Below are 72,089 nucleotides of genomic sequence, written 5' to 3' on the forward strand. Positions count from 1 at the left end.
CTCACACTTCATAGACATTGGAGAGTGTAATTTTCTTGTTCTTTTAACATAATAGACTTTCATTTATAGCCCCTGCGAGTTAGCTACTGTGTAGTTAGTTGCTCAGTTCTGTCATCTTCAGTTAACACTGAATTTTCATCTAAAATGCCATAAAGTTTTATAAGCAAATAATATTAAAATATGTGTCTTTGGATCAGGGACTAAATTAGACAAAATGTCGGAGAGTACAATAGTAAAAATAGATAAGAGGACTAGATCTGTGCAATTGATGGCAATAAGTAATTTTTAATAATTTTGTCCAGGTCTTGTGGCCAAAATTCAGCAAATAACTGAAGCATGGGTTTCATTCCTACTGAATAAAGTGGAACTCCTTATACATACAAAGACTTCACATTCTTAAGCACTTTGCTTCTTATAGGCACTGCTCTTCTTGTCTCCCGTGCAAATACATGCAACCTCATCCTCCCCACTGAAACAAAAAAATAACCAGATTCTTGTTTAGTGTGATCCTACAGACAGTATGCTAATAGGAGTATACAGGGCAACTTGAGATAATAGAGATGTATCTTTTCCTATTACCAAGCACTGGACCAGTGCAAATGCACATACTGCATATCAACATTACAAAGGCATCTTATATTTTATTTTGTATTCAGACATGCCCACCAGTTCAGTCTTACCTAGGGCTTTCTGACAGTTAATAATCTAGAGGTATCATTGCAAATCCACAGTACTCTTTTTGGATCATTGAAAATCTCATATCATTATTGAGTTGTAACAAGTTTGTTGTCTACAAGCTTTGTAGAAACAAGAATAATGGTAATTTTCAAGGAAATACAATACAGAGAGCACAGTTCAGAAGAGGCTTGTGGTTTCTTTTATTTTGTTTGGTCATTTGGTTGGTTTTTAAGATTGCAATAATCTTAATTTATACTGAAAATCTCTCTGCTGACAGAGATATCTTTCAAACCACTGCAGAGTTTGAAGGTGCTTATTGTTCCTTCCTCAAGGATATTTGATGATACCTCCTGGCATCCTCAGATGTCTGGATCTGTCAGTATGGGAGTTCCTCTGTATTTCCAGAGTGAGAAAAAGGAAACCAGGTAATAATTGCTCCTGTAAAAGGTGACCTGATTGCACTGGATGTAGAACAGGAAGAATTCTTGTAATTAGAGGAGAAATGGTACTGCTAAATAACAGCTCAATTAAAGAAGGATTCTATAATTGAAAAAGAAGGTATTTTTAGCCTGGGGAAATATTTGGTTTGCATTGTTCCATGATCACACTTCCTTGCTTCCTTGTTTTCTGGCTTTGTCTTCCTATTAGCTATTTGTTGTTGGGTTTTGATAAACTTATTTATTTCAGCACCTCAATAGAGGATATGTGCAATATGTCCACATGTGATACTTCACCTGTGCACTTGAGCTTATTTTGCTATATAACTGTAGTGACTCCGATGAAGTCAATGAGAATGTGATTAGACTGAATTCAAGTCTGCTCAGCTGAGTTCATCTGTGGTACACAAGTGAAGGTTCATTGTAGCTAATTTTGGATGTCTAAAAGTCATTTTGTCTAACCTTCTTCTGCAGAGAATGGAGAGATAGGTGTACACAGGGAACAGTTCATGCCATCCTGAGTCAGAAGATATGAGTTACTCTCTGAACGCTCCCCTTTCAACCTCTGATTTTAAAGTGAGATAAGATGATTAGCTTTTATTTAAATAAAGTCACATGGTATGTCTATAATTGCCTGTAAATCTAAGAATGCGTAGGAACAATGTGGTAATACTGGTATGTTAAAAACACAAATTGGCATATATCATTGTTAAACTTACCTAGGTTCACTAAACTTTGAATTTAACTGTAAGACAACTACAACTAGTAGATTGTGAGTGAAATGAAGAACAGCTGTGCCTTCATAACATAAATCTCTTGGGCAGGGGAAATCATTCAATCAAGTTAGTGAGAAAATTAGCATCTTTACCTTTCATTTTTTCTCTTGTCTCTGAAAGGATTTTCATTAGGACTGACAGAACTGATGATACTGAATTTGCAGACCAGGGACTTTCCGTAGTTGATCTGTGAAATCGTGGATGTGCTTCAGACTTAGTTTCTATAGATAATTGAATCTGGTCTATCATTAAACTCATTATTTCAGATTTTCTTTAAATTGTGCAGCTGTGATTAACATAGACAGTGTGTTGCTGCCCACCTTGGTCATGTGACAGACCAGAAAAAAGTGCGAAGAATTCATGATCTCTTCCTGCCTCAAGTGATCAATAACTAATTTCTAAATTTACCCTCTTGCTTTCTGACTCAGAGGCTGGAGAATCCAAGGCGTGGTTTCCTCACTGTGCCGTGAGATTTCAGAGCAGCAGATACAGGTGCTTCCTTGTGAGGCTGCTCAGCATCCCTCTATGAGCTGATGCAAACAGGCTGTGGTGTTATTAGTGACAGCCTCATTGTTGATATTATTCCAACCTGTGCTCATAGAGTGGGGTTATACTGTGACTCTTATGTGTTTCAATTATCTGGGAAGAGAACATTCTATTTCCAAATCAGTTATTTATAGGCTATAAAACACATATGCACATATTGTGGTATGATTTTACATTAGAAAACATTAAATTGAATTTTCCCCATGTTCTTTCAAAGTGTGAAATGAAATGAATTTAACATGCATACTAATAAGATTCTGCTTGCTCTCTTTAGAGAAAGCATGTAGTTTTAAAATGCTTTTTCTAATATTCATTTTTCCACCAATTAGGTCATTCCTTTCATTAAGAGTGATTAAAACTAAGTCCGTGTGCTCATAAGCTTGTCCTGTGCAGATGAACACTTATGTCTTACTAATAGTAGTAGGTTAAAGCACCCTGTTGGGAAAACCTAGCTATCTAAAAAATGGGTTCATAGATGGACAGATAGAAAGCCAGATGAAAAATATTGCTAATCTTCATCACTAAAACCATGAACATTCACAACTGTTCTACAGTTCAGGATTGAGTGCCCTAAAGCAAAACTAGATATGTGTTTGCAATTTAATAGCTTTTCTTACTGGCAAAGATATTTTGATAAATCAGAAAAATATAGCACGTTATGTGATACCTCCAGCAAGCTGCTCCTATCTTTTGGCTGCAGGAATGGTCCATATGTTTGACATCCTTTATGTAACCCAGTGATACATCATTAATTGTAATTTCATGCCAGGGTGATTGGCAGGCTCTGTGTACAATGACAATAACTACTGCCTCCTAAAATTCTTAGACAAACTATAGGAAAATATTCTTCTGTCCCTATAATCTAAAAAATGTGTAGCGCTCACCGAGTAGAACATTCTTGTGCTTTAAAATGAAAGCAGCCTGGCTGTGGGTGAAAAAATTTGCTTCACAGGGAGCTGCAGAAAGGGTAGAGAAATATGTCTTTAGAATCTGAGAATTATTTCCTGTGGTAACTGGAAGTGCTATTAATTTAAAATTCACTCCTCATTTATTAATCTGCAATTTCCTCTAGGGAATTTTTTGTTAATAGTCACCAGCATTCATCAAAAACAAAACAAAATCCTTTCTTTTCCCTAGTCCTTAATTTTCTCTCACACTTTAAAACTCTTAACCTTGACAAGGACTTGATGCTATTACATGTGTAAGGAAGCAATTAAACCTCTTGCACTGCTGGAGTCTGCCCAGTTGTTGATACATACAAAGTCCACAGCACCAAGGATTTTCTGAAGCCTGTGATACCTCAGAAAACTGATTTGGTTTTAGTTTCTTCTTTCTTTCTTGTGCATCTCAAATAATTCAAGACTTTGAATACAGATGTAAGTCTGGGAGAAGAAGTTAGCAGTCTGGATGGCAAATTGAATTTCAAACAGAAAGAGAGGTTTTGGGAGGTAAAGGACAGCCAAATTTCGGCTTATGTATATATTTCTCTTAGCTCAAAATGATTTGCTTTCTGTTAAAACTCAAAGCATTTATACTTGCTTGATAGTTACAAATCAGGCAATGACTTTTAAGTATGCTAATTTGCACCAACTGAAGATTTGTCCCTCTGTTTCCAAACATGTTTTCCAGCTGTCATATTGGTCTGCACCACACAGTTTGCTGACTGTACTGTCACTACTTCTCTAGTTTAAAATAGAAAGGTTTGTTTTACTTCATGAACAGAGACTGCCACTAAAAGAGAAAAATAATGGTAGGCACACAGTCTTAACATGACTGTAAGGATATACCAATTCCCTGTTAGTTATTGTAATACAGATGCTTGCCCTGTCTACATCCACAGTTGCATGCCTGAAAGTGCTGTATGATTTCCAAGCAGGTTCATTAATTTACTAGGCTGTTAAGTTGAAAAGCAAAGAAAACAAACTGGTTTAGGTTTATTTATTAAGTCCTGAAAATGCATCTCTGTTATTTTATTGAGTGGCTGTGGGCTGAAATGTGACATACCTTTGGGAAAAACAAATCAAGGTCTGTTTAAGTGGTTATTTACTTCAAGAAATGCAAAACATGCTGTTTGAAAAGCTGAATCATTAAAACAATTGCAATGGGACACAGAGCTTTTCACACTGAGATGAAAATCTTTACATAGATCGTTTAATCTGTTTATACCATAATTTCTGCCAAGGCATCAGATCATCAGGGTAGTGAACTTCAGTTTGATGTAAGTTGCTGGTCAGATTGACCTACAGCTAGATACTTCATAAACTTTTACAAAGAGATAGTATCTTAAATTAATTGTAAAATTTTGCACTTGTAGCTATACTCCTGTCTTTCCTGGAACCAGGTGTATATGCAGGGTGGTGGTGCGGGTGTTGGTGTTCACTCACAATGTTTAATTTTAATTCTGAAGGGATAAATTTTGCACTTTGCCTTCAAAACAGATAAGCTTTGTGTTTGTTTCCAACCTCATGTGGAAGAGTGCTCCAAAGCTCCTTCTGTTAGCATAGTTACCTGCCTAGTTGGTATCTCCACCACCCCTGAGGAGCGGGTGTTTTCACACAGTGAAAAATTATTATCCCTGAAGTAACCTAGATCTAGGTCTTTGAAGATTAGGATTAGAAAAAGGAATACAATTTAGCATTCACTCAAGAGCCAGCATATCATTCACAGCACTGGGATGATGTACCAAAATTGACTTGTTTTGCTTAGCAAGCAGAGTGACGAGTTTTGATCAGCTGCCCACTGAAGGCTATTGTTGGCACGACCAGCACAGAATACTCTAACAGAAGAGCCTGGAAGCCATGAATATGTACAAAGCGATTGCCAAGTCAGCATTTGAGAGGATGTTCATAGGAACAGCTTGCTGGCTCATGGTGGATGGGAGAATCTATTTTTGACAGATTTCATACTTGGGAGCATGTCAGCTAACTCTGAGGCTGTGAAGTCTCTTGATGGTCAGAAAACAGACCCCTCATTTGAGGATGTTGTCACAGATTTGGCTAGTTCTTACAAATGTTACCCTTTCTGTCTAACTTCGCTTCTGTCTTATTCAGATTTAGTTTCAGCCAGCTGAATTTCAATTCAGAAGCTGATCTCCTGTAGGCACTGAGGCAGATGGGAAGCAGTGCTGTTAGGATATGATGTGAAAGATGGTTTGAACTGAGAGTCAGTAACATACTGTTCACTGTGGTGTTTCAAAAATATCTGCTGGTATTTTTACATATATGGCTACCAGAATAAAACAGAAGACTGAAGAAGTTCACCAGCTAGGGGCCCAAGATAAGAGGTACTGTTACCAGTCACAAATGTTTTGGGTCATTCACAGTGGAATGATTTGATCCAGCCTTGTGCAGTTCTCTTGTTGCTATGTGACGCTGCATGCCATGACTAGTAGTCGCAAGACCCAGTAGCAGAAGTATGGGAATGTTATCATAGTCTGGGAATAACATGTTGTTAATACAAAAAAAAAAAAAAAAAAAAAGCAGAATTGTCCCCTAGCGCTCCCTGTCTTTTAAATATGGTTTGAACCTCATTAACAAATTATATGATGGAAGGTTTATGTGAAATTAGTTAAGTGTCCTTTGTCACTGTTTCCTCTGGGAGGTAGATTTCAACAAAGGAAAAGTATAACAATCACATACAAAAAGCTGTTCTGCCATCTGTTTGTTTATTTTTACAATAGTCTATATTACAGATTTCTATCTGAGAGAAAAAACAAACAAACAACTATTAAAACTTGTTAAAGTTTTAATTTCTTCTTCTATTTGCATTTCAAATAAATATGGAATAATCTGACACATAACATTGACAATAATAAACTGATGAAAAGAGGCAGGAAAGGATGTCTTATTTATAGATAGTCAATTTTCAGTCCTTGCAGACCTACAAGTCAAGAATAAATTGGATGGGATAGAATTTTGTAAATATCTGAAGTAACAAAATTGCTTCTTGTGAGGGCTAGTCTTTTCATTTCTGTATCTAGAACAATCACTAAGGAATTGTTGATTTAAAAAATAAAAAACCTCAAGGAACAAGCAATATTACACTTCTGTATTGTATCTTCTTCCACAGGGAAAAAGGGGAATTTTAGGGGTATGCGTACAGAAAACGTTCAGCTCTTTTTTTCAGAAAAAGAGATCTAGATATCTCTGAGATGGAAGGGACAAAGTCAGATCCATCCAGAGATAAGGAATCCTATGAAATACCACGTTACAGACCTGGGTGACTGTATGTTGTTCTTGTCCCCTGATGATAAAACCTGAAATTTTACTTGTTGGCAGAAAATTCAATCTTTCGCTGTTCTTCATGCAAGCAGTGGTTCATTCAAAAGAACAGTGGGGTAAGGTCTGAAATGGCCGGGGGTAATAAACATTCCAATTTAATATGAGCTCAGAAAACTATGAACTATCTCCTCAGTCCTGAGAGAAGACCTATGGAAAAAAAAAAAAAATAATATGCTAATCTGTAAAGCAGAGATGATCTAGAATTTTTTTAAGCATCTCTGAAATCAGATATGCCAAAAAAGTCTTCCCAGCCTTGCCCTCCCCTGCTAAACACTATCACTACAAAAGCTTATATCCAATATAGTATGCACCTGTGAGCTATGCTCTCCATTGATTTTACCTACATAGTCCAAATAGTTGCAGGCTTGTTGTTTGTGCTCTTGTTTTGTGTCCGGTGAGGCTGGATGAAGGGGCTGTTAGCTCTGTGGAAAAACAAGAAACTGATGTTTCTACTCGAATCACATTCTTCAAAGAGTAGGTGTAGGTCTACCTGAAAAGCTGTATAATGAAAAAAAAAAAAAAAAAAAGGAAAAAAAAGAGAAAAAAGGGTGTCCTGTACAATAGATTATTGCTGGTCTGGGCACCGAATAGGCACACATCACACAAATCACAGTAGGGCTTCTTACTGTTAACAAGGAAAGTATTTTTCAGATTAAGAACCGAGAGCAAAAGTTACCTTGCTAAAGCACTGGAAGGGCAAGACAAGGCTCGTGGAATGAGAATGGATTGTAGGGTTAACAGAGGCACCCTCACATGACTGAATTACTTATAGACTACAAAATAACAATAATAAATTTGAAGAAATCTGAGGACTATTTTGGGAATTTATCAAACCATGAAAACAGGCCATGTATGTAAGCACAAAAGATTAATACACTTAACCCTGGTCTCTGCCTCTCCTTTTTTTTCTTTCTAACATCATGCTTTGGCACACAAGGAGGAAAAAAAAAAAAAAAGAGTAGAGCTTCAGTGGTTCAGTGGTTGGTTTCCAATACAAACAGGAAAAAGTAAACAGCAATTTGAATAATGCTTCTGTATAGAGATAATACTTCTCATTCTGTTATTAAAAATACCCTGTATTTATTTTAGCTTCATATTTATTATCAGTCTGTTTTACTTTCTCTTTCTGTATTAGTAGATTCAAATGAATTAGGATTTGGTACTAACAACAATTGTAGGGCGTATGGGGGTTGTATATCAATGGCTTTCATCACGATAAGCCATGCTTGAGGAAGAGCATGCTGCAGAGTAGTTGCAAAACCATTTAGAGCCAGTCCTTGCTTTAAGAGGAGATGTGTCATGTAACAGTGCTCACTGGTGCCACATGAAGCAAATCTCCTTCCAAATATTTGCATCTGATTCCTGAAGAGAACAGAATGCAAGTAGCACTGTAAAGATATACAGCACATTGGATGGTGTAGAGTCCTGACATAATTTCAAAAGATTTGGCTGAGATCTTGTCCACCTGATTTTAGTGCTGAACAGTTCACTGGAATGGCCTTTCCCTCCATCAGCTACTGAGGAAGTTCATAACAACCAAAATCCTAACTCAAGTATGTCTCTGGTATTAGTTTAGTTGAATTCTATTTTTACAGCTTAACTCAGCACAGCAAAACAAGAGGGCCATGTGGCTGAGGATATACAAGTAAAATGCAAGTTTTATGCAAGACAAGTGGTGTACTAAGAATAAAAGTGAGCTCAGCAAATACTTCAAGAAACAGTGGACACAAACAGCAGTAATGTCACATTGGCAGTGACTCCAACTGGAAATAAGCAGAGAAGAATAATCAAAGCCTACATTCCCATAGAATTCAGAATACATGATAGATAGACAAGTTATTCTTTTCATAGTCCATTAGAAGGCAGGGATATAGACACTATTATAAAGCACATTAGGTTTTCTTAGGAGTCACTGCATATTTCTGGCAAAAACATGGTTTTATTACAGAATTTCTGCTCTGGAAGATGTCACTTTATAACTAGATACTTTAAAAAGTACAGAACTGAAATGGAACCGAGGTGTTTACATCCAAAAATAACCATTCAGCTGCTGCCTGATCTTGGTTTAACTCTCATCTCCATGTTTCTGGTTGGCTTCCTAGTCTTCTCCTGCCTGGAATAGTTCATCTCTGCAAAGCTAATGAATGCATAAGATTAACTAGAGTTAGAAACTATATATTCTTCTATGATCCCTGAGAGGTGTGATCTATCAATTTTCTTAACATGCTAAGCTCCTTTAGCAAGCAGTCTTTAAAAAGATCTCAGTAACTGTGTTTCCTGTATTAGTCAACTGCTGTATTAGTCACTCAGAAGTGGAAAAACCTGTGTTTAATTCATTCTTCAGTCTGAAGAAATTCAAACCACTTGTTCCAAAAGTCTGCCCTCAGGACTCAGCGTTTGTGTAAGACAGATGTGGAAAAGTGCAGGTAGAATCAAAGGTGAAGGAAGGCTTTTCCTGTTGGAGTTGAGGTATTGTGCAGAAATGAATTTACGATTCCTGTGGTAGAGAGCAAAGAAAGCAACAGCTCCACTCCCTTTTCTCATGAGTCTTTTTCAAATACTGGATAAAGGTTTCTAACACTCAGAAGAATACTTAAGTCTCTATGCCATGGATCCAAGTAATCTTTTTTTTTCCCCTCTTCCTTCCTGCTGTTCCCCAATTTAATTTCATTAACATAAATGTATTATGTAAATGAGTTTGAGATGTTACATTAAGTTTTCTTGTCTCACATTGGCATTCAACTATATGCTACAAGATAATTCTAAATAAGATAGAAAAACTGGTAGCAAGGAAGAGTAAACAAATACAGAGCAGGGAAAAATCCAACATTGCTTTAGGTTAGAGTGACACCTCAGATATCAGTGGAAGTTGGACAATTAAGATGTGTTAGCTGGGAACAGACAGTAGGGGAAAAAAAGATAACACTATATAATCACAGAATGATATAATAATTTAGGCTGAAATGGACCTCTGGGGGACATCTAGTACAACCTCGTACTGCTCAGAGTAAGGGTAACTTCAAAATTACACCAAATTATCCAGGCCTTGTCCAGTTGAATCCTGACTATTTCCAAGGACAGAGTCTATACAGCCTCTCTGGATATCCCCTTTCAGGGCTTGACCACTCTCAGAGTGAAGAGTCTTTTCCATGTATCTAGTCTGAATTTCCTTAACTGTAACTTGCAATGATTGCTTCTCATCCTGTCACTGAACCTTCACAGCAAGTTGGGCTCCATCTTCTCTATCACCCTCTTTAGGCAGTGTAAGACTGCAGCTGGATCCTTCCCTCCCCTTGTCACCAGACTAAAGAAATTCAGTTCCTTCAGGCTTTCCTTGTATGTCCTATGTCCAGCCTCCCAAGCATTTTAACAGTCTTCCTCTAGACACTCTCTAACTTGTGCATATCTATCATTCACAGTAGTGCCACAAACCAGACATAATATTCCAGAAGCACGCACAAAAGTTCTTGGGAAGATGTAAATAAACACCTCCCTTGATTTACTGGCTATATCATAGAATCATAGAATGGTTTGGGCTGGAAGGGACCTTGAAGATATCTAGTCCCAAAACCCCTGCCATGGGCAGGGACGCCTTCCACTAGACCAGGTTGCTCAAAGCACCATCCAGACTGGCCTTGAACACTTCCAGGGATGGGGCATCTACAACTTCTCTGGGCAATATCCTTAATAATGCAGCCCAGTATATGATTAACCTTCTTCACCACAATGGTGCATGCTGACACAAGTTCTACCAATCCCTCAGGATCACCAGGCCCTTTTCTGCAGAGCTGTCCCTCCATCCAGTCAGTCCACAGCCAGTACTTTAGCATGCTTTATTAAATTTCAAGTGCAAGACTGCATTGCCCTTGCTGAGTTTCATGAGATTTTTGTCAGGCAACTCCTCCAGCTAGCAGAGATCCCTCTGAACCCCTGCATAACAACTACTGCTCTCAGTCATTCAGATCTTACAGACATATGCATAACTTAATACCTGAATTCCAATATCTGCATAATTCAAGGACTATTTAGAATGAAAATTTTGCAATAAAATATGGCAATGCCAATTAACAATAAAAGATTTTGACTGAAAGCTAAAGTATATTCCAAGTGAAAGGTCATTTTGGTATGATATAAAAATGTTCAGTAAAAATATGTATCTACTAAATGAAAGTATGTTTAACTTTGATTCGGGGGGAATGAAGGGGCTTGTTTCACCTTTTGTGTGTGTGTCAGCAACACTGTAGTGCTGCTTTGATTTGGCCTTCAGTTTAGAACTACATTTTGTCAATGTCTCTGCTCATGTTATTGTATTTCATAATGTCCCTGACCTTTCCTTTAGATTTCTCAGTTTCTGGCTAATCACACACATCCCTTGTAACAGCGTGCCTTCAAGTTACAAATCATCTTCTACCAAGAGATCCTCTGCAAATTGATAATAGACCATGAAAATATTTTTCCAATACCAGAAAGTAATTCTACATATTTTCTTCAAGTTTTATCCTCAGAAGCAGCTCTGGATATTACAGTAGTTCTGTTAAGTAAGGTAGGACTTTCAAATCAGGTTGTCTTGTTTGTAGTCTAAGTGTGAATTTTGATACTCTTCTCTAAGAAATTTGAAACATAAAATCCAATTGCCATATTTAGGTGAAGGGAATCTTACCAGTTATGTCCCAAATACAAACTAAACAGCTGTTCTAGGTATCTGCCACAACAAATATTGCATGTGCACATAGGCGTGCCACATGTATTTAAAGGTAATCTGGTGATCTCCCAGATATAGTATATTATTTATTCTGATTTTTTTAGTCTGTGCATAGATCTTTTTTTTCTTCTATACTGAGCTGTATACTGACCAACAATATGCAGATTATTAGAGTTTTCAAGTGATCTTTAAGTGTTCATATTATGATTCATAGAATTATAGAATGTTCTGAGTCAGAAGGGACCCACAAGGATTATTGAGTCCAACTCCTGTCCCTGCATATGACAACATCTGTTTTATCTATGTGTCCTCTGTAATGAACCTACAAAGATCTTATAGCCTTTGACTTAAGGTGCGAGATACTTTCCTAGGGTCATGGCTCAGGGGATAATCTTGGTATATTTACTCTTCCCTGTCTCTGTAAAATGCCTTTTTTATATCACTGCCCTGTGTTTTTTTGCATGCACCCTCTTCTTAAGACCATTTCCTCATTTTAAACCCAAATGGGGCGTACTTAATTCCAGCTCCAGTGCAAATTCCATATATAGGCACAAAATTTTTATGCACACGTAAAAGCTACAGCCTTCTTCCCTGCATCAGAATATTGACTCAGATTTTTTAGGTTAAATGGGGTAAAATGTGTAATATCCAATTCAGATAATATTCTGTTTTAGTGGGGATAACTTTTTTTTTTCCTGACCAGAGTAAATCAAGAGCTTCGATTATTTATTTTCTGCCAAATGTGTTTTTCTTAAAGCAACACTATTACCATTGCTTCTGGAAGCACATTGGCTTGTACACCCATATTCAACTTGAAATTAGTTTCTGTCCTATTTATTTTTTATGTGGTTATAGTCATGCAACTCCGAAGAGTTCTGCTTAACTAGAATAGATATTATCACTCCTTGCACAAGCATTTTGTCTTCTACTGATGTCTGCAAACTCCTGCTGTGAAGCATAATCCTTTGCAGTTTTGGCTTTTTTTGGTTTATTCTGGAAGGCAGTGGCATGTCCTGCTTTAGCAGACTGTCATTTGAGTCCTGTCATATGAAGCTCTGCAGCAATTGTCTTTTATTCTCCCATACTGGACACTTTTGCACCCACAGCATCAGATCCTTGATCAACTAAGCTTAGCTATATGACTATTTTATCTTAGAACAACCTTGAAAAAAGATTAATTTTAGTTAGTCTCTGTTTCTGTGGATTTTTCTTTTCATTTTCTCATTCTATTTCTCACTGTGGTTTGGTCTCATATCAAGAGCTGAAAAACCTTCAAACTTGTTTCTCTTTCATTGAATAATATTTTTTTTCAGCTACTTGAGTGTGATTTTTACCTTCCTTTTATACTCTTTAGTTTCATTTATATTGTCAACCCAATTTAGTTTTGGGTTTTTGTAAGAGCTCAATTTGACTCATGAAGAGGATGTGAAATTTTATTAACTGTTTAAAAAAAAGTTAACTATAACTTTAAAAGTGACCCTAAGGTGAGTAGTTTAGATGCCCAGCTTTTTGATACCTGTGTTACAGAGGACAAATCCCACCATAGGTGTCTCATCCCAACTATTTACCTAGTCTTCCTCCATAGTGAAAGGAGAGTTCTCAGACTCTCCATAAGACAATTCAGCTTACCTGTCTTGGGCTTTATTTTAGCATGAGTTTAATGGCTTGTGGCAGTTACACATGCCCTTACAAAGTCCAGGGCTTTAAACATGCAGGTGCTGGCTCTTTCACGCCTTATTTTCACACCTTTTGTTTCCCACCATGGCTGTTGTCATGTACGCAACTTGGTCAGGTGCCGACCATCACGTCCCACTCCCCGGGGCATGGTCATTTGAGTAACATAGTTTCCTTGGCTGGGGGAGCAAGAGGGGCGAGACCTCTGGTCAACAGAGAAGGTCCCAACCAATGATGCATCCCAGGTCCAGAGAAGCTTCTGGATCATGCTTTTATATGATCACAGCTCAGATCTGACCAGGCTATAAATGGTGCCCCACCACCTTTGGGCGGTGACCACTACCTTTGAGTGGTCTTCTTGGAGCAGTGGGACTGATTGGAACCTCTCCCCTTAAATCAGGGACACTGTGTAAAGAGACTTCCTCGGACTCAGTGCCCTCGTTTTCTCTTCAGTTAGTGATTATTTCTTCTGAATATACCCTTGAGTGAACCCTTGTCCCCCTCTGAGTGAATGATCCTATCTTCTGGGTACCCTTGAGTGACAATTTCCTTTTTGAAGTGAGTGTGTGCCTGCTTCAGATCATCATTCTTGTGTGTTGTCATATAGCAATAATATTCCTGACTGGTATATTGAACCTGCAGCTTGTTAAATGTTGTCAGAATATTAATTGATTTTAGATTACCCCCATTTCTCATTGGTTTCTGCCATTTGGTTTCAGTCTGACATTTAGTTTCTGTTTCAGTTGCAATTTGAAGTTAGTTTGAGATAATCATTTGCTTAGAGTCATTTTGGGGTGCTTCCACGGCATGGATCTCTGGTGCTCAATCCCACTGATGTCCTCAGAAGTAGAGCCAAAATATATCTAAACGTCAAATTGTCAGAGAGATTTATATCCTTTGTCTTGTTAGTGTTGGTTTGATACAGCACTGAATGTGGGAGCAACATTTAAAACCAATATTGCGGTTACCAAGTGCTGTACAGGACAGGCTTAGTCTACATAATACTTTATGGTGCAGATGTAAATTTAGTGTTTTTATAATTAAACAGTAAGACTGAAAAGTCTGAGACATAATTGGAAAAGAACAGCATCTGTCTTCATGCATTATTCCATAGCTGCCGTCTGTAGGCAGAATTCTCTATCCCAGTGTCTGTTGCACAGTTGTAACTAGAGGTATGCATGCTAGGATTTCGAATGCTCTTACTTGAAATAAAATACAACAAACCAACCAATCTCAGCATATTTGGAAAACAGCTCTCTTAGTATTACTAATGATTCTTCTGAGACTGGAAGGAATGGTGAAGGGTTTCTGCAAAAAGAGAATATAAAGCAGTTTTAAATAGAATATTTAGATAATACAAGGTTTTTGTATTCCACATGTGTTTGCAGCAATTATTATAATTGCTTTGGGCAGCTGACTTGTTGAGGGTGAATTACTGAATTAATTTAAGTATCAGAAGATCCAGCTTTAGCAATGATTCTCAGTGGCAGCTGTGACTCTAGAGTTATTGACTTCTTAATTGTTAGTCATTCCGTTTAGTTTGAAACTGAAAGGGGGCTAGAATAGATCTGAACATTACAAAATATATGCATAATATTTTCAAATCTTAATAAAGATGTTGGTTTCTGTACTAGAACATGAAGTGGTTTAGGGAAAAAATCTTGAAATAAAAACTGTACACTGAATATTGTGATTATCAATATAAAACTAAGTGGTTTATATTGATAAAGTGTTCTTTTGGAGATGTTCCACCTGTATTATTCACACAAAGAATAGCTGTTCAGCAATAGTCAAAAGCTTTCTAAAACACGTGAAATATTAGCTAATCTGAATATGTTTACCAATAGTTAATACTATGGTGAGTGCTCAATCACAGTTTGTGCTATTCTGTTCTCTTAAAAAGTAGTCCAATAATATCTTGGAAAACAATGTTGGTCTGTTTGCATTCTTCATTAATTATCATGTACACTTGCACAACAACAAAATTAACCATCAGAATGAGAAACTCTAGCAATGTGCCTGAGCTGAAGATCTGCCAAAAATCTTCCAGCAAATCTCAAGCAGAATTCCAATGGCCAAAGTCTATTTCATCAAGAAAGTCACACCTTAAAATTGCCTTTTTGTGAGCTACCTTGACCACAAATGTGTTATACAATCAATATTGTGTGACATTAGCAGAATGTACTACTGGTATTCTTTGAACTGTTCCAAGCAAAACTCTGTTCTTTAACAATTCTTAAAAAAATCCTGATTTAATAGACAGTTAGTTAGAAATATTGGAATTATCTGTTTTGGCTAACCCTGAATAAAAGGATTAGGTTTCTATTTCCTTGCTGTTTATTCTTGTTCCCCAATTAAGATATCAATCCAAGGAAAAATGAGTAGTTGGAAAACATCTCAGGCTGGGGCCTGGAATAGAGAATGTACAGGGAGGGAAAACATAAATGAAATTACAATGCAACTGTATGGTTATCAAATATTTTGCTGCCAGAACAAATTGACCAGAAATAACGTGTTGATCCTAATTCTCAGCTGGCTTGCTTTTCTGATTTCTTAACAGAGTAGTGTAATATATATGTATTTACAGAGCAAATGCTGGAATGCACAAATATGAATTACACTCTGGCAGAAAATGAATTATAGCTGAGAAACAGACCTCTTTAGTGTGTGGCATATTAAGGGACAAAAAATTATTAATTTTAAACCATTTCTTAAAAAAATGAATATGCAATTTCTCTTAGGATTACCTCTCTTTTACAAAACAAGGTAATTAGTACATAAAGACAACATACAAAATAACATGAAGACATCATATAAACCAACATGAATGCATCATAAAAGCCATAGCTGTTTCAAAAAGGCAGACTATTTTCTTTGGTTGTGTTGCCATAATTTGTATTTGTTTCAGAGGTATATTAAAATAATCCATTAATTAATCAGTGTTATTTAAACCCCAGTAAATTTGGATTAAGTTCCGGTATTTAATGAGCACCCATATAAAAACATGAAAAAACATAGTGATTGCTATGATCAAAGACTGCAGGACTGATCACTTACAAGTTTGTTCATGACCACAATGCCTATCTGAATCTGGTTTCCAGGGACATTTGCTTCACTGCCACACAGGTGCTTCCAGCAGCCTCTGAAAATAGTCATAAGGAAGTATCACAGTCATCAGTCAGCACAGCTACAGTCCCAGGTCACTTCAGAGAATGTTGGCATTTGTGATTTACCCAGCCTCGTAAATATCAAGCAGCTCAACTGGGGTCAGTGAAACAGTTTAGAAACTGCAAATTACTGCAACTGTTGTCCTAAACTTAGTTGGCACTTTGGTTTGCTGCAGTAATAATTATTTTTGGAGACCTTTACTTCACTGTATTTAGTCATTGCTGGTGAATGCAGTTCAGTTGGCAGCTAGATACTCCCAATGTTGCCTATCAATATTACACTGCTTACTGCTGAAGTGTTTTTTAAACAAGTCATTTGCTTAGCATGAAGTGCTTTCTATGCATTAGTTCCTTACAACGCATATCTACAACTTTATGTGTTCAGGATTTCAGGAGAGGATGACTTTGCATTTTAAGAACTCATTCAACAGAAATAAAGCTGTACAAAGACCCTAAGTTTGAGTAGCTAAGTCCAGAGTTATGGCAAGTCCACTTAGGTCTGTCCTTATATGGATGTCCTTTCAGTACACTTCATTAAAGCATTGCTGAATATTCTGTCTTTTTTATATTCTGCTCAGGAATGACTGAAGATGCATCACATGGAAAATTTTTGATATTTTCTGTATTGTTAATAGTAACTGTCTGTCCCCATATCACTTAAGAGAATGTAAGGGCATGTGCCAAGTAAAGCCAAGTAAAGGTCGATGTTATGGTGTGTTTACAGAGACTGAAATCAGGAAGAACAACAGCAAAACTGCTGCTTTAGACACAAAAATTAGGCATCATCATAAAACACTTTTACTCTAAAAAAAAGTAAACAGAGCCACAGCACTTATTTTTATGCCGTTAATCTGGGAATATTGTTTATTTAGCTTTAGTTGGTACAAATCTGTTCTGAAATGCTCAATCGAGTTTTACAGAAGTGGCTGGGAAAATAGATGTCATTATCTTCAGGTCTTGCTCTTTCTGCTCTGCAAGTGCAACCATCTGCAAACAGCAGCTCTTTAACAAAGACTCTGATGATGCACACAAACAAGATAGATTAAAAAGTTTGAATGAGTGGATTCTAATCTTTACTCCCATGATAGATCATGAACTGCATGATCTAATTTTAGTGCAAAGGAATCTTCAGACAGTGATGGTGTGATGAGTCATCTAACCAAACCACCATGCCGTTATCAGACAATATTGGTCTGCTTATTTAGCTGTCGGTTTTTTTTTTTTTCAGTAGACATTGAATGCTAGAGCAAGTGACATGTTTGCTCTCAGTCTATAACAAGCAGAAACTTCTGTTTGTACTACCCTGGTGTGGAAAAATATCTTAGCAGTACTACTGTGCTGTGAATGATTAATAGGCTAGATACACAAAAAGATATAGGTACCACATGCTTTTCTGTTACTGCATGCTGAGCATAGGTATGACAGGCATTTCTCCCTCTCCAACCCCAGTAACCTAGTGTTTTAGCCACTCAAAAAAGGGGAGACCACGCTTAACACTATAATCTGCCAGTGGATCTCAAGTACACGATTGTCATTGCTCCAAAGAAAGATGTACCTCAAAACAGAAAGGCTTCTCGACTGGGGTATTGTCAGCTCTTACCAACCAGTCTAAGAGTTACTGGACCAAAGATGAGGCATGCTCTGGCTACCTTGCTTCCTGCTCCAAGAATAATTCATTTATGCATTCATTCATTCATTCATTCATTCATTCATTCATTTTACCCAATTGCTATTTACTTAATTAAAAAACAAAAAAAATTACCCTTCACTCCAACCCTTGAATAAAGGATTAGCTGCTAGGGTTAAGCCTTTTCTAAGACCTGCACCTAGATGGAGTTACTCAAAGGCCTTAAATTAAATGATACAGTTTCTTGATCCTAGATGAACTTTTAGCTCAAATAGCTCCTAGCTGTTCAGCCACAAAAAATATGAGGTGATTAGAAAATGCAGAATTTTGCTTGTGAAGAGTAATTTTAAAAGAGCAGTATCTCTGCAATTCAAGGGTCTCCGGGTTAAGAACAGAGCTGGATGGGCATTTTTTCAGGTGAATAGTTCACTTAAGCATCTAAATTTCATCTAAATCCCACTTTAGGCACAGTATTCACTATGTATATCCAAAGGTGTTTATAATGTATCTTATTAAACTAGACTAGAAACCATTCTGAGCACTGGACAAAAAAGAGGCATTTTTACAAACATTTAGGGTCCATTCCACCATGGGACAACACTGGCACATGTCCTTTATTAAACTGTCTCTTGTTCTCAATAGTAATACTATTTTTTATTCCTGTCTACAAAATTATCACATGTACCAGTATAAATCTATAATATTAACTATGCATTTATCTAATTTTACAGTATCTTTCAGTACTGCACAAACACAGATTATAACAGAAGTTTATCATTTTTGACCATTGAATGATCTCTATGGACTTGAAGTCTGTCCAGCATCCATACCTGGACCAAAAAGTTATGACTGGGATCCAATCCCCAAGTGGTGTAAGCAGGGCTAAAGAGTGAACCAGTGCTAAAGCTTCAGGCCTGACTCCCTTCTGGCAATCATCTTGTATTTGCTGACATTCAACAGCAAATGAGTTTCATTCCACAAATCTCAGTGTTCAGCTTGTAAACTGTAGCAGTTCAGCATCAGTACTTCCCTTTTAGCCCACACTCTACGAGTACTGGACCCTGAAAATGAAATAATTGATGGTGAGATGCAACTTACAAGGAAATAGCCATTTCCTTCAGATTTATCAAACCACTGAGCAGATGCAGTAAACAAAAGCACAAGTGCAGCTGGCAAATGTGCATTGTTCTGTGTTCTTTGTCTATTAAAGCTGTTAATACCTCAGTGAGCAACAAGCAGCACCACAAAGAGTCTGTAGTGCAGCAGCCTGCTTCTCTTCAGCATGCAATGAAAGCTTCCTGCCCTGTGCACCTACGCTCCGAGCAAGCCAAGAGGGGCAGACTCAGAATAAAAAAGGAACCTTCCCTGCAGATTTTTGCTTGTACTTTTGACGTTTACAGTGTAGTATGTTCTAGTATTTATTCGAATGTTTCAAAAGTTCTCCTCCAAAATAGTCTTGTCATTGCTTGACAGATGTGCATCGCCAGTAGATAAGAATACCTCTACAGAACTTGTTTGAAATATATCTTTGAAATATTTTAATAGCCTATTGATTTTTTTCCACATTAACCTATCCTGAAAAGTGAGAGTGAAAGGTGTGGGGGTTGACTAGAGCCCGCTTTCTGTGCAGAATTTAGAAGTAACTCAATGCCTTCAACTTTCTTGCATTTCTGTTACCCTTTAAGTGTGATGAGTTATTCTATAATGAACTAGGCGAAGCCTCCAAGTCATCTGCCCTTGTCCTTACGGGGGACTTCAACTTGTCAGATGTCAACTGGGAATATCACACAGCTGACACCACCAAGTCCAGAAGATTCGTAAAGAATCTGGACAATAACTTCTTGGTGCAGGTACTAAGGGAACCAACCAGGAAAGGTGCCTTTCCAGATTTGATTCTCACTAACAGAGAGGGTCTCGTGGGAGAAGTGGCGACTGGTGGCTCCCTTGGCCACAGTGACCACAAAGCAGTCAGGTTCAAAATCTTTGCTGATAGGAGGAAAGCTGCCAGCAAGACCTTAACAACAGATATGAAGAGAGCAGACTTCAGGCTGCTCAGACAAGTATTTAGTAAGTTTCCCTGCGGAGAAGCTTTTGAATGCGTTGCGGTCCATCAGCATTGGTCATTTTTTAAGTACCACCTACTAAAAGAACAGGACCAGGCAATTCCAAAATGCTGAAAATCTATCAGGTGAGGCAAAAAGACAGCTTGGTTGAGCTGGAATTTTCTTGAAAAACTGTGCAAAAAGAAATTACATGGTCAGTCGAAGCAAGGCCAGGCAACATGGAAGGACTGCAGAGATGCCACTCACCACTGTAAGGAGGAAATTTGCACTGCAAAAGCTCAGTTAGAATTGAAGCTGGCCAGTACAGTGAAGGACAATAAAAAAGGCTTTTAAAAATATGTTAGTGGCAAAAGGCAAACTAGAAATAACATTGGCACATTACTTGATGAACGTGGTCACCTTATTAACAGGGACATAGAAAAGCTGACACATTTAATGCTTTCTTTACCTCCGTCTTCAACACCAGTGATGGACTTGGGGACCCCTATAGCCCTAGGCTAGAAAGCCGTGGCTGCGAGAATGACAAATTCCCAGTAAATTTGGAACTTGTACCGGATTTGCTACTCTAGCTAGATCCCTGTAAGTCAATGTGGCCTGATGGAATTCATCCAAGGGTGCTTAAAGAGCTGGCTGACATCATAGTGAGATCTCTCTCTGTGATTTTTCAATGCTTCTAGGAATCTGGAGAGGTTCCGGGTGACTGGAAGCTGGCAAACGTTGTCCCAATCTACAAGAATGGCAACAGGGATGACCCTGGCAACTACAGGCCTGTCAGCCTCACTTCTGTGCCTGGCAAAATCATGGAGAAGGTTGTTCTGGGAGATATTGAAAAACATCTAAACAACAATGCAGTCATTGGTCATAGACAGCATGAGCTCATGAGGGGAAAGTCTTTCTTGACAAAATTTCATTCTACAAGGTTACCCACCTAGTTAACCAAGGGAAGCCTATCGATGTGATCTTTTTGGATTTCAATAAAGCCTTTTGTACTGTGTCACAGTATTCTCCTGGACAAGATGTCCAGCATACAGCTGGATAAACACACAATACAGTGGATGAGCAATTGGCTGATGGGCTGGGCTCAAAGTGTTCTAGTAAATGGGATTATATCGGGCTGGTGACCAGTCACTAGCAGATTCTGCAGGCATCCATCTCAGAGCCTGTACTCTTCAATGTCTTTATAAATGACTTGGACTCAGGACTTGAGGGATTACTTAGTTTGCTGATGACACAAAATTGGGAGGAGCTGTTGACACTCTCAAGGGCAGAGAAGCCCTGCAGAGGGAAATGGACAAATTGGAATACTGAGCAATCACCAACTGTATGAAGTTCAACAACGGCAAGTGCCGGATTTTGCGTGTGGGACAGGGCAACCCTGGCTGTATTTACAGACCAGGGGAAGAGATGCTAGAAAGCAGCTCTGCAGAGAGGGATCTGGGGGTTCTGCTCGATGGCAAGTTGAACATTAGCCAACAATGTGCCCTGGCAGCCAAGAGGGCCAACCGTGTCTTGGAGTGCATTAAGTACAGCATTGCCAGCCGGGCAAGTGAGGTCATTGTTCTGCTCTGCTGTGCACTGGTGTGACCTCACTTGGAGCACTGTGTGCAGTTCTGGGCACCACAGATATTAAGCTACTCTAGAGAGTCCAGAAGAGGGCTGAGAAGTTGGTGAAGGGTTTCGAGGGGAAGCCATATGAGGAGCGGCTAAAGTCACTTTGTTTGTTCAGCCTGGAAGAGAGGAGACTGAGGGAAGACCTCATGGTGGCTACAACTTCCTCACAGGGGGAAGAGGAAGGTTACGGGTCGATCTCTTCTCTTTGGTGACCAATGACAGAACCTGAGGGAATGTCAGGAAGACGTGCTGGGGGAGTTTTAGATTGGACATTACAAAAAGGTTCTTCACCCAGAGGGTGGTGGAGCACTGGAACAGGCTTCCCAGGGAAGTAGTCGCAGCCTCAAACCTGACAGTGTTCGAGAAGAGACTGGACAACACCCTCAGGCACATGTTGTGAACTGTGGGGTTGTCATATGCAGGGACAGGAGTTGGACTTGATGATCCTTGTGAGTCCCTTCCAACTAGGGACATTCTATGAAGTATGCCCTGACATAAATGTATTTGCATTTATATGCTATTTTAGCTTTTACACCGTAGAGACTATATCTTGTGTTTTCTTCTTTCTCCCAGCTGGCTTTCATTCAAATTCTTTGTTTCTTGAAATGTACCATTGTGGATCTTTATTTTTCATTACGACAGAGGGAAGCTGATCCCTCAAAGTCAGGTAGTGCATTTGATCAAAAAGCTGGGAAATGCCACACTTCCTCAATTCACTAGGTCTTTGGCATGGTGGCAGAGTAATTTTGAGCACTGCCTCGCAAACATACATTATTTCCCAGTACCTCATCAGCTGGATCACACGCAGAATACCAATTAATGGTAAATGCCTGTCAGCACTGGTTTATGGTTCCCCATGCTGCCATTGTTGTTCCTCTGTGCTCTTATTGGATTTTCATGTCCAACTGTACGTCCACCCACATTTTGCCTCATTCCCTTTGCAGGAATGAGTAATGAAGGCATTTCTATTTTTGAATCTGGCAGCTCTACTACCCACTGACTCTTGTGTAATATTTCCATGGGAAAAATGGAAGAGAGTGGCTGTGTCTTCTATTTTTAAATTTTTTTAAATATTATTACAGTTCTATCTGTGCAATACATAACTAGCTTATCCTATGGACAAAAAGGAATTTATTTATGCAGAGGTAATGCATTGAGTTGATTAAGTTTTGCCATAAATCTACTATCATGAATTATATTTAAATTCTCATCAGTTTTTCCCCCTTTTTCAAGATAACAGAGTAGAATCTATGAATACATAAAAGAAAGATTTTAAACCAGGTTTGTCAGCAACTCTTCAGGAAAATAAAACAAAACAAAACAAAAACAACAACAAAACCCACCACCTTTCAGTTAGTCTTATTCTTTTTAAGCCTTTCTATGCAAGCATTGTTCATTAAATTGATAAAAAGTACCTGAGCTAAATTTTATTTTATTCTGAGAAACATATAAATCTTCTTTCATAATACAGCATGTCTCAAGTAGCAGTCAGGTACATGAAAAAAACTGATTTGCTGATTCTTTTTAATACTATTCCCCTAGATATTTGAGTTTACAATCAATGGTACTTATCCTAACCCTTGACAATCTTACTGAAACTTATGACCTCCAAAGAACTAAACATCAGTGCAAACCACAGATGTCCTACAGCCATTCTGTAAGTGCTGCATGTGCATCCTCACTGTACACTTGAGCTCTGAGACAACATTTACTTGCAGTTTTATTAATCATAAAAATCCTTATTGTAAAACAGGTCAGAGGTATGATGAGGCAAACATTATTTTATTCGGATTTTGATCAGGGTCTGGATCACATATTAATTAATCATCCACTTTTAAGCTATTGAATTTAGGAAATCTGCATGAAAGTCAATAATTAAGAGGTAAGAAGCTTTTACTTCTGCAGAACTGCTTTACATAGAAGGAAAAGTTTTTAAAGTCTGAAACTCCTGTAAAGAGGGAGAAAACAATCATAGAATCGTAGAATCATAGAATCATTTCAGTTGGAAGAGACCCTCAGGATTATTGAGTCCAACCATAGCCTAACTCTAGCACTAAACCATGTCCCTAAGAACCTCACCTAAACGCCTTTTAAACACCTCCGGGGATGGTGACTCCACCACTTCCCTGGGCAGCCTGTTGCAATGCCTGACAATCCTTTCTGTGAAGAATTTTATCCTAATATCCAATCTAAACCTTCCTGGCACAACTTGAGGCCATTTCCTCTTGTCCTATCACTTGCTACTTGGGAGAAGAGACCAACACCCTCCATGCTACAATCTCCTTTCAGGTAGTTGTAGACAGTGATAAGGTCTCCCCTCAGCCTCCTTTTCTCCAGGCTAAACAGCCCAGTTCCCTCAACTGCTCCTCACGAGACTTGTTCTCCTGGCTCCTCACCAGCTTCGTCACTCTCCTCTGCACTCTCTCTAATTCCTTAATTTCTTTATTATGATGAGGAGCCCAAAACTGAACACAGGATTCGAGGTGGGGCTTCACCAGTGCTGAGTACAATGGGACAATCACTTCTCTAGTCTTGCTGGCCACACTATTCCTGATACAAGCCAGGTTGCTGTTGGCCTTTGTGGCCACCCGGGCACACTGCTGGCTCATACTCAGCCAGCTGTCAATCAATACCCCCAGATCCCTTTCCACTAGGCAGCTTTCCAGCCACTCTTCCCCAGGCCTGTAGCACTGCCTGGGGTTGTTGTGATACAAGCGCAGGACCTGGAACTTGGCCTTGTTAAACCTCGTACAGTTGACCTCAGCCCAATGATCCATCTGGTCCAGATCCCTCTGTATGGCCTTCCTACCCTCCAGCAGATCAACACTCCCACCCAACTTGGTGTCACCTGAAAACCTACTGAGGGTGCACTCAATACCCTTGTCCAGATCTTTGATAAAGAGATTAAACAGAACAGGCCCCACTACTGAGCCTTGGGGAACACCACTCATTACCTGCTGCATTTGGCTGGATTTGGCTCTGTTCACTGCAACTCTTTGAGCCAGGCCATTCAGCCAATTCTTTATACGTCGCAGAGTACACCCATCCATGCCATGAGCTGCCAGCTTTTCCAGGAGAAAGCTGTGGCATACGGTGTCAAAGCTCTTACTGAAGTCTAAGTACACAACATCCGCAGCCTTTCCCTCATCTACTAGGTGGGCCACCTTGTTGTAGAAGATCAGATTGGTCAAACAGAACCTGCTTCTCATAAACCCGTGTTGACTGGGCCTTATCACATGGTTTTCTTGGATGTGTTGTGTTACGTCACTCAGGATGATCTATTTCATCTGCTTCCCCATCACCGAGGTTAGACTGACAGGTCTGTAGTTCCTTCGATTCTCCTACTGACCTTTCTTGTAGATAGGTGTCACTTTAGCTAACTTCCAGTCAACTGAGACCTCCCTAGTTAGCCGGGATTGCTGATAGATAATGGAAACTGGTTCAGTGATCACATCCACCAGCTCCCTCAGAACCTTTGGGTGTATCCCATATAGCCCCATAGACCTGTGAGTGTCCAAGTGGTGTAGCAGGTCACTAACCATTTTCCCTTGGATTATTTGGGCTTCATTCTGCTCCCCTTCCCTGTCTTCTGGCTCAGGGGGCTGGGTACCTGAGCTGGGTACCTGGAGCACAACTGATCTGACTATTAAAAACTGAGGAAAAGAATGCATTCAGTACCTCAGCCTTTCCCTCATCTTCTGTCATTATGTTTCCCCCTGCATCCGTCAGGGAATAGAGATTCTCCTCAGCCCTTCTTTTGTTGCTGATATTTTTGTACAACGACTTCTTGTTGCCTTTTACTGCAGTAGCCAGGCCATCTCTAGTTGGGCTTTGTCCCCTCTAATTTGCTCCCTGCATAATCTAGTCACTGCTTTGGCCTTTCTGACTTTCTCCCTGCATAACCTCACAAAATTCTTGTATTCCTCTTGAGTAGCCTTCCCCTCCTTCCAAGGTTATAAAGGAGGAATAAATTACAAATCTTGTAATCAAAGAACAGTCACAGAGATCTGTTTGTATCCAGTCTAGATTAATCCTGCCTGGATTCCACTGGCAGAAATGCAGATCAGTTGGACAGTGTGTTATGAAAATTCATTGTTTCCTATGAGGAGCAAAGGATTCTGTACAACTCCTTAACCTGCCACTTTGGGAGGTGTGAAGGCTGCTCTTCTCAAACCAGCCCTGAATGTCAGCAGGGTGAATTGGAGCTGCATTAAAAATAGAGAGAACCACTGTTCTTATTGAAAACAAGACCTCGAAGTGACCCCCAGAAATACAATCACTCCAAGAGCAACCAGTTCAAACATCATAAAAAGTCGACGCACAATTTCAGTTGTGAAAAATTAAGTTTTTATGCACTAGGAAAATATCTTTTCTTGGGAACTGTTCTGGAAAAACCGCAACAAAAGAGATCCTCATTTACAACAGCTGTTCAGGACGGAATGTATTTAAATTGCTCACACAGCAAATTTGAAGTCCTGGAGCTATACAAAACTATTCAGCCCCTTTTATCTTTAATTTTTCATCTCAAAGGCTTGCCTATTTTATTTTGAAATTATTTTTGCAGCTAAGAAGGAAAGAAGCTTTTTGGGCCGAATCAGTAACTCAGATGATTTCTGCATGTAAATATTCAATGTATATTTTTCTGATGCATGCTGCCCTAGCCTTTTCCTGGAACTGTGGCTGGAAACAGCCCTTTTATTGCTCATTTCTCACTGCTAAAACTCAATGAAATTCAATTATCACAAAAACAGTCAGTAGGCTTCAATTTTGCGTGTCCTGTTACTTTTTAAATTTGGAGTGCCTCCCAATCGCTGTCACAGCTATTGCATTGTCTAAATCAATTGCCGTGGCATGCTCACTAAATTGAGAAACGTTGTTGTGAATGCATAAGAGGTCTCAAGTATCATGAGAACCAGATACAAACAGGAAGAAAATAAAAGGTAGGGGAATTTTTCATCTGCTACAAAACTTTATTCCTTTGTTTGATTTCCTTTGAGGATTCACCAGGGGACAAATACTTCACCCCTTCTGCCTGCATGTTTGTTTCCAAACTTCTTAAGCATACAAAAGTACTGTTAAAGCAATGCTTCAAAGAGGGATTCTTACAAGTGGAAATTTTATGGCTTCAGGCCTGTAAATTCTTTTTTCAAACTCAAATATTGTGCATTTTTCCAGAGTATATTTGCAGAGAGATGTACTTAAGGCCAGATTGTGTCTTACATATTCAGGTGTTTATGGAAAAGCAAAAATTACAAGAGATCAGCCACCTGCTTGGGGACTATTTCCACTGTATTAAAGGGTTGGCATGGCTGGAGAAAAAGCTCCATTCTTCCAATACCAATACACCTTTATTTAAAGGAGGAATAAAACATTTCACCTCAATGAGGGCACTGCACTTGAGCCTAGTAGTTGTGGAAGTGCTCTCTGTTCCTCTGTCTCCATTTGAGCAAATTTCCAAAGATGGCACAAACTGTCTGGCCAAAATCCCAAGCTGTTGTTGGCATTTATCAGCTTTAAGAGCATATAAGGGATTTCAAGAAGAAGCCTAGTGCACTTCAAAGTAGAATTCAGTTTCCACAGTTACACACACATATAACTTTGAGTCAGTCACACAGCAAGTGGAAAATGCAAACAGATGTGAAAAAGAGAAATTGTTAAAAAGATAGGGACCTTGTATATCTTAGAGAGAAACACCCCGAGATTCTTCTGCACAGCACAGAAGAAAATAAAAACAATACCTCTCATCTAAAAGTATAAATGCAGTGTAGATCAGATGAATTGCACCCAAAGAGGGCTCATTTCTCTCCAGTGACTGTAAAGGGCAACCCTTAGCTAGCTCAGAAGAATATAAAGAAGCAATGTATATGCAGACTGGACCAAAAAAAGAAAACCAAAACCAAAAACCCTCGCCCCTGCCCATCAAACAGACAAATTACAATGGTGATTTATCTAATTTAAATCTTGTTATAATATCTTGGAATTAAGTTAAAGATTTCAAAATTCACAAGATTTCAAGGTTATAGACTCTTCATCTAATATTCTTCATGTTCGACTGCAAAATGTTTGTTCTTGATTATGAGGTTTTATCATCACATTTAAACTTACAGATTGCAGTTGAACTTGTTCCATTAAAACTGAGCCCATATTACACTTTCTTCTCTCTAAACAAACCCACAGCTCCAACTCTGAAAAATGTCAAGCCTCACACATTCACATCTACGAATTCCTAAGCATTAACTAATGATCATCTTTGGAAAATTCCAGCTCCACCATGAGTTAGATAAAGGACCTGGCTTGGAGGTATAAGAGTGAATTATGTCACTGATAAACTTGGTCATCTAAGTCCCCCCAAAAAAGACAGTTCTCCTTTGCTCAGTACAATTTTGTCAGTTTTGCAGTTCTGTATGTCACAGATTCATTTAATCGAGCATGTTCCATTCTTTACATTTTCAGAGCTTAGCAGGCTTTTCAAGGTAGGTGCAGCTGTGAGCCGCTGCAGGCATGAGCAGAAAAAAAATGATGTAAATAAAGGCAAGGACACCCTCTCCCTTATATTGTCAACCTGCTGCCTTTAGGACCGTTGGCTCCAGGAGGATACTACCTGCTTTAAATTCAGAGGAATATGAACAGAGCTTGGAAAGGGTAGATAGGGACAGGTATTGTAGACTGAGGGAGTAAAAAAGAAAGCTGAGAGTGGCAACTGAGGTGGAGGGAGGGGTGTCCAAAAGAATAGAGATGTGGATCCTGGTTTGTGGATGTGAAGCTGAGGCAGAGATTAACTGAGAATTTGGAGTGGAAAAGTTGGAGTAGGAATCAGAGTGAGTGACAGAACTAAAAGATAAAAAAGGAAAAACAAACAAACAAACAAACAAAACCCCAGCAGGTGGAAATGAGGTAAGACATCCTTTATGAAGGAAAGGAGACTTAAAATGGTTAGATGAAGGGAATGGGAACAGTAAGTCAAGGTGGACAAGTGACATGGGGAGTATCAGAGGCACAGTGAAATAAAATGGCTCACACTGCTAGAAAGTTGAAAGGAAGCTTTTGCTGACAAGGCTGTATTCCTCTGTCATAGTATGAAGCTTGCAATAGTCAAGTCTTACCTTTCCTCTGATCTCAGAACTGTAGATATCTCCTTATTTTCTAGTTATGGTCTCTGCTAGTATTCCCTGAGTTTGAAGAAGTGCCTCTGCAGTAAATTTTATAAATCTAACCATACTAGTGAAGAGTTAATTCATGATCACACATAGGACATGGCACACTCAAAAATCTTGAAATAACTTCATTTTGGTTGTGAAGTCAGCTGCTCAGATTTTAGGAAATGTCAGGACTGAGATTGCCTGTGAAACTCTTATATTTTGAGTTGACAAGGCAGTCCTACCTTGATTACTAGTGATTTCTTCTGCAAGGTTCCTGCACAACATAACGTGCTGAGTAGATTTTCTCTGATTTCCTTTAAGGTCATTTAAAGATTATTGTGTTCTCTAGGATGCATTCTTCAGAAGATGAAATATTAGAATGTGAATTAGACAAATGGTAAGAGGAAAAGTAAGAATTCTCAATTAAAGCAAATTAATTCTTCCAGAAGAACTGAACCCTGTCTCTAATTTTGGGGGACAGAGTTCATGACTAAGACTGGAAAATTGATGGAAACCAAAATTAGTCCTCAACTTTACTATGATTTTCTGAGTTTGAATACTCAATCTTAAAGATTTTAGTCTTAATACCTCTTGTTTGTCTTCTCAATTGCTAAAATGTTGATAGCCTCAGACCTCACATGGCAGACATTAGAAAATCATTCAAAATATAATTCACTCTCACAAACTATAATGATAATTGCCTTTGAAATGCCCAAGAGGAAAATAGGCTTGTCTTAAGAAAAGGGTTTGAATCATGAGTATTAAATAGGATGTGAGTTGTTAAGCAAAGAACAGAAAATACAAGATTGAATAACCATCATTAAGCATAATTTGTTCCAGAGGACTGAAAAATACTGGATTAAAAATACAATTTGTGAAATATTAATTAATAATAAAAGAGAGTCACTTAAGATTGCACTGGAATTTCTTAACTTTTCCAAGCTTGCAACCTTAGTAGTGAACTTTTAGATTCATTATGTGTTCTTTGGAAACAGTGTTTTTAATTTTTTAAATATAAATTTTAACTTACACTAAGTAATTTAGTCACATTTGCTATACATTATTTTTTACCTTCTTGTACCAAAATCATTTTGAGTGTTGTAATGAGTAAAATAGCCAACACAGTGTTTCCAGGTGGAATTAAACCACCATCTGTGAAATAAATTGCTTTTTCAGTAAAATAGCTCAAGTATAACACTGAAACAATGTAGCTCTTCTGCTTCTTTGTTTGTACTCAGCTCATTCATTTCTACCTTGCATTGCCCTGTACAGTATAGAAACAAGCTAAAGACAAAAATTCTGATTCTTAAGCACCTTCAAGGAAAATGGGGAAAGTAGTATCTTTCTAATTCTCCTGTATTTCAGGCTCATGAATCTCTAGGCTTGTGTTACTGTAGCCATGTCTCTACCCTCACTAACCCTTATAGTGGGGACATTTGTACCAGAGATCAGCAGGAAATCTCAGGTAGAGAAGGTAACCCCCTGCTTCATCTCAAATGAGACAAAAGAGGCTTTGGGGCACACTGTCTGCTTGTTAGTGCAATTTTGATACCCGAGGGTGAATGAAAAGCCCACTGGGAAGAATTCACTGTGGCTGCATAGGTTTTTAGTAGCAGTTTCTACAAACCAGTAGTAAGACCTGGAGTCGGGAATGAGCTCTAAGCTATTTCTGTGAGTACCTGTAAATAACCTCCATGGGTGTCCATGTAATGCCTGTGTAATCAACTGTGAAGAAGTCTCAAGTTTTGTCTTCCAATCCTTCTGGCTTTACAGAGGTTCAGGTCTGGAACAGTGTGTAGAAACATTCTCAGCAATCACACAGGGCAAAAGATTTTCCCTGAGGGGCAGGTGGTATAATGAGCATCACTAGTCTATCATCTCCCAGAGGGTCAAAAGGAAAAAGATTCAGCAAAAAATGTGCACTGCAGAACTTGTGGAGTTCAAAGAGATATAGACCTTTTACCTTTTTTTTTTTTTTTTCTTTTTTTGAGAAGTTAAATATATAAAGCTTATAGGCATGAGTTGATTAAAGCTTTGTTTCAATAGCCATCTTTCTATCAGCTTTCAATCTAAGGACATCTAAAAGGTTGTACTTTCTACCAACTTTCCCTCCCCCTCCCCTGTTACTGTGGCGCTGTGTCTGTTCCACATCCCCTGGCAGAGGTGGAACTGTAACTCTGAAAGCCCTTCATTGTACCTGTGTATAGCCCTGGTTCGTATCAGTTGCAAATGATTTTCACAAAGTCACAAGGAAAAGGACAAGGCTCAGAGTGATGAATGGGAAGATTGTGAAGAAACAGAATTCCTTTAATGAACTGCAAGTCTTTAAAGGCCAGTTTCTCAAATAGGCTTGTGCACTTTTGCATGTACTGGTTTGAAAATGTGGCCTAATGCATTTTCTCTGTGCCTGTCTATGACTGCCTCTAATTACAAGGGGAATAACTCTCAGAGGTAGTTTTCTGGTGTGTGCATATATGCATTCCTGGTTGAATCACTGTGCACAAGACCTAGCAACTAAAAGTGCCTGGAAGCCTAAGATGTCATGTCATGTTTGTCTGGAGAAGTGCAATAAAGATGGTAGAAGGCTTGGGAACCAAAGGTATTGAGTGCTCAAATTAAGCACTTTATTTTGTTACGAGATTGCATATTTCTCTAAAACTCAGTGAGTATTCAAAGTTGAGAGATTACTGCTGTAAATGATCTCATGTTTGTCAGTACTCTGACTACGGGAAGATATCTTTTATGAGGGCTTGTGTCTTTTTGATTATTTTATATTTTCATTTGCTGGGACCTAAGTAGTGAAGAAGTTATATTGGGATAGTGTGCCATTAGTATTGCTAGGGGTCTGTACTGGGGCAGCAGCTGTGAAAAAGCCTTTCTGAAATCCACATCATATCAGCATCCAGTCCCAGGTAGCAGCACAAGTACAGCACTTTCTTAGCATCTGCACGTGGTCAAGAGCTTGTGACCTTTCTTTCCAGACACAGATCTAGCCTCTGTTATCTCTACCTGAGATTAAATCATGTTTTGTTTTCTCCATATGTTCAAAGACTAAAGCTCTAGCCTTTAAATAGTACAGTTGGAGTCATCTCTTTGCCAGCAGGTGCAAGAAGCACTGGGTCATTATTCAGAACATATCCTTCTGCACCTGCTTTGAGGCATACAGCACTTCTGCCTACCTCTTACACAGCTGTGCAAAGGATATAACACAGAATAGGCTATAGGATCCTTTCTAAGTACTAGAGTTTATATGCCTTAGTGAGTATGTACAGGAATAAGAAATTATTGTTACCACAAATACACTTCATCTAGATAGTTTAGTTACACTTGTAGTCAACAAATAATTACTGTCATAAAAATCCACATCTGTTATGCTAATGTATTTTTACAGTTTTACTTGGATTACAGGGAAATTCAAAGAAAAAAAAAGTATTTTCATGTAATTTTTTAACTTTGAAAACAACCCCCAGAATGACCACATACAGGCAGCAAATTAACAATAAAATTACTTATTTGGATTGGCATGACTGTTTCTTGTACAGTTTAGCAAGCTGATTGCTCTGTACTGCTCAGAGTAGTCCTCCCTTTTTTAAGTAAGAGTTTACAGTGTTTCTGGCCAGCTACAGTAACTGAGATGCAAATGAGCCTAAACAATTACCAGTAGAGTTTTGGAGAGCCCTAGGCAAAGAAGGTTCTACCAGAGGAGTTAACTTCTAGCATTTACAGGCATGCAGCAGCTTGGGGAAAGTCTAGTCCTTCTATCTGGCACACTGGAGCGCAGCTGAAAGGAATCAGACCTCCTTTGTACAAAGGTAAATGCCCTGTTGTGCAAAGCCAATGATCTGAAAAGAGCAAGAAAGGGCTATGAAACACTGCAGAGAGGCTTTGTTGTTAACTGCTTGTCTATCCGGCATTTTGAAAGGGTACCTATGTAGAAGAATTATATACACGACTCAGACTTGAGGATTACATCACCCCACACTGCTTTCCTTTGTGTCCCATCTGCATTTTTCATCTTAATGGCAATTTAGATCCTATTAGAAGGTGTATTTTGAACATTATTCAGCTCAGTCAGTGAGTGTCTGCCTTGCTACTTGGTGGACAGCTTCAAGATGCAAATGTCAGTACTTATGATGGCATTTTTTTCTAGTAAATTGTCCTATACAAAGGGATCAGTTTTATGAATGGAGGATAGTGGCATTTAACTTGAGTGTTATCCCAAGGGTCTCTAATGTAACAAGGAAACTGCTGATTGATGTTACTTGTCCTGAAGCATAACAACTCAGTTATGTACGTGTTGTCTAGAGCTCAGCAAAATCATAAGAGATCCTAATACTGCATATTTTGGCTGTAGGTCACTAACAGTAAGCTTTTATTTTTTTTTTTTTTCTGGCATGAAAAGTACAAAAAAAAATCTATGTGACTTTTTATAGCATGCTTTTCTTGAAACTTACAGTAGATAAACGTCTCAATGTATGTGTTGTCTAGTGAAAATATGTATCTACTTAGTCAGAAAGTCAACTTTTCTTCCTCTAGCTATCTAATACAAGTAATAATCAGTAAGACTGCTAACACATCCAAAAGTTATTAGTGTTTTCTCTACAACAGGGTCATGCAGAAGTGCTAATTTAGGTATAAATTTAAAATTCTGAATAAAAAGCAGGCATACGTGTTGCTTTTAGATCATTTGAAAGAAGGAGATGTAGAGATATATGTCTCAGTTCTGATAAGAAGATGTAAAGATTTGTCTTTGTGACCGGTCCTGTGCTATCAACTGCCTGTTTCCATCCTGTCCAACACAGCAGCCTTTTGATGGCTGTTTCCTCCATGGAAAGGTACTGAACAGCTCAGTTTTTCACCTTATATTTGTAAAAAGAAGATAAAATCTTTTTCTGAGCCCAAATCTCTCTTCAAGTTGTCTACTCCATAGTCTACAGGTAGGTGCTTCTCCCTTAGTGTCCTCCTTCCTGAAGTTAATAAAAACTGAGGACTCTATTGCAAATTCCACAAGTGAAGAGCTTCAGCTGAAGTCTGCTGCAAGATCTCACGTGTGGTCAGAGAAACATTAAGTCAGTAATATACCCCTTGAGTTCTTAGCACATTGTTATGGCAGAGATTCCCCTACCTCCTATTCTGCTTTTTTGAATTCTGTTGTTTCGGCCCCAGGCTTCAGAGAGCTAATGAAGGGGAGGGCTGAGGGATGTATGCTAAAGCATAGTAATGCTCTATTCTGCAGTTCTTAATAGACCACTCTGCAGCACTAAGGAAGCTAAAGGAGGACTGAAATACCAAGTGATAGGAAAGTCATCTCTAATGGGAAGAAGTCTCTGATCACCAGAGTTTCAGCTGAGATATCACTGCAGAATACAAAATGATCAATAACAGACAAACTTACTTCTTAAAACAAATGCAACCAGCAGCTGTACAATGGTTGGATGACTTCTGAAAATCAAAGAATAATATTTCTTTATTCAGGATATAGCACCTAGTCCTTGACTCAGGCTAGTCAGTACTTCTCAGCCACTGCTAAAGCTGTGTTTGCATTGGTTTCTGTTTTTCCTTTCCTAGATTCAACAGTACCAACAAACTGGTATACTAGTTGAACTGCCTCCATACCTAAACTGAAAGACACGTCCTTAGGGGGTACCTTGATAAGTCTTTAAACTTTAATTGACAGCTCCTCTTTAGCTGGTAAGCTCTGTGTATTTCCTTGACCCACCTACTTGTCAGAACTGACTCTCAACAGATAATAAACCCTGAAAAGCAAGAAAAACCCCCAAAGGTTACGAATTCCTTCTATTGGAGGGAGACAGACACAGATTGCAGGAGCTGTCTGATGCTAGTGTTAGTCGGGTGAACAAATACAAGTTTTCCCATCAACTAGTTAGCAATTTGCAATGAAAATCAATCTAATCAGCTTAATCTCTTCATCTTTCTTTATCAATTTCTGGGGAAATTAAAAGTTTCTGACTGCCCTTGATGGTAAAAATTATTTGCAAATACAATTCAGTCCTTGACAATGCATAGTCATTAACTCAGCTGTGTTACCTAGTAGTGAACAGTAGATCAGAAAATAATAGGCTACCATTATAATATCTTCATTAATTCGCCATGCAAATCTTTATTTTTCAAATACTTAATTTTTTTAAATTTTAGTTTCTGGATATTTGTGGAATTAAATCCTAGTGAATTAAAATTTAGGGGAAAAAAAACCAAAACAAACAGAAAGAATAATAATAAGACTAGAATAAATTAATTAATAACAAAACCAAATTAACTTTCATTTTGTGTTCCTTCATCTGCTTTAATAGATCCAGATACTTATTTGCACATCTGACAATAGCAGGGAAAACACAATGTTATGGACAGTTATAGTTACTATAGTAATTTAAATACATACTTTAGGACCCGGAAGCCTTCATTCTGGTGATTACTACACATTGCATGGAATATTGTCCATTTTGTTATCCCCATTTTGTTAGCTAACTTCTGCTATGTTTTCATTGTTTAAACAGGCTCTAAGAAGTGTATTTACTCCTGTTAACGACACACAGGAAACTACATTGCAGACATTTTGGTACAGACTGACCATTCCTTCTGTGTTCATCAGGGCATAAGCACAGAGGAACTCTGATCTGTGACTGGAGTTTCTAGGCACCCCTATGAAGGGGAATTTCAGATAGTAAGTGTTTGGCAATAACAATTCATGATTAAAAAACAACCTGGTTTAGCAGGAAAGACGGCCGGACTGCAGAGCCAGGTTAAACTGGCTAGACATGGAAATGCCTAAGAGGGAACAATTCCATAGAAGGGACCATAAACTCTCTCATGGATAGGATGTGAAATGCCGCAATATTGACTTGTAATGATATGATTGGTACTAGTGCAGGTGTACATAAGGAATGGGCTTGTGCCACATCATTTCAGACTGCCAGTAGAACCATGTGCAGTGATATGGCTCTGCTTAATGCATTAAACCTATACTTGAGCGCAAACGTGCTTAATTCACCTCGATGGGTACAACAAAAGCTCCCTAACAATTTGATATCAGAAGTGAGATTGCTGCACATTGGAGACCAGACTGGGACCAGAGCGGACACCCAACACAGTGCCACCAAAGATGTAAGAGACAGTAATTTAAAAATCTCATCTGTGTGTGGCCCTGTGCCCTACTGTGTCTCCTGCCTGGCCATCACATCAGCCGTTGCTTTAATTTTTGCTTATAATGTAAAGATCAGTAGGAAAATTAAGGGGGTGAATGTTTGATCTTTTGTGAACTGAATTCTGGTAAGTTTTGTGTTCAGATCTCTGAGGATGTTTGAGACTGCATAAAGCTCTGATCACTCTCTGGAGTAATTTCTCTGGGTTTGGAAGAGTCCTTTGTGAGCCAGGCTAATAGGAAAATGACTTTCATTTAACCAAAGAGCCTAGACTCTGAAAATATTTTGCTTTTAGAGGAAAAAGTTGAAGCTTTCTCTTCTTGAGAATACCCAGAACTTCTTCTGTCTCTTTGCAATGAATAGACCTGCAGTCTCAGCTGACAGCAGCCATGCAGAGGACTGGTGGATGAAAAGCTGGACATGACCTACCCATGTGCACTTTCAGCCCAGAAGGCCAATCATACTTTGGGCTGCATCATAAGGAGCATGGCCAGCAGGGAGGGAGGTGATTCTGTCCCTCTATTCCACTTTATTGAGACCTCACCTGGAGTATTACATCCAGCTCTTGAGCTCTCGGTACAGAAAAGACATGGCCCTGTTGGAGAGGGTCCAGAGGAGGGCCACAAAAATGAGCAGAGGGATGGAACACGTCTGCTATGAGGACAGGCTGAGAGATTTGGGGTTTTTCAGCCTGGAGAGGAGGCGGCTTTGGGGAGACCTTATTGTGGCCTTTCAGTACTTAAAAGGGGCCTATAAGAAGGATGGGAACAGAATTTTTAGCAGGGCCTGTTGCAATAGAACAAGGGGTAGCGTTTTTAAACTAAAAGAGGGTAGATTTAGACTAGATATAAGGAATAAAATTTTACAATGAGGGCTGTAAAACACTGGAATAAGTTGCCTAGAGGCATTGTAGATGCCCCAGCCCTGGAGACATTCAAGGCCAGACTGGATGGGGCTCTGAGCAACCTGATCTAGTTGAAGATGTACCTACTTACTGTAGGGGGTTGGGCTAGATGACCTTTGAAAATCCCTTCCAACTCAGACTATTCTATGATTCTATGATTCACTCACTTGAAACAAATTTTGAAAGCAGGGCAGGGTTCCTCCTGTCCAGACCTGAAAGACCTGTTAGGTTCTGTGTGCCGTAGTTAATGTGCATGACCACATATGGCAACATATGACACATATGACAACGTGCCCACTAGTGTAACAGCTGTACCTGTGCCAAACCAAAACTGCGGTTTCCAGATGAGGAAAGCTTTGACCTGAATAATTTAACTTAACCTTCACTGTTGCCTAGAAGACAGTAAACAGAGGCAAACAGGTACTTGTTGTTTTGTGGGACAAGGAGGTGAACAGTTCTTGGCAGAAATTCATTATAGGTAGAATAGAAGATAACAATAAACAAAATGGAAGAACAAATTGAAAATATGAAATCAGGCAAAAATGAAAGTACAGATTCTTTTAACACTTCAGCTGCAGCACCTATATTTCTGTACCCAAGTTTAGTGTCCAGTGTTACCATAGCAGTCCTACCCCCATGTCCTGATCTTCCTGAAGATCTTCTGGACACTTGGGAGCCCCCTAGTGCGCATCCTCCACCTGTATCCCAGCTGTCTGTTCCAGTTCAAAATCTGGCTGAGGCAGATACCCCTGTAATTACACTGGTGATCGCAGACGTCCTACCTTATACCCATGTCATGTCAGGTTACAAGTAGATCCAGATTTTGAGCATTATTACATCTCTCAAATGGATTCTATTGCCAACTTGCTTGTCAAAAATATCCCTCTTGAAGTCCTAATCAATACTAGAGCTTCCTTCTCCAATATCCAGAGCTCAGAAAGCCTGAGTTTCAAACCAACTGATAAGATGATGAATGCTGTGGAGGTTAGTGGAAACATTATCCCTCACACTGTATCTGAATAGACTTCTTTTCCACTGAGTGAGGAGCATGCCTCCCTCTTTATTCTAACTTCCCCTGTGAACCTGCTGGGAATAGATCTCTTGGGCAAATTAGGAGCCACAATTTATTACTCCCCATATTGTGTATGTTTGGACATTCCATATCATCAGACCAGAAATCTGGTCACACTGCTAACTGCTGAAGGGCCACAGTCTGAAGGCAGCTACATTGGCTTACGTCTCCTCCCCTAGGTTCCTTCCAAACTGTGAGCTTCCCATTCTAATTATGTGAGAAGACTCTGATGGTAAAAATTGCTGAACCAGTACAAATTAAATGCAAAAACCATCATACATTCCCAGCAGTTTCCCCATATCTAATTGCTTGAGAAGCTGATCATCTCATCCTCTCCTTAGAGGAGCAAGGTGTCTTTAATACCAGCCAAGACACTCTATAATATACACATTTCACCAGTAAAGAAAAAGGAAGTCAAATCTGGAGGTTTGTCCAATTTGTGAAAAATCAGTGTTTTTATTATTCCGAGCCACTCAGTTTTTTCTAACCCTATGACTATTCCAACCTCAGTCTCTGCAGAGGCTGCTCATTTTGCTGTTATTGACCTATATTCTGTCTTCCTCTCTGTCCCCATATACGTCAACACACAATCTTTGTTTGCCTTTAATTTCCCAGGACAACAGTACATCTGGACCATGCTTCCTACTGTGAATCCCCTACCCTATTATTTCAGTGCTTAAAATGACACCTAGATTCTGTTACACTCCAAAGTGCCTCAGTCTTTGTACAGTATGTGGACAATTTTCTGGTAGTTTCCTCCTCTTTGGAGGCCTTCCAAGAGGACACACTGCATCTACTGTGTGCCCTGGCCAATAAAGGACAAAAAGCATCCCAAAAGAACCTGCAATTCTGCAAGCCAGAAGTTGAGTATCAGGGTCATATGGTCCCAGAAGGGAAATGCCAATCAACTACCTCCAGAATCTCTGCTTTCTTATCAGTTCAATCCAGACCTCATCCTCTTTACAGAAGTCTCTTTCATGAGGAGTGATAAAGGCAAACAAGTTGCAGGATGTGTTGTTTGCTTCCAGTTCAAAATTCTCTGAGTGTTTTCCTTCCCTGCAGTGTCAAACACATAACCTGCTGTGCTTGTTGCACCCACTCAACCATGTGCCCTCACATCAGGAAAAAATACAAGTGTCTATACTGATTCACAGTATGCATTTAATGTTTGTCATTCTACAGGTCAGATCTGGAATCACTGAGGATTTATTACCTCCTCTGGAGTTTGCTTTTCTCATGGCCCTCTCATGTTGGAGTTACTATATGCTATTGCACTTGCTACTATTATCTCTGTGATGCATTGTTCTTCTCATATAGGTACATCAGATGAAGTAAGTCTTGGCAATGCATATACTCATGCTGTTGCCAAGCAAGTGGCCCTTGAGAATTCTCCAGCAACGTTTTAAAATATTGCAGCTCTTAACCTTGATCTCTCTGTTTCTATTGAATATTTAAGCAAATTACAAGAATTGGCTTCAGGAGAAGGAAAGAGCTCATGGTTTCACTCTAACTGTACATTACACTTGGATGATGTATGGAAATCTCATGATGGCAGACCCATAGTTTCTTTCTGTTTGATTGCTACTCTTGCATATGCAACTCAGTTGATTAGCCACTCATCCAAAAGGGGGGTTCCATTCTTCAACGTCTTCACAGGTCCAAGTTTCACTTACTATATCAATGTACGTGCTATACCACAACCTGAAAGCTGGAGAAGAAGTCCTGTTAAAGGACTTTAGATGAAACACAGTCTGTTACCACATCAGGCCACTCCACTCCAAGTGCTTCTAACTGTCCGCACAATGGTGAAGATTGCAAAAAGAGTGCTTGGATCTGTGTGGCCCACTGTTGTAGGACTGTGTCCAGGAACTTCTGAAACAGCCAAGTCATGTAAATTCAGAAGGTGGACCACTGCTGAAAGGGTATTTCATCCTGTCAGAAGACATCCCCATCAAAGAAGAGCAACAAAGATGGACAACTCTATGGCAAGAATCAAAGTAACAGGAGAAAGGTCTGTGTGACAGTGCTGGTATCCTCTCCCCAGAAGTGCTGCAAACATCAGCACCAAGGTACAGTCTGACACTGAGAAAGCTGAAACTGAAGTCTGAGACAATTTAGGTTGAAACAGTTGCCTGCAGAGGCAAAACAAACAATGCTTGGGTGACTGTGTGAATACACACAGACACACACACACATATATATATGGATCAAGAAAATTTGTGCTGTGTTATATTGCTTGTTATGTTACTAATAGGTAGCATTTTGGTTTATGTTTTAGAATCTATAACTATTATTAGATGAATTAGAAAGATAACAAAGGATAGCTGGAAAAAAAATCACTAGTGGAATTATCTGAAGTCTGGGCAAATTCCACTAACCTTACCAATTGTTTGCTATGTACTTATCTACCCTCCCAGGGAGCATTGGGATTGCCTCTGTTGGCTTTCCTACCAAGGACACCTGTTAATGTTTCTTAGAAGGATAATTTGAGAAATGGGTGGACAAGACAGTATTCCCATGAAGCCCTGAATCATCAACTACCAGAGACTCCCTCTAAGTCCACATTCCTAGTGGACTAAATGTATCACTTCACAAGAATATTGAAGGCGAAGAACAAGATTTAGGAGAGGTTTATGGGTGTGAAACAACATTCAGTTGCATGTGGAATCCTGCAAGTACAGATGTAGCCATCAAACAAGGGAGATTCAGGTGGAAGCATACATATGATTATTCACTGGAGTGTAATACTACTAATTGCCAGATTGGCATTATTTGTATTATTTCTTGTTGCATGTCCAGGTACCATCATCACCGCTATTATCCGCTGAAAGATATTGCATATTCCCCTGGGTTTGTGAATTATACAGGACTACATCAGATATGTGTCCAAAGGCCTGCCACTAAACCACACAGGTACCTGCACCCTGGGATGACTGCTCACACATGGCAAAGTATTTTATCTACAGAGTTGACCCACAATTTAACACGACATGTTAGATCCCTTAACCCTTTACCAGAAAGATCAAGGCCTGGGTGGAAAGTATTCTGAATTCTATTCCTGACCCTTGACATAATCAAGTTTGAAGCTGCCATCATAAACATATCTCAGATAGCAGAATTTATAAGCAACACCACAACAGATGCAATTCTGACCTTACAAGAAGAAGCATCAGGATTACTGAAAGCAGCACTCCAGAATCTGTTGGCATTGAATGTGTTGTTTGCCTCACAAGGTGATGTGTGTATACTAAGAAATGCTACCTCATGCACTTACATTGACTGATCTGGCCATGTGGTCACTGAAATTTCTACTATAAGGAAGAATTTGCAAGTCCTCCAGGAGGTAGAGGAATGGGAATGGAAAGGGGACTGGTGAGGTTGGTTACCAGATTGGATGGATGATGGTTTGGAAATATTTTCAGGCTGATCTTGAAGCAGACCGTTATTCTATTACTAATCATTATAATAGCTTATGTGCTGGTGCAGTTGATTGTACGTTGCCTGATAATGGGATGTAAACAAATGAAGAAGTGTACAAAAGGAATAACCGGAAGTGAGGCAAAACAAAGATTTTTGTAAATGTAAATAGAAAAGATGCATAAGGAAGAATTTGAAAGACTTGAAATAACGAATGTGTGTGAATAATAACTACTCACAAAAGGGTGGAATGAAGGGAAAATTCAAGTGATAATTGCTCATTGATAATAACTTGGGGCTGAAGGGCAATTAGGTTTAGCAAGCAAGAAGACCTACCTGCAGAAACAGGTTAATCTGGCTGGAAGCAGCAATGCCAGAGAGGAAACAACTCCATACAAGGGACCATAAACTCCCTCAGGGATAGGGTGGGAAATGCTGCAGTATTGACTTGTAATGATACGATTTGTACTGGTGCAAGTGTGCATAAGCAATGGGCTTGCACCACATCTTTTCAGGCTGCCAGTAGAACCACGTGTGGTGACGAAGCTCTGCCTAATGCATCACTCATTAAATCTATTTATACTTAAGCATGATTGTGTGTTTAATATACCCCAAGGGATGTGACAAAAAATCTTCAACATTTTACTTTTTTTTTTTAAAAAACAACACCTCTATTATATAGAGCTGATGAGATTTCCTTCCTCTGAATGATGGTTAGGTAGTATTAGTATCAAATTCTGTAAGACCAACATTGTCATATGTTTGAGTGATAGTGGTACTCTGGGGGCCAAATCTCCAGACATTGCACTCAAAACTGTAATGAGCATGGAAAGGTGTAATAAGAATGGTCTATTGAAAGGCTACAAGGAAAGTCCCAAGCCTTATGGGACCACAGTCCAGTGCACATCGTCAAACTCTCTTGGTGATGCTCTATCTGCCTGCATTGCTTTTAGTTTATATTCTTTCATATGGTAGAAAAGAAAGTCTGTTTACTCTATAGTAGTCCTTAACGTTACATTCTCAGCACTTTGACACATTCAAGGTGCTGTGTTCTGCCAGTTTTCTGAGATACACTCCCAAAAGAGTGATTGCTGAGAGGAAATCTTCCTACACCACAGAAAAATCACAGGCCAGACTGAGTCCTCCTCATGATGGCAAATGGAGATTCATCTGGTTGCATTGTCATGACTAAAATGACTGTATTCCCTTTTCTATATTCTCATTCACTCTGTCTCATTGGGGTTCAGACATATTATCTCACTTCCTTCCTCACAGAGCCTGTGCTCTATCAGTGCTGCTAAAGGTCAAGTATGCCTAATACCAAGCTGCATGAGAGCCTTAAGGCAACACTTGGAACTGCCTTTCGTTCCCAACACACTTGTATACCCCATTGCCATTCACAGTTACTATTCACAGCTACCCACAGTTTTTTTCCCTCATATTTTTATCCCAGCAATCATAAAGTTTGTTCTGGCCACCACCACTTTTCTGAACAGCCATAAAGATTACTGGCAGCTACTGTGAAAGAACAGATAGATACAGAAACATCAAACAGAAAGGGCATGTATTTGGATCCAAAACATTCCCTTCGCTGCCCATGCTGTTGTCTTTTTCCAACTCCCTACTCTTTTCTTCTAATCCACATAGAGGTATTGCAGGTACTGTCTTACTGATCAACGACTTGTGAACCTGTCAGAGCACAGCTCTCAGAACCACATAGATAGTTCATAGCAAGAATGCTTGCTCACTTCTTTTGCCCTGCTCACATTGCTAGGCTCAATCTCCTTTCAGAAACCTTCTGGACAAGCACAAAGGAAACATACATCTGTGAACTAGAAGAGAGATAAAAAGACAGAGAAAAAGGCTCTGTTCCTAGGAATTAATTCTGTAGGCGGCTGGCCACAATTTGACCTGTCTCTCGTTCCTGAGAGACTATTATTGCTGCTCTCTCTAAAAATGGCAGACAGGTTATTTTCCCAAGTCCATTTCATTGTTCCCAATCCTATTTCCAAAGAACTCTTAGATTCGCTACTGCATCTATTGCAGTAATTCTGAAGAGGGAAGCTCTTGTCTGTGTCAATAGCGTTTCTTCCAAACAAACATTTCTAAGACAAAAAGAAGCAGTATAATCTTCAGAAGTGCTCTTGATCTTACAAAGAGTCTCAGAGCATCTTCTTTTCTCCCTCAAATATCTGGAGTTCAAAGAGTCTGCAGATGATTCATTCATTGTGTTCAATACATGTATTTGTCTGTGGAAAAAAAAACTTAGTTGGATCACTCCCAAATTCATCTCTGCAACAGGTCCAGCCTTCAGAGAGGAATATCCTTTGAAGACAATACTGCCTAGGATGACCGCCTAAATTCCTGGTCTGATGGTCCACTAATTTAATGTAGAGATCTATTTGAAGGATGTTTCTTTTTGACCAGGTTCTGCATTTTTCAGAAAAAATTTCTGTTCTCAGAGGGACAACTACTTTAGAGGCCTCTATGAAATGTAGAAAACCTTCTTAGATTTTGCCTTCTTTTTTTGATGGGGTCATCATTTTAGGGACACGGTAACTTTGTCCTGGCTCTTAAGTTTCAATTTTGGTGGTTGCCCAGTTTCTAAGTATTCCAGGATGAGCCAGGAGAGAGACAATTTTTTCAGTATCTTGTGTGAGTTCTGGAATGTCAGATGGAATTAATGTCATGGCAGTACTGTTTGGGGGGTGCTTGCTTTGAGGATCTATTTTTGCCCATGGCTTTAATATATTATAAAAAAAAAAAAAAAGTACTGGAGAAAGCTATTTTTTCCAGGATGAAGTATATGTCACATAGTGGCAAGTGGACTTGGTTCTCTGGGAAAGTAGACCTGTTGCTCTCAAATTCACAGTGGCCTTTTCAGCTCCTTTATGGAATGTACCAGTCTCTGAGTATTTTAAAGTACTCTCATCTTCTACTACACCCATTTGTTGCCTTCAACACATGTAGACATCTTGTGTCATTTGGCATACCTAAGGTGTCATGCTTGTTTACTAAAATGCAAGTCCAGATGGGGAGGTCTTCCCAGTGTCTTGAACTGTATCTGCCACCTCCAAATGGATATCCAGTAGCCCAGGCATCCAAAGTAAATAAATAGTTCTATATAATAATGTGCAGGCAGCTAAGCTGAGCCCATAATACTAATAATTTATAAAAATAAATGTGACAACACTTTATGGATGATTTAAAAATGTGGTTATTCTTTTTATGTGGTTAAAAGAGAAATCCCTATTTTCTATCCATGTCATACCCCCTGACAACTACATACACATACTAAAAGTTTTCTTCCATCTTTTGTGCTCCAGCTCTCATCTTCAATGACTGCAGTAAAGTTCTGATGCCTCAATGTGAATGAAGCTCAAATAAGGTAAAGAACACTTCACCAGTGTTACTCTGTTTCCTGGGATTATGGTAATATTACTCTTCTCCCAGAATAATAGTGTATTCATTCTAGACTCTGTCAGAACAGAAATGTCATGAATAAAGTATCACTATCCAACTTTAGCATGCTAGCAACCGTTCCTAGTCTGGACACAGATCAGAGGTTGATACGGTGGTTAGATTCCTCAGATTTCATATAAATTTTTAGATGTCTCTTCTGGTGATTTGTTTATCCAGACTGATTCTTTGGCATAGATTGTTAATTTTAACACTTTTATAATAGTTCTGATTTCCATGGTTGAAGAGAAATCTTAAATCACATTATTATTCAATATTTTTAATTAATTTGCTGGTTCTGTCTTTTTGGAATAATGCATTTATTGAAGATATATTGCTTGCAAGAATAGGATTTCATCCATGTGCCCATCTCCACAGAGTGAGAGTCACAAAAGAGAAAGCTTCTCCTTCTTAATGACTGGAGTCTATTTAGCCTGGTTCTGGCAGTGGGAGCCACAGTGTTTCCCAGGCTCTGTACCTGCATGTGTGCAATAATAGTGTTCTGGGTGAAAACTGGTAAGAGATGTATGTGTTCCCATCTCGCTAATGCAGCCTCCTCTATCCCATGCCTCTCTCCCGCATGCTACTGGTGTCCATTGAAAGGAAATTTTGTTAGGCAACCCAGATAAAATAATGGTTGACCCTTGCCTCTTTCATATTGTGGACATAGTATCAATATCCCAGAAAATGCTGTCATTCACACTTATTATTTATTCAAGTGCAGCATCAAATTGGAATGAAATCTCCTGCCTGTAAAATGGCAATGATCTACCTTGTCAGGATAGCATATGTTTCTTACAATTCAGGATTCCTCCTTGTATGTGTACATACATATATACAGCATGGGAGCTACCAGCAAATTTTACTAGTTTGTTATTAATTCTATTTTGATATTAATATCACTTATTTTAGGAGATTAAGGTTTCTTAAATATTTCATTCAAAAGAATATGTTAAAAATTATGCATATTTGCCATAAAAAAAATCTCTATTTTAAATTTAAAAGTGCCAACTCAAAGTAATTTCAAGAGGAAATTCTAAATTATGATATTTTCACCTCTCAAAGAAAGAAGATATTTTGATATTTTTTCCCTTGTGGTTTCCTTAATAATTACAGAGCATGAAGGTAAGGCAAGTAGTTCTAAAAGCTAAAAGCTCATCTTTCATGTCTATTATCCCACCTTTTTTATATTCCATTTAGTATTACAATGTTTCAACATTGAATCTCATGACAATTAGTAACCTTTCTTTTAGTGTAACAGTACAGACACTGCTTTAAAATGAAAGAAGAAGGTTATTTTGTGTGCAAGTTACACAGACAAAAACAATGTTTTCTGAACAACATCCTAGAAACTCAAATGTAGACCACATATCCATGTCCTTTAGTCCAACAAGTTCATGTCTCTTAGACTAGCAAGATATTTTTTATTTCGCTCCTTCATTTTTCTTACTTTAATAGGGATATCCCATATGGGTAACCAGTATGGGTAACCCACTACAAAGCATACTATATTTCTATTAATTCTTCATGAAAGTCTGCTCACAACAGTGGCATCACATCCCACTAAATGAAGGCTTACTACCCTACATTTTTTACATTTGTGCATTGAATTGTATCTTACATAACTGTATTATGTTCTTCTGTTAAACTGTTTTTGTCTTTTTGTTCAGAGACATTTACATTTTCTTTCCTCACAAAAAAAAAGATTAAAAAAAAGCCAACCCACAAACATGACAGAAAATAGAGGTAAGCAGTGAACAAACTGAACACAAATATTAGGATACATCATAGTTTTGTCATTACATGCTTCACTGTTGTTTGGTTTTGTTTTGTTTTTTTTTTAACGTAGATGTCCATTAAGTGTCCTTCTCAGTCCCTGTCACCATAGTAGTACAGAGTCCTACACATATTCTTTCACAATATTCCTAGAAAATATTTTTCTTATTCAACAATTGGGTATTTCAACCAATAGGACTCCTCTTTCACACCATAAAGAACCTTAAGGCTTAATCTTGTAAGAGACACCTAGATTTCTCAATGCCAATTTTTATACTCAATCCCATCATTTTATTACCACTGAGACTGTCAAACTCCCTTTGAATATTTATCTGTATCTTGTGGACAAGCGGACAAAGTCTCTAAAGGCTGAACTGCTTGGAGACTGAGTTCTGGCATATTCCTGAGCAGCGTACTTCCCAACTATGTCACCTTTGGGTAAGTGGTGGCTGGTATTCCTAGACCATTCCTGCCACAGTCTCGTGCAATAAAGATCTGGGGACTTATGTGAGAAAATATGTCTTATTATAGCAAGTAGCCAGAGGTGAGGATATTCAGCTGGTAAGGCAAAGACCTGAAGTCAGATCTCTGGTCTTCCTAGTTTGGAGCAACATCTTGAACTCAAGTCCCCCTCAGATAAGAGTGTCTTTGTTGCTAGGGGCTGTGCCCTGGTGTGGGTCCTGCTGCTTGAACTGCTTCTGTTTTGCGTGAACAACTAATCACTCATTAAGGCACAGGCACTGGAACATGCCTCAGATAGTCACTGTGGATGAAGCTGCCCATTGTGGAGAAGGAAGAGATTTTAGCTATATGGATATGATGTGACCTGGGCCATGCTACTTTTCCTCAAGGACAGAGAACAGGCTCTAATCCATTTTAATAGTTCAGATTTAATTATGACAAGTAGCATTGGAAGAAAGTTTCTTTCCCTAATTTCAGTGCTATACCATGATTGCACATTACAAATGAATAAAAGAAAACCAATCACCCAACACTGGCAATTTAATTGAGGTTTCCAAAAGCAACAAATTGAACTAGAAAACCAGTTGTTAACTTAGTTTAAAAAGTAGACTTTGAAGAGAAAAGATGTGGGGAAGGCATTTGCTAAGAGGACTTGAGGTCTGTTTTTAACTACCACTGTACCACTGATTTCTGTCACACTTCTGGCAAGTCTTTTATTGTTCCTGAAAAAAAAAACAACCAAAAAACAAACAAACAAACAAACAAACAAAAACAAAAAACAAAAACCACCACATAAAATTGAGTTAGTAGACCAATTTCAGTTTAATATCAGTGCTTATTTTCTATAGAAATTGAATACTTTACTAAAATCCACTAATACTGTGTGAACATCAGTTGTTACAGTGATAAGCAGTGCAAAAAACACCAACAAATACAACATGTAAAAAAGATGCTTTAGCTGAGATGTTAGAGAGAAGTCTGTGTACTAGAGAAAAAGTCTGTGTAACTAAAAATTTCCTGTACCAGACTTCCTATCTAGTAAACTGTGATTTCTAGTAAATCACAGACAGAAGGAGTGAAAAGGAGATATGGAGGCAATATTCCTTTCCTTCCCTTTGCTATCTATATAACATGTGAATGATGTGAATAAACTAGCATGACTAGTGGAACAAATACTGAAGTGACTTCAATATTAGATGTAACAAAACAGGTGGAATGTTCCAGTAGAACAAAGAACTACAGAATAAAGAGTGTGGAGAGGAATGCTTAAATTCAGTAAAGTTTGCAATATTTTGTTTTAATTAAAATAATAAGTACATTTTTTTTCAAACTTTTCTTTCAGTGGGAAGTGTTGGTTTCTGGTTTTGATCCCAAATAAACATTGATATATCAGAATCCTCAAGGAGAAGAAGCACAGTTTTTAGATTAAAAAAAGTAGAAGGAAACAAATTTGTTTGAAGTCCTATTGAGCTCTAAATCAGGCCCGTTTTAGAACTGAAAGGAGGAAAATGAACACAGCAGCACATTCTGCTATGTCAACTGTGTGTATGTATTGCCCATATTTCTCCAGCTCTTATCCTTTATCATTGAATAGCCAATACCTAAAAACCCTCAATGTATGTATTCTCATAGTGTGAGAATAGTCTTGTTATAACTTTACTGACAGAGTACAGAAGTTGTGTGCAAATAAATGACTTGCCAGAATTCACCAAGGCAGCTGAAGTCACCTGCTTAGCAGGATATTGAATCCTGGTATTCAGATTTCCAAGCTAATGCTCTAACCTAATTCCCTAGTCCCTAGTTCCCTAATTCTGGAATTATCTTTCCTTATTTCATGCTATAAAGAGAGCCAGCATCCCTTCCTTTTCTCTTTTGCACTGCAAAGAAGAAAATCAGTTCTCTTTATTTGCTTGTAGAGAAGTGATGGGTACAGAGATACATTTTAGAATGTGTATTTTACACTATGTGTGAAAGATAAACATGATGGATACAGAGCTCATTAATTCTAGGATATGTATTTCATCTTATGTGTAAAGGATTTCCCTAATGGAGAGTTAAAAAACCATGTATTGTTCCAGCCCCCACTGTCCCAGTCTGCAGCAGCATGTCTCAAGTAGCTTTTATAATAATGGAAATGTGCTGTAGTTCAGGGGAGTTACACTTTGTGGTCTGCTGAATAACATCAAACCAGTGAGAAATCCTTTGACAATTTCAGTCTTGTTTTAAGAAACAGCAAGAAGATACTGAAACGAAGAAAAAATTAACATCGTTGCCCTCTTAGATAGACAGACCACCCCACGAAAAAGGTCTTAGACCCATGAGAGGTTAGGTAGTTTGGAAACCTGTGTGCTCAGGTGTTCAGTGATTTCTGCTCTGGGCTTGCTGAAAGGGATTAAAGTGCTGACTCTATGTCCACATGGGTTAGCTGACTAGATGGGGGATTGCCCTAACTGTAGCTTTCTGCTTTGCAAATAGTTTAGATAAAGCTGCACTGATTTTACTGTTTACATCTATGTTCTAAAAATTGCTTGCATTCTAAATAAAATAAATTTGGCCAGGGAGGTTGGAGATATCCCTAGAAACATTCAAAAGTTGTCTACACATGGTCCTGGCTCACTCTAGGTGGCCCTTCTGTAGCAGGGGACTGGACCAGATAACCTCCAGAGACACCTTCTAACCTCAACCATTCTGTGATTCTGCGAATTACCAGAATAATTCTTAATCATGACTCCGTATATATTCCTTCCATTCATAATGCATTTTGTATTCTTTGGGTCCAGAAATATATGAAAGTTGGAAGCTCTATCAGAGGAAAAAATAGTGTTTCCAGGGAGGCATTCAGCTGGGAGGGGTTTTTGACTCCTGCTTGAATAAAGATGAAGAAATACTAATGCTTGTGGTGGGCTGAACTTGGCTAGCTGTCAGGCAACCACCAAATCACTCTATCGTTCCGCTTCCTGAACAGTGCAGGGGAAGAAAAAAGTGACAAAAAGCTAGTGGGCTGAGGTAAGGACAGGTACATCACTTACCAATTACTGTCATGGGCAAAACTGACGTGACTTAGAGGAATTATTTATTACCAATTAAATCACCAGGATAATAAGAAAGAAGAACAAATCTAAAAAGCACCTTGTTCCCACTCCTCCCTGCTTCCTAGACTCTAATTTACTCCCAGCTTCTCTGCCTCTTCCCCTCAAGTGGCACAGAGGATGAGGAATAGGAGTTGTGGTCAGTTCATCACATGTTGTCTCTGCTGCTCCTTCCTCCTCATGTTCTTACCTTTTTCCAGTGTGGGGTCCATCCCATGGGAGACAGTCCTCCATGAATGTCTTCAATGTGGTTCCTTCCCAAGGGCTGAAGTTCTTCGCAAATTCCTCTAGCATGGGTCCTTTTCACAGCATGCAGTCCTTCAGAAACACACTGCTCCAGGTTGGGATCCCCCATGGGGACACAAGTCTTTCCAGCCAACCTGCTCCAGCATGGACTTTTCTCTCCATGGGGCCACAGGTCCTGGCAGGTGCCTGCTCCAGCAGGGGCTTCCCATGAGAGTCAGAGCCTCGTTCGGGCATCCACCTGTTCCAGCATGGGTTCTTTCATGGGCTGCAGGGGAATCTGTCCTCTGGTGCCTGGAGCACCTCCTGTCCCTTCTTCTTCACTGACCTTGGTGTTTGCAGGGTTGTTTCTCTCACATATTCTCTCTCCTCTCTTTGGTTGCTCTTGCACAGCAATTTTTTTCCCCTTCTTAACTGTTATCCCAGAGGCACTACTACCATCACTGGTGGGCTTGGCCTTGACCAGCAGCAGGTCCATCTTGAAGATGGCTGGAACTGGCCCTCTCTGACACAGTAGAAGCTTCTGCCATCTTCTCACAAAAGCTAGTCCTGTAGCCCCTCCACTGCCAAGACCTTGCCATGTAAACTCAATACAAAATTGAAAATTAAATTAGATCAACAAGTTATGAAAACTATACCAAAAAGTCATCCCTCAAAGTATAAAGCTAGCCAAGCAGCTGCCCTTAAGGATGGGAAAATTAAGCAAGAAAGATAAAGGCAAATAAAAAAGATGATGATGTCTCATAAGCTGAGAGCTGACGAAGTAATCCATATGAAAATTAAAATGAAGGTGCAAGAGTGGGAGACTGAACATACTAACATGACATGTAGAAAGACATGTAGACATAGTAAGTATAATGATCCAGTGAAGTCACAAAATTTTGTAGCATACTGAATACATCTAAAATTTACCAATATGTTTGAAACTGACCTGCAGACTATTGAAAGCTGTCATATACACTTAGCAGACAGAATATAGATATTCTAAATAGAGTACCAAGGGAAAAAATTGTATTAATAATTTCATTTGAACCACACTGTAAAATAATGTGAAATACTGTGTCAGGGATTTATGATGCAATTACTTCTAAAATTTGTCTAGGAGAAACACAGAGTATGAACATTTGCAGTTTTAAAAATGTACAGAAGAGAAGTATGTTTTCCCAGCAAGATTGTGTTTTGTTTTGTTTTGTTTTTATCAAAGCAAATCCCAGTGTCAAAATGTTTCCATCTACTGTGTAACTGTTATACCAGTTTTCCTGCCATGTTTCTATCCCTCATCTGCAATGTTACTATTATCTATAAGCAAGTTTAAAACACAGTTCTTTAAGCTATTTTATGCTTTTAGGAACTGATGTTGCTTGAAATGTAAATTCCAGTCCAAGTTAAGTTCTGCAAACTAACGTTAAGTAGAATAGACATGCATGATACTGAGTATCGGAAATCTAAAAAGATTTTACATTCTAGGAATAAGTCCATCTTTTATACTATAAAATATTTCAGCATACTTTCAGTATTGCAGTCTCTCTGTAACAGCAAAAATCTTTCTATTCCAATCTGCAGGTCTAAAGTATCTGGAGTTTTTCCATATACTAATTTGTATAAATCTCAGCAGGAAAGAACAAGCGGATTAATTCAGCTTAATGGAAATAAAAAGACACATTTTCAGACTTGTCACAGTTAGCCCTGGAAGGTAAAGCAAAGATAAATACAATGGGTGCCACATGAGATGCATTCTAAAAAGGAAGTTCTCCTTCTGCACAATGCATTTTTAAAACTATGCATTCAAGGAACTTGTTTAAAGTTCTGCTTTATGACTACAGAGTTTCTTTTAGCTGTAACAGAGGCTTGAGACTTTTCTCTGAACCCTTATCTCTTGTGCTGTGTACTGGGCTGCATGATGTAACCTGCATGACATGTTGTCTGAAGGATAATTGTGTGACTTGTACTGCCATAATGGATCATAGTATGCATTCAGATTGCAGAGCCTACTTGAAAAGATAAATGTGGAGTGTTCTTTGAAGTGTCTTAGCTGGGTTTGTCCCAGTTAACATCACATACCAGATAAAATTTTACAGAGTGGTGCAAGTAAACTGAAACTTACAAACTCTTTAAAATCTACATTTTAGTGCTCATGGAGTGTATTTCAAAAGCCCGAGACAGTCCCCAGGTAGTGTCGCTTTCCCTGAACTTTGCTTTCAGCCTGTCTGTTCTCTGAAGTCATTTCCATCAGGATATTCAGATTACATGGCATTAATCCATAAATGTCATTTAGTATTAAACTCTACCCTGGTAAAACAGTCATTAAGAAAGACGACACCAGTTTGTCATTTTCAGCTTGTCTGCAAAACAAATGATAATGTTAACTATTAGTTTCTGTTATCTGCTCAATAAGAAAAATTTCAATTATTTGAACAAAAGCCACATATTAAGAAGATTAATGTGCACTTTAAGTCTAGGGGAAGAAAAGACACACTACTGGGAAAGTACAAGAAGATATAACCATTAAAATATTTTTTTACTGTGGTTAAAATATACAGTGCAGTGCTTCTCTGACAATATTGCTAAATGAGCTGGTTTACATCTGATGTACATAATAATTTTAATAGTTTGCAATTTTCTATTGAACTGCAAAATTTTAATGTTGATACCTGAATCAGTTTTGTCTTTCAACATTTGTTAAATATTTTAAAAAGATCTATGGTAAAATGTGTATTATAATGCACTTGTTTCCATTAGAGGAAAATCTATGCTCCAAGCCACTTTATGTCCTTGTTTGTACTTCAAGGACAAATCAAGCAATTTTAACAACATTGCACCTATTTGCTGATAAGTTTGGTATTTTGAACCCTCTCTGAGTGAACATTTACAATCTTAGTATTGCAGTCAGGGCTCCAATTTCAGTGCTGCAGATATAACAACTGCAGGTTTTTTTATTACTGTATAACCCTACTGAATTTCAGTCTTGCACAAAAGAAGACAAACACATATAAATATAGTCCAGAAGTCTGTGACTAGTTGTTGGTCAAAAGTGCTCTTAAACATTTATGTACATGGAGTTACACTGACTATTTTATTAAAAGAGCTCCAAGGTTTCTGTTTTGAATGACAGCATTGGTCCTTCACTTCTAGCAATCTGCAAATGCTTGGGCCTATCTTGGTTTGTTCCCATTAGCAGGGAGGAAGGGTGACATAAGTCATGTATTTTGTGGGGGTCATTTCTGTTCTGTTACGGAGAACAGATATTAATGTTCTTTCCTTCCAAACTGTAGGGGTAAAGTACAGCATTTTCTTGCCCAGAGTCTAGTCATGTCTTCTTTCTGCCTCATCCCACGACCCTAGTATTTGCTGTCTCTGAAAATCACATGGTTGTTTCACTTCCCTTCTTACTGTCTCTTGGTTTTCTGATTATCTTTCTGTCTCTGACAGATCTAATAGTCACACATGCAAAAGTCTCATTTACTAAGAATTCACACTGTCATGTGGTGGCCAGCTACACGCTAAGTGGGGCCACCCGCTAGTTAGTAATTTGTTTCCATGCTGCAACTTGTGAAGGTGGTAATCCAAGGAAGAGATAGTCAGAGGTGCATAAAACATGAAAGGGACAGTCAGCAGAAAATGATCATTCTGGAAGGTACGTGATCCCTAAGATTGTACTAGTAAATGTGTTGCTAGCTTATTGGTATTTTGAGGGCTCAGGGTATGGACACAAGCTGTTGTCCTTCATGTTGAAGTGTTAGCACGAGTCTCTGGAATAGTTCTGCTTAGGCCGAATTGCATTTTTTGCAAATGACACCTTGTGCCTGTTTATACGATGGTAGGGAACTGACACCATGCCTAACTGGTAGTTTGGATGCTTGTTAGGGAGCTTACAGGACGGATGCCACCTGTGACAAAAAGCAGTGTCTGACCAGTTTTATTTGCAGACACAGATGTAGCTTATGAGGACCAGCAGAGACCAGTTCCAATGCAATAAGCTGGCAGCTGTCTTGTCCTTCCAAGCAAAAGACATACAAACATGTATAAGACACAAAATCTGTGGAGATCTGAGATAAGCCCATAGCTGGGGAAGAAAAAAAAACGAGCTAGAATAGACAGGACCTTGGAAAAAATGTTGGAGATCTATTTCCTGTTCAGGAATTTCCAGCTGACAACCATTGTATGAAGTATGCCTTGTTTTAAGGTATTAAACTGTAGGCTGCTCTTTCATGACATATAGTGTTGTTACAGCAAATCAGTCAGTTCTCCAGACTTTGTGTTCACCACCATCCTTACCTGTACAACACAACATGGGTTAAGAGACTAAAGAAGTGTTAGCCTGCACTACCTCAGCTGCTTTCAAGCAAAACATTTTTAATTTCTTCTCCACCTTGCTTAAATGAATTGTGAATCCCATGCTTATCATCTTTAATGAGGTCTCTGATTGACCTTGTGGTTAATAATAGTGATTAGAATTTTCTGACACAACAATACATTAAATCCTGAGCAAATCAGGTAAGCCATACAACCTCAAACATACTTAGTCTAGAACTAAAATTGTTTTTCCATTCTAGGATCTGTTTTCTCACTTGCAGTAAAACCTATTACTCTTTCTTTTCTAATGCATTCCCTATCCTTAGGTATAAAATTTAGCAAAATTTATATGTTCTTTAGTGTACAATTTCCACTAAAAGCTAAAATACACCATGTTCTCTGGAGAAACACTTTGCACTTATTTGTTTTCCAATTAAGAGCTAAATAAATACTTTGACATCATACAAAAAAAAAAAAAAAATCCTTTTTGCTTTAAACATTCACTCGCTAAATGTTGGCATCAAATATCAGTAAATAAGACACTCATAAATCTTTTATTTTTTAAAACTATCAATCCTTTAAATGTCCTCTCCTGTCCATTTTTTCTGGCTACCAAGGATAGCATGCACTCTCTCTAGTTATCCAAAAGTAGGTAGTCTAAATAAGGTTTTGTCCATCCATAATCAGTGGAGAAAGATAGGCAACTCCAGAGGGTGATTCATTCCCTCCTAAAATAAAGTGGATGAATCACCCTCTGGAACTGCCTTCTCTTTACCCTTGATTGCAGAGGGAATCTTGATAACTGCTTTATAAAAAGACAAGATTATACAGTCATTTTAAATGAATATAGATTTAGCTTGTTGTTAAAAGTGTGGTCCCACGTCGCTCCATTGTCTCTGCTTTATTAAAATATGCTTTTTTGTGACATGGGAGTGGGAGCTGGTAAAAGATTGGTTATAAAACTGAATATGGATATAGATACAGATATGGATTTTTTTCTTTTTTTTTTTTTTTTTTAACCAAGCTAGCTTTCATCCGATTATATTTCTTGATTTGGCTCCCGCTGTGACAGCAAAAACTTAGCACCAGTACAAACATTTCTGGGAGCCATAGCTGGCACTGCTCACTTTAAAGTTGCAGAAAAGCACTGTCATGTTAAAGCGACTGTGCAATCACAGTCTCAGTCACACAACTTACACACAAATACATTCAAGTGAATTGAATCTGCTAATGGAAACTCAGTTCTATTGCCTAAACATTGGTGCCTAGTGCAGTTTGATACTGTTCTTTATAACTTTAGATTTTTTCTTTGGATTTAGCATGTCTAGATTTTTAAAGATTTTTTAGACATTTTTAGAAGTTTTACAATTTAGATTTTTTTTCTTTAGATTTTTTTGATTTTAAACTTAATTCACAGTCAAAGGTGGAATTGTATCTATATCTTCCACCAGGGAATCCATGAGCAGAAAGTGTTCCAAAATCTGTGGACTCTTGAAATGCAGGAAAAGAGCTGATGCCAATCTTATTTTCCCTAACATAACCCTGAGGCAGTATGTACAAAAAGGTTCCAAAGAATCCCTTCCATAATAAGCACTGCAGCCATGGCTCACAGATCAATCTCTAAACTTCTTAGATGGCTCAGGGTTGCGTATCACATATTTACCTTTCTGTCCAGTGATGTACTTGTTGGGGTTTGTCTTCTGTCTCTTTCGATGATGAATGATAGTACCTTTTAGTGTTTGACATAAAACAAATTCTCAAGAGGAAGGAAATTCTTCAAACTGCAAGGAAAGAATTGCCACAGCACTTGGACACCTGAAATCTCAGCCCATATCTACACATACAAGTACAGTGGTGGCTAGCTGGACCAAAAAGGATGGTCTGACCTCTCTCATACTTTTAAACTCTCTCAGTTTCCAAAACAGGATGGCTGCATCCAGGGCTGTCTCACTGGGAGTGGTCCCTGTCTCCTATGAACCCTGTAAGTGCTGCCATGGGGCCAAGCCAGAGGCACAAGCACTGGGCACCTTTCTAGTAATTAAGTGGTATAGGAAATAAAGTTCCAGTCCTGGAACAGAGCACTGCTTGACTCAGCTGTATAGCCATAGACTCAGAAATCTAGGTAAAATCCTTGCCCATCATGGGGAAGCGTGACAATGGCTGTTCAACTAGCAAGCTGAATTTGCTCTTTCATTTTTTCAGGAACTGAGAATGAGAAAATTTCAAGAACATCTGAGATTTTTATTTTTTTTCTCAGAATCCAGTTTTTCAATACTATTTACAACATGTGGTATAAATACTTCTTTTTCTTCTTTTTTTTTTTTTTTCTCTCAGTTGAGTGCATTAAAAATTAAACTGAAAGTTTAAAATATTTGGGTTCTTTCTCAATATCTCTCTCATATATACAGACACACACTGAATTAGACTGATTTAATTAATACTTTTCTGAGAGCTATAAACCTGACACTAAAATGGAAGATAAATATACTGTTAAAATAGTATGAAACTTCAAATGTGTTTTTTCTTTAACTTTGCAGCTATACCTTCCTGAGGTGGAAGATCTCACCTTGGTGCCACTGTAGCTGTGCTGATAGATAAACCTCTCTGTCCTTTGAAAGTGCAAACTGCGGAGTGATGAAGGCTCCTAATGCAACAAAAGGTGCTTCATTAGTCACTCCCACCAAAACTTCTCCTGAAAAGAGTATATTTCCATGTAACATCACTCTCCCTTTTTGAGAACAGTCGAGCATAGATGATCTTAACACTAAAGCAGAGATGGAAAGATTTACTCCTTCATGCAATTAGCAGCAGAAAGGCAAACCACTGCACATGGTTCTGGAAGGAAACTCCTTTTCTTCCTCCCCTCGTCTCCTCTACGCAGCCATGGTGTCAGTTCTGTCTGCATTCGGGTTTAGGCTCTTCTGAATCTGAAAAGAAGAGGACCCAATAACAGAAACTTTCACTTGGAAGCTCAAGACATATAATCAAGCAGCAAGTAAAGAGGCTTTGGACCAGGGATGTAAGTGGGATCCAGGTGCTCCTTTAGGTGCCTCATTCTGACACTCACTGGTCACGGTCATTCACAAAATCCTGCTCAGCCGCTTTTGAATCTAACAACATACAGTCTCTTGGCATCTAACTTTGTGCTAGTGAAGTTCCCATGGCGTTTACCATTTGCTGCATAATCACCTAGTATTTAATTTGCAGTTACAGGACTAATTACACTAGCGTCTCTCTGCCTGTCTCACCTATGAAATCGTTGCAGTCCTTATGTTGTCAGTCAAGCTGAACACAGGCCCTGTTTATTTCTAGAGCAGAACTGTTCTGTGCAAACCCACAGTAATAAAATATATATATATACATACATATATATATAATGTCTACATTTCCTGTAAAGACAAAGTTGGGAAACTTCCCTCTTAAAGCTGAAAACTTTAAAAGCAAACAAGCAAAAAATATATTTGTAAAGAAGCAAATAATTTTGGTTTGTTTTTGTTAAAATCCTAAATAAGATAAAGAATGACAGCAAGAATTGTTTGCCTAGTGGATAAATTTATTAGTTTCTGTTCAGAAAAATATTTTTTATATTTTCAAAAATGCCAGCACAATTACTGAATTAGATAAGAAGAATAACAGAGCAGAAGCCCCCTCCCATCTATTCTTATATGCAAAGACAAAGATTATCTGTCACATTTTAAGATATTATTGGCAGCAAGAATACAGACAGCAGTTCTCAGTGTAGCATCACAAGTATCCTTTTGCTGGTGGAGTTGTGAAAGCACTCCCTGTTCAATGTGACTTCATTTTTGGAAAAACGTTGTCTGAAAAGAGAACATCAGAGTATATTCCCCTGCAGGATTCCTTACAGATTTCTTATTACAAAGCCTTCCTCTTAGGAGGTGACAGGCAGAATTCCCTGTGACCTGTGGAAATCAGCACATGAGGAAGGCAACTTGCCACATGCAGGCATGCAGGACATGTAAGACGCTACTGCTTGAAATGTAGGTACAGGTTTTGCAGGTTGTGAGAATGTAACCTGACCTTTGCCAACTGTTATGTAAACTTAATCTAAATTTGAGCAAATTGTACCCAGACAAAAAAAAAAAAAAAAAAAAAAGTTGGCTTTCTACAAACCTGAGAAGCAGTACGGAAGGTTTTAAACAAATTAATTTATTGTAATTTAAATGGCAAGTATAGAAAATACATTCTTATTCTGTACAGAGGAAAGAGCAGGAGCTCCAACATCCGTGAGTGACTCCTCAGCAAAAGGCTGACATCAACATGGGAAAGCAAGACACTTCATGGGATCCTCATGGTCTCTACCATGGAGAATATTGCTAGATAGATCTCAGGTACAGTACTTTAATAAAATTAGTTTCTAGCAGAAGTTGCTTGTAATTTGCACATTAAGAGTCAGAGAAAATCTAATCTCATAAGCAAAACACTTAGCCTGTGTTGTTGATTCAGGAAACTGTTGTCTACCAACCTAGTACTGCTGTGACAAACTAACCCAGCCCCATGTGCCAGAAGACAGGGATGGGGAGCAGAATGAAGCCCCAATAATCCAAGGGGAAAAGGTTAGTGACCTACTACACTACTTGGATATCCACAAGTCTACGGGGCCAGATGGGATACACCCAAGGGTGATGAGGGAGCTGATGGAGGTGATAACTAAGCCAGTTTCCATTATCTATCAACAATCTTGGCTAACTGGAGAGGCCCCAGTTAACTGGAAATTGGTTAATGTGATGCCTATCTACAAGAAGGGCTAGAAGGAGGATCTGGGGAACTACAGACCTGTCAGTCTGACCTCAGTGCCAGAGAAAGTTATGTAGCAGATCATCCTGAGTGACATCACACAACACATACAAGAAAACCATGTGATCAGGCCTAGTCAACCTGGGTTTATGAAAGACAGGTCCTGTCTGACCAACCTGATCTCCTTCTGTGACAAGGTGACCCACCTAGTAGATGAGGGAAAGGCTGTGGATGTTCTGTACTTAGACTTCAGTAAGACCTTTGGCACCATAACCCACAGCATTATCCCGGAAAAGCTGGTAGCTCATGGCCTGGATGGGTGTACTCCACGATGGAAACAGGACTGGCTGGGCCCAAAGAGTTGTGGTGAAGAGAGCCAAATCCAGTTGGCAGCTGGTCACGAGCGATGCTCACCAGGGTTCAGTATTGGGGCCAGTTCTGTTTAATCTCTTTATCAATGATCTGGATGAAGGGGATTGAGTGCACCCTCAGTAGGTTTTCAGGTGACAGCAAATTGGGTGGGAGCGTTGAGCTCCTGAAGGGTAGGAAGGCCATACAGAGGGATCTGCACCAGACGGATCATTGAGCTGAGGCCAATTCTGTGAGGTTTATCAAGGCCAAGTGCTAGGTCCTGCACTTGGGTCATAACAACCCCAGGTAGCGCTACAGGCTCAGGGAAGAGTGGCTGGAAAGCTACCTAGCGGAAAGGGATCTGGGAGTGTTGATTGGCAGCTGGCTGAATGTGAGCCAGCAGGGTGCCCAGGTGGTCAGAAAGGCCAAACAGCATCCTGGCTTGTATCAGGAATAGTGTGACCAGCAGGACTAGACAAGTGATTGCCCCATTGTACTCAGCACTGGTGAAGCCCCACCTTGAGTCTTGTGTTCAGTTTTGGGCCCCTCATCATAGGAACGACACTGAGGTATTAGAGAGAGTGCAGAATAGGGCAATGAAGTTGGTGAGGGGTCTTATGAGGAGAGGTTGAGGTAATTGGGGCTGTTTAGCCTGAAGAAAAGGAGGCTGAAGGGAGACCTTATCACTGTCTACAACTACCCAAAAGGAGGTTGTAGCACGGAGGGTGTTGGTCTTTTCTCCCAAGCAGCAAGTGATAGAACAAGAGGAAATGGCCTCAAGCTGTGCCAGAGGAGGTTTAGATCAGATATTAGGAAAAAATTGTTCATGGAAAGGGTTGTCAGGCATTGGAACAGGCTGCCCAGGGAAGTGGTGGAGTCACCGTCCCTGGAGGTGTTTAAAAGGCATTTAGATGAGATTCTTGGGACATGGTTTAGTGCTAGAGTTTGGTTATGGTTAGACTCAATGATCCTGAGGGTCTGTGCCAACCAAAATGATTCTATGATTCTAAGTTCATCTTGATCAGCTTCAGTTTTGTTTTTAATGAGCTGTATTTAAGTAGCCATACAGCAAACTGGAGCAGTTCCTATTATTCACATACATTTAAAGTTGTCAATTTAAAACATATATATGAGTAGGAGGACTTACAGCTTTGTTTTTAATTTTGATGACATCAGAAGCTATTTCTAGAAAGGTTTTTTATGAATCTCTAGAGGAAAAGGAAGAAAGGATAGTGTTATAAAAATATCTATTTCCCTGCTGGCTGAAAGATATGTAGAACAAGTCTAAGACTTACATAATTGAAATATTTGAAGACCAAAAAATCATGGCAGAGATATAATAATTACTTTTCACAAAAGGAAACCCAGAGGCCTTGAGCAGATATGGAAAGCTGAATTTAACAGCTATATGCATACATCTTAGAGCAAGATCAGGACCTTTAGCACCTAAATCCTGAGAGCTCCAGCAAAAGCAAAATGTTAATGGCAGAAAATTTTTATAATACCAGTAATAACGGTACAGTTTGTGAGTGCTATAGTGTTCTAAGTTCATCAGTGTTGCTTACGAAAAAAAAGAATTCTGAAACTGCAACAAAACACATATATTAATTGTTCTGCTTTTAATGTGATCTGAAAGTTAATGCACACATTTATGTAAAACTCAGCTCTGTTTCGTGAATGTCACATTTGCTCTTTGAATCTGTCCTCCACTGCTACACTTCTGTTCAGCAGAGCCTACCTGCCTATTTTAGGGATGCCACCAGTCTTTCTGCCTAATAGCTACATGAAAAAGATCATATCACTTTAAATTAACTTCCATAAAGTAATTATTTGATAACTGCAAAGCAGAAAATATAATTCCTTATCTTTTGACTATTTTGGATCTCCAGGTTTTGTAAAAAAAATCTTTGACTATTGTTCACTTCTATTTCCAGCCACATTTATCACTAAAATTTCAGCTTTTAGCAGTCACTACTGGGAGATACAAAGGAAATAATATGATACAGTTAGAGGAAAGCAAACCTCTTACAGAAAAGAATATGTGCTGCCACAAAAGCTTCAGAGCTGTCTGCTAATCTCATAGTACGTGTGGTGAGTGAAATAGAGCTTCCCTCAATACACAAGTCCCTTCCACTTCGACGAAAGAAGACTTTCTTTTAGCAGCCAGTAGATTAGATTTTCTGGAGGAAATGGCCAGAAGTCCATTGATGTTGGCAGAAATAAATATAGCCCTTTAATATCAATACAGAGCTCAGACTACATTGTCTTTCTAGTTTCCTACCTCATCCATAATTCACACTGTGGTTTGTAAACTGAACAACTCCTTTTTACAACTAGAATATCAAGTATATATTTGCTTATTTGCTTAGCTCATTTTCATAAGGAAAGGGACTTACTTACGTAAGTAGTTATGCTAGTACTTGTGTACATATAGGTTAATCTTTATGTGTTATAACCCTTAGAAAAGGTTTTTAATAATTTGGACAATTTCAATAAATTTCAAAGAGGAGAAGAGGTTTCCAAGAGAATTATTTCCGGAAAGTTTTGTGAAAAGCTGGAGAAGAGCAAGGAAAATTCTGCCATAACCCATTCTGTTTGAAGGTATCCAGCTACACCTAACATCAGCAGGCACAGAAATCTAGACTAAGTATATAGCATGTGTTGTGCCTTTCACAGAAGGTTTTATTTGAACTTAGTGAAATACAGAAGAATTTTCTGAAATTTTCTGAAATAGGAAAATCTGAGTAAAATCTTAATCAGACTAAAAACCCTGTACAATGTCACTTAAAAGTTGATAGTGTATGTGGGTTTTATTTTCCTTCCAGTTAGAGACAATATTTTCAAATTATGATTTTTTCCAAATAAACTTATAAATTTTTAAATATACATTATTAAGCTACACCTTTATGACCTTTACCATGTCTCCTCAATCATTCATAAGTGTCAAAAGTGTTCACATCTTTATTGATCAAAGGAGTCCAGTAAAATACTTAAAGAATCAGAAACATAATTTCTTCCATAAAACAAGGGATACTCACCTGGCAGCATTAGCTAGCACTACAGTTATCTTAAATCACTGAAATAATATTTTTTATTTTCCTTTTTTATCTGGTAGCTTTGGGTTTTCTTGCATCTGTCTGATTTCTAGCAAGTTCCAAAAGGTCTGGAAATCTTTTCTTTTTAAAAATGAGTCTGAAAAAAAACCCTTTTGGCTTCATAGATTCACAGAAAGAAGCATGATGTGAACTTTTTCTACATTGCATAACTTTCAAGCTGACACCTTCAAACAGTTTTTCACAAGATTGTTCTTTGCAGAATTTGAAGGTTTTGAAGACTTCATAATATACAGCCACAGCTTTATTGGTATTTGATTTTGAAACTTTAGTAATTTTATACAGTTATCTTTTTGCAATTTTGAAACATTTATTGCCTAGGATATATATAGTGAGACCTTTTGTCTGCAGGAGGGAGAAACAAGGTTACCAGAAAAAAAACAGAATTTTTTTATATAAGTATTTGCTGTGTTGTCCTTAGTATACTAGTGTTCTTACAGTTTAAAATATGAAATTAAAATAAAATTCATCCCCCATTGTTACCAAGGGAGTCCTTAGTTTCAACAGCACGTGACTGCCTTTTCTTGACTGAAACACTACTTGGAATTTAGAATGTCTTACATTTGCATACAAAGTCATATAACACAAATCTCAAGGCTGAATATTACAATTAATTTGCATCAGATAAAAAAAAAGAACCAGCATATCTATGATAACAAAATTCAATAAGTTTATTGACATTATGAAAGCGGAACATCTATATTTAAGCTGAAAAAAATAAGTGACACAGCATGCTATGAGCACCAAAGGCTAAAGACTGAAGTGAGCCTGATTTCATCACTGTCTCTTTCTTCATGCTTCGTCAGACTTATTTCAATCACACAAATTCCTAATAATTTTCTGTATTTTAATGGCTCTGTAACTTCATTTATTACATACTTGAACTAGTTCTGATGTTGGGCAGTATGGGTGAGCATATATTTGGGTGCATAAAAGCCACTTGGGCTTTTAAGGTAGGATTTAAGTGGAAGTTAGATGGCTTAGCTTCAAAAAGCTTGTGCTTGGGAGGCTTTATCACAATGGAGATGACTGAATTTATAAAATTGCCTCCCTTTGAATGGAAATTTACCCAGAGACCTAATTAGGAGAGCATGGGCAGCCTGGTGCCTGGCTTCTTCCTAACTTCCAGTGTCATTCATAAAGAAGTCCTAAACTCTTGAATGTAACATCACTGTCAGTCTGACCACACCTAATGCAGGTGGGTACCACTGCACTCAGCACATAGAAATGTGAGCAAAGAGGTTTTCATTCCAATAAAGAGGCAAAGGAGGCAGCGTTTTGTGCTGATAGACTATTGGTTATAGTATTTTAAAGAGAGAAACCTGGCTCTATTACCTGAAATCCAGAATGGAGTCAAACCCAAGTCTGTCGTTTACTGGAAGAAAGTCTTGAAGCTGTGCTGTAATGTAAACAAATTTAAAGCTGATTGCCTGTAAGATGGTGCTGGGAGAAGCACTCCGTAATTTAATGACTAGGACATTTAGAGGTAGAAAGAAGAAAAGAAGAAAGAACAGCCCAGAAACCTGTTTCCTATGTTCACAAATATTTATTTAAACAATAATTGTTTAACATGAAGTACATACCCAGACATGCAAGAAAGGAGAAGAGCACTGAATTCCCACCTTCAGGTCAGAGTTCAAGGCATTGACCTATTGAGCCTTGGTCTGATTTATAGTCCCTCGGTTCAATGCAGATTAAGTTTTAATCTACTCTATGGCAAAGCTTTCTTTTTTCATAATTTTATTCAGATTTTCTAGAAGAAAGATACTTATGATCTGAATCTTTCAACTAATGGATGGCCTGGAATTCAAGTGTCTGGCTTGGCTGAAAAAAGTTTTAGTCATTAATGATGCTATAATACAGACAGATACAGAAGGAAAAGGTTCTATTTGGGCAGATTTTTTTTTTTTTTATTTTAATTACAAATCCAGAATGAACCATTTTCTCCTACTTCATAAAACAGACTTCAGAATTTTCTGATTTGATTCCTGCTGGAACAATATGCCCTGAGATATCAGATGTAGAATGTCTGACTCCGGAAGACCATACCACCAATATAGACAAGACTGTTCCAAGTTAATTATCTTCGTTATTTTATAAGTGTGTTTGATAAGTCTGAATTTGTTTAGCTTCAGTTTCCAGCCATTTATAATTTTACTTTCATTGTCATTTTGTTCCTCACATGTATGCTTAGAAGCAGTGGTTCTTAGTAATTTTCTTTTTTGTTAAGTTAAATAAACTGATCTCCATGAGCCTTTTACTGCATGACATATTTTCCAGTCTTCTCATGGTCCTTTACTAAACCCTGATGATTTTTCAATGTTCTTCTTTAATTGTGAACATATAGAAATGGTCAGGGTATGCCCATATTGGTCAAATCAATACAAATGATAACAGAGTATAACCCTTTCATTCCTATTCAGTATGTGTCCCTTTCTCTTGGTCTGTAGGCCAATCATGCTGTGATTTAATATTTGCTGATTATTCATCATTATCACCAAATATTCCAGGATTTAAAGATACAACTTGTGCTGTGGTTTTTTACTTCAAATGTCTGAATTAGGAATTGTCCAGCTCACTAAATGCACAGTTTCAATGGGAATTATGTTTCCAGAATAACTTATTTTGTATAGAAATCTCACTTGATGCTAATTGGTGCTTTTTTTACTAAAACAATTTTGAAAATCTGGCATATATTTCCACAGTAGAATTAATAACTTTTTATTTCCTTAAAAGAGGTTTGAAGTTGATGTTGTAAGAAAAATGAAAATAAGAAAATGATGCTAAATATTTTTAAACCTGCTTTCTAAACCTGCTAATGTATGGAGAGTAGCAAGACTGATTCACAAGAGCATTGTATCCAAATGTAATAGAAAATTCCCAGAACTCAGAAGCAGAAGTAGTTCACTCTTTTGTTTACTACTCTTTGTATTTACTGATGCTCTTTGGTGTCAATAGGTTATTATGACCTTATTGAGCTGTGAATGTCTAATAGAAGAGGATAACCTCATTCAGTACTAGAAGAAGAAATATGAAACACAGTGTTCATTAAAATCAATCATTCATAAAATATTAATTGTATTAAAAATCTAAACACAAGCCAGAAAGTTTTTAATAATTAAGCCAGAGCAAAAACATTTATCCATGTGCTATTGACAAAATAAACTTTTAAGTGCTTTTGATGGCATTTTAAAATACTGACGATAATAATATAGATTGAGGTGGTATATTTGAGGACTCTTACAGGAACAGACCAGTTTAATATCCTCAGGTTCTTTTGTTGCAGATAAGCTAATGGTATGAAAGAAAAAAGCATACATTTACATTCTTTTAATATAGATACCTATTGAGTGTAAGAAGAACAAGTTGTACTGTCTCTGAGATAACCATCTAAAGGGGCAAACATCTATATCATGCACTTTCCACTTCCCGAGTGGCTCTCAGTGGCATCCCAGAATACCGTATACTGTTGTGGTCTTTGAGAGTATGAGAACTCTGCATTCAGAAGTGCCAAAAGGCAGAAAGTTGTGAAAGCAGCAACTCACCTTTATGGCTGAACTCAGAGTTAATAACAAGCTATTGTGTTATACAAACACTTCTTCAACTTGTTAAGTACGAGCTGGTAAGAACAGCCACAGACTTGATATGAGGAATGAATTGGTGATACATTTGTTCAGAAGTTCTTTAAATTTGAGAGAGGGAGAGAAGAAAAGGAAAGGAAGGAGTGAAGAAAATGACTCATTTAGTGATGCTTTCTGCTGTCAGTTGATTAGAAACCTCTAGGAACTGGAAAACAGGAGGGCAAATACCTGCCCTGATCTAAGTGGAGCATAGCTGAGCTTTGTCTTTTCATAGAATCATAGAATGGTTTGGGTTGGAAGGGACCTTAAGGATGATCTAGTTCCACCCCCTCTGCCATGGATAAGGACACCTTCCACTAGACAAGGTTCCTCAAAGCCCCATCCAGCCTGACTTTTAACATTTCCAGGGAAGGAGCATCCACAACTTCTCTGGGCAGCCTGTTCCAGTGCCTCATCATTCTCATTTCTTCCTTATATTTGATCTAATTGTACCCTCTTTCAGTTTAAAACCATTACCCTTTCTCCTATAACTATATGCCCTTGTAATATGTCCCTCTCCAGCTGTCTTGTAGTTCCTGTACTAGAAAGCTGCTATAAGGTCTCCCCAGAGCCTTCTCTTCTTCAGGCTGAACCTCTTTCGGCCTGCCTTTATAGGAGAGGTGTTCCAGACCTCTGATCATCTTCATGGCCCTCCTCTAGACTCACTCCAACAGGTTCATGTCCTTCTTATGTTGGAGACCCCATAGCTGACCACAGTACTCCTGGTGGGGTCTCATGAGAGTGAAGTAGAGAGAGAGAATCCCTTCCCTTGAGCTGCTGGTCACGCTTCTTTTGATGCAGCCTAGGACATGTTTGGCTTTATGGGCTGAAAGTGCACATTGACAGCTTATGTTGAGATTCTCATCAACCAATGCCCTCAAGTCCTTCTCCTCAGGTCTGTTTTCAATCCATTCTCTGTCCAGCCTTTATTTGTGCTTGGAATTGCCCTGACCCATGTGTAGGACCTTGCACTTGGCCTTGTTGAACTTCATGAGGTTCACACCAGCCCACCTCTCAAAACTGCCAAGGTCCCTCTGGATGGCATCCCTTCCCCCCAGTATGTCAACTGCGCCACACAGCTTGGTGTCGCTGGCAGACTTGCTGAGGGTGCACTCAACCCCGTTGTCCATGTCACTGGCAAGATGTTACACAGACTGGTCCCAATACCGACCCCGGAGGAATGTGCTTTCTCACCGGTCTCCACTTAGACATCAAGCCATTGACCACAACTCCTTGAGGGCAACCATCCAACCAGTTCCTTATCCACTGAGTATTGCATCCACCAAATCCATTTCTCTCCAGTCTAGAGACAAGGATGTTGTGCAGGACAGTGTCAAATGCTTTGCACAAGTCCAGGTAGATGATATCAGTTGTTCTTCCTTTATCCACCAACACTGTAACCCTATTGCAGAAGACCACCAAATTTTCCAGGTATGGTATGATTAGTGAAACCATGTTGCCTGTCAACAATCACCTCCTTATTTTTCATATGCTTTAGAGTAGTTTCCAGGAGGATCTGCTCGATGATCTTACTTTGCACAGAGGTGAGACTGACTGGCCTGTAGTTCACTGGGTCTTCCTTTTTTCTGTTTTCAAAAATGAGGATTATGTTTTCCCTTTTCCAGTCAGTGAGAACTTCAGCAGACTGCCATGACTTCTCAAATATGATGAATAGTGGCTTAGCGACTTCACCCACCAGTTTCCTCAGGATCTGGGGATGCATCTCATCAAATACCATGGACTTGTGCACCTTCAGGTTCCTTAGATGGCCTTGAACCTGATCTTGTCCCATAGTGGGAGATTTTTCATTCTCCCAGTATCTGGCTTTTCCTTCTGTGACTTGGACTTTTCTGCATATGTTATTACTATTAGTAACCAACTGTTTTGGAATGGATCTCTGATTTTTGGAGAAGGATTCCCAGACTTCAGAATGTACCAGTCTGGAAAGGCAGCATTTTCTTGAAATTCATGAAGTTTAATGTATTTAAGAACAAACAAACAAGATCAGACATACACACAAAAAGAAACACAACCAAAACACAAACACACCAAACACACACACACAGAAAACAAACAAAACAAAACAAAACTTCCAACTCTGTAACCCATATTCCTGAGGTACAAAGAAAACCCGGTATTCTTCAGAAATACATTCTCTGCCTCAGATAATTCAGTCCTTCTGTATCTGTTCAGTCATATTAGCACCCACTATTCAGTAAAAGAAAGGACTGGTCTACATTCATCTTAGGAAGAAAAAAAGTACTACTGCTTTTATTGTAATATTTAATAGGAATAATTTTTATTAGAACTGGCTGGAACTCTCTGTTGGGCTAAACCTAAATGAAAGTGATAAGCATGCTATTTATGAAATTTAAATATGAAAATATTGTTTGAATACCTAGTTCTTGTGTAAATCATATTAAAAACTTTACTACTTATTAATTTTTGTGCAATAATTACATCAAATGGTCTTTGCTATTAAAACTGAAAAGACAGACTGCCAAAAGCAATCAACAACTCAGCAACTTCTGGTTTGTTACCAATATTAGAAGACAGGTTGTCTGAAAAGTTCATTTCCATTTAAACATATAAATGAACCAGAGAGATATTCTTCAGTATTCAACTCTCAGCATGTCTCAATGAGAAGAATGGATCTGTTAAACGCATGCTCATGAGAACAGAACTCCTTCATTTAGGTGCCTAAATGGGAGGGGATGTCTTTTGACAGTTTTACAGGAATAAGAAAGCCTCACAGACCAAAACTTTGTCCTGTTATAAAGGAGACACATTCATGGCAAGATTCTCATATCACTATGTTAACTTTCTTCACCTGTAATTAGTTCTATTCTGCTTATATGAAATAAGGTGATAAAATATATAATAAATAAAATGTTTTTAGGATTTCCCAAAATACTTGTTTGTTTCTAAAGTGAATTTGCTCTACAGTGACCCAATCTGCTGAGCCCTGTGGTTGGATTTCTGAGGATATCTGCAATAGATTGAGTTATAAGCTCAGGGATACAAAAATATTTCTTTCTTCCTAAGAGTACACCTTTTGAGATTACTAAATATGTATATGCAATTCCCTACTAAACCTCTGTGGATTTACTGGAAACAGTTTACATCTTTTAATATACCTTTATAGCTCCGTAGATTTTTTCACCAAAATTATCTTGGTCTAATAGCTTGTATATTACCCATAGAAATATTTCTCCAAGTCAGTACTGCCTTGGACATGTTTATTTGAAGTTTGTTCCAGGCAAGGTCTCAATGGCCCAGAGCTGTGTTACATCTTTGTGCTTTTAAAACTATGAGTGGCAGTTCTTATACAAGAACATGGGTATTACATATGTGACTGACAGCAAAATAGTCGTAAAAGATTTCTTCCTCTTGAGTGGAGGAAGTAGGAGACCCTCAAAGAGTTTTAAGGGTATGAACAGAAATACTGGATTTCTGCTTTTTTTCCTATCATCTTCGATCTTGGAAATACTGGAATCCCTTCATTGCCTCAGAGAACCCTTTTCATCTTCAGTTACTCACTAAAATCTGCCTTGAGGAGTGGGATGTAGAATGTCTTGAGCATCTGCATTTGGATTGCCCCATCTGATGATATAAATGGTTTCTACATGTCCATTTTCTTTGATTTTTCATATTACACCCATCTTCCTGCATCAGGAAGGTATGACTTACTAGCACTAATTGGATTTGGCTTTGGACTGAATGGGAAGACAAGTTGCATTTAGAATTCTAGTTTATTCTAAGCACTTATTAACTGATCTTAAAGAAAAAATCTGAAGTTCCCAATGCAATGTTCCGTTTACCCAGATCACCTTTTGCTTAGATTTTTCAAGCATAAATCTCTGTGGGTGAAAATGCATATTTTAAAATCACAGAGAACAACTCAAACCTTTTTATCAAATTAGACATGAACCATTATGACAAATAAAATCATTATGAAAGTAAGATTGAGGAGATGAATTTTTAAATGAATGGTAAAAAATTTAAAAAGAGAAATAAGGTTGATTGGGAAAGTCTTCATTTGTGCATGAATTTAAAATAATTCCTTGCAGCCTGACACTTTTTAGAAAATTTTCCCTGTCTTCTCTTCATCAGAAAAAGCAGGAAAGTAGTGGAGAAAATTTTTGAGATTAGACTGTACATTTCACAGCTGTGTAAGGAAAAATGGGATCTTTCTTTAGTGTTTTCTCATACTTAGACTTTTTTGGTGCTGTTAACATCAGATGTATATACTATGAACAGGCATGTAAAAAACATACAACTGAATTAAAATTAATGAGATGTCAATGTAAAGGGTTTTTTGGTGTTCCTTTCTTTGAGATTTTTGTTTGTTGTTTTTTTGGTTGGTTGGTTGGTTTGTTCATTTGTTTGTTTACTGGTGGACTAGAAATCTGCAAAAATGTTAACAAGAGTTACTTGTCTCTGGGAGCTGTTGCATAAGATAATACATGAGAAGCACACTGAATCAAAACATTTGGGACCACTCTTAATGGGTTTTTTGAATACCACAAATCCATTTTGCCTATGGAGCTGCCTGCCAGTTTCTCTCATTGACTAGTTCCATTCTCAAAAACCCAAATGCAACCCAAGCTATTTAGATCCCTTGCCTCTCTCTCATATAATTGTCTACCTAAAGAGATGCCTGATTTATTTTAATAAATATCTAGATATGCACATGGGGCTAACTTTTTGGAGTACAGAGGGTTTTTTAATTCTTAGGTTTTGTTCTTTGAAATTCATATTTTTTACAGCCTCATGACAAGTTTGTAGCTGGCTCTGCATAAACAGAGGCCTAAAGCATCCAAAATAAGAAGCTTTTTAGGGAATAGTAGTGAGGGAAAAGATGGGTGAGCTAGCCTAGATAAAGCCATACCACTGGATTTTTAAACTGTATGGAAATTAATTGACAAGAGGGTACAATGAAAAGGTAGTGGAGAGAAACAAGGAATGTCAGGGATGCGCAGGCACTGGAGCACACACTGTCTTTGGCTAACTTTAAGTGAAATGGCAAAGCCACCCAGGGCAGTAGCACAGGCATGAGGATGTACCACTCCAGGACAGTGGCTGGCTCACACAGAACCAGCTTGGGTTTTCAGCCCATGGAGCAAAATTAATCTACAGCCTAGGTTATCCACCCACAGACAACTGAAAGTTTGCTATAGGGTTTTTTGGTAAATAAAATAATGAAAAAGGAAAAGCCTCAGGAAATGCATCCTGCAGATTTTTTTCACTGCTGAGTGAAGCAGAGACTGCCTTCTCTAAGCTCCCTGCATTACAAGTCAAAAGCAAAAAATGGAAACCTGGATAGAACTCTGAAATATTATAGCTCAGTAAATCACACTTTCTTCCAGGTGTGAAAAAACAGCCCGAGTTTTTCTAAGAGACAGTTACAAACACTTATTGCATGACTACTGATAGTGCTTGTTTTCTACCAAAAGATCGTTTTCCAAGTCTCATTGGAGTGACTGGGATTTTTCAGGCTGTCTTCAGTGAGCTTTGGATCAGGCCTATACACAAAGACCAGAAACACAGATGTTCATGGTTGTACAGATAACAAATGTGAAAAATACTTTCCAGTAATCTTCTTAGCAATCCTTTTCAAACCCCTAAAGTTCTTTCATTTTTATCTTGTCATTGGCCTCTGGCTTCTCTGT

The sequence above is a fragment of the Columba livia genome, chromosome 3, assembly GCF_036013475.1.
Source record: "Columba livia isolate bColLiv1 breed racing homer chromosome 3, bColLiv1.pat.W.v2, whole genome shotgun sequence".
In the NCBI taxonomy this organism is placed as follows: Eukaryota; Metazoa; Chordata; class Aves; order Columbiformes; family Columbidae; genus Columba; species Columba livia.